At 31.4% G+C, this 72,089-nt stretch overlaps 1 protein-coding gene across 1 annotated transcript; it reads right to left on the bottom strand.

Annotated features, from left to right (window-relative positions):
- Positions 1 to 1,177: 1,177 nt before the first annotated feature.
- On the bottom strand, positions 1,178 to 43,860 carry LOC119671545 (frizzled-3). Its single transcript, XM_038082234.1, has 2 exons — positions 43,607 to 43,860; positions 1,178 to 2,908 (listed from the first exon to the last, which is right to left on the bottom strand). The coding sequence occupies exons 1-2, from the start codon at positions 43,814 to 43,816 to the stop codon at positions 1,376 to 1,378; spliced, it is 1,743 nt and encodes a 580-aa protein (XP_037938162.1). The 5' UTR covers positions 43,817 to 43,860; the 3' UTR covers positions 1,178 to 1,375.
- Positions 43,861 to 72,089: the final 28,229 nt, after the last annotated feature.

Below are 72,089 nucleotides of genomic sequence, written 5' to 3' on the forward strand. Positions count from 1 at the left end.
TTAGAATACTGTTCTTGCTTCAGAGTAAAGTCACAAAATCACACAATATGTGCTATTATTCTCATTTAAAATCAGAGACGATTGGAGAATGTACGTATCACCTAAAAATGAAACGATTCAACTTCGTTACTCAGGCAGAATATTTCTTAACTGCTGGCGGACTATATGTGTATGAAAGGGTTGTCTAACTTCTGTATAAGTTTTTTTTCGAGTAGATTTTTAAATACCAACAGCGTAAAGTCTTTTTAACATGTCAAGGAGACCGAGATCAGATAGACACCAAAATGTTCACATCTTCTACTTTAAAACCTGTGAAGCATTTGATTCTCTTGTTGCTTTGTTAATGCAGCTTTTTGACTATACTAGGTATTATTCTCAGAAATAAAGGTCTGCTGTTTATTTTGGATTTAACAGAAGAATTAAATGCTAGATATAGTTAATGTTGCATTCTCTGACATTCTGCAATACGTAAGCTGCACACAAGGTACTTGCCTTTATTTTCTTTCCTGGTCTACCTATTTTCCTGATGACTAACGAACCACCAATTGGTTTATATAATAATTATTGATACATAAAGTCAGTGGGCATGATACCATATATAAATTTTATTTATTTTTATTTTATTTATTTAATAATGGTACGAGTTAAATAATGAGTGATCATTTTGACGTCCTCTGTCAACTGATCTAAAGTAGTGTGAGAGAACGGGAACGGAATAATTGAAGAGAAATAATTATTTGAAATAATAAGGAGTCCTTATAAATATTAGGTACTAATTTATCTTCGAGTAAAAACAATTTTGTTTTATTCATATTATTTTATTTTATTTACTTAACAAAATATTTTTTATTGTGTACAATATCGTATCAATTATTTATAATAATTAATATATAAAATTATTTACAAATAATTTATTATAATACTAAATGTAGATGTTTCGTTGTGTTTTACTTAATTAAAAATAAAACAAATGTTTTTAAAGCTATTTTTATATATAAATGATTTAATGTAATATACAGAAATTTTCATGGAACCTAACGCGACTTCCAGAGACGAATCAGCCAAATCCTTAAATATAGACAACTGAATCGTTCAATCACTTAAAAATTAACAAATTTATTTACATTAATTTACAATGCGTCACACTTTGATTAAATAAAATTACAGTATAATTTACATCAGCGTTTAAAATATTAAATATTTTTTAAAGAATTTACATTAAAATTAAAAACTAAATTTAAACATTAAACATTAAGAGTCAACATTCGAGCCTGCAAGTTTAACTTATCTTAAAACTAAAACGATAACAATTCCAAGCTATGTACACTCGCCCATTTCGATGCTTGCTGAGAACAGGCTACTACAGATGAGGCAGCTACACGTGCGGTTGGTGCGGGTTGTACACGGGCACGTTGTGAAAATTGATGCCACTGTAGAGCGTAGCGCCGGCAAACTTGCCACTGTTTTGCAAGTGCTTCTTCGGCAATGAAGTGATTGATTTGCTGGTAGTGGATGAGGTTGGCGTAGCGACCAGACGACTACGATACGACTCACAAGTCTTGCGTGACCAAACCCACATACCGGTTAAAGTGCCACCAGCAAGTTGGAAGAAAATGCGTAACAGCGTAGGCCAAGCGTTTTGATGTGGTGGCGGTGCACAGTCTTCATGTGTCGAACACGACGGTACTTCTTCCGCGTAACGTTCAAAGAATGACACAACAAGTCCTGCGGCAGTAGGCAGCAGGAATACCAGCGAAAAAATAAGAAAACGTTTGCGAATTTGTGAGAAACGTTGATGTCCAAATGTTGGCTGCATCTGGTGCTGAAGTGTATTCAACGAGCGTGAGGTGCGTAACATGAAGAAGAGACCCAACACGAGCAGCACTAAAGTGGGTATTTCAACAAAGCCAGGTGCCGAACACATGCCTGTCAATTCATTTGGATGCACGTTCTCCATCAGTAAAGCAGCAATTGGTGGTGCTAATGGGGGCACCCAGGCAAGCACATGAAATAGACCAGATTTCTTTTCCAAAGCCTCACTGGACCACTTCTTGTGTGAAGAAAGATAAAAGCAAATAGCAAATATGAGCCACCAAGTTGCAGCGCATAAACTTAAATAGCTGGTTGTGATGTATGACGCTAAGCACGGAGGTGAAAGCGTGCATGGTGCACTAATTCGACCCAGAGGCTCTTCCAGCGCTGCTAGAGTACGTGAAGAATTATGAAAAACTATGCGTTCCAAGTAGCAAACACTGAAGAGATTGTAGCACAAGCAAAGAAATAGTGCTGGTCGTTCTGGATAACCGAAACGTGTAGGCTCAGCCCAAAACGTTACCAATGAGAATAGCGTGAGCACAAAGCAAACAGCAGAGAGGCCCAGTATTAGACCCTCAGCAATCTTCTTTTGTTCAGTGGTGTGGTAAGCATCCCGATTACATTGTGGCAAGCATTCGTTTTCGTTTAGTGGATTCACGGTAAAATTGTGCGGGCAGATGACTGTGGTTTTGCTCAAATGCGGTGGTAATTTCCATGTCATCCACGGCCAATAGAAGTGAGCGGTGTGTTGTTGTTGATGTTGCTGCTGCTGTTGTTGTATGCTGTGTGTAGGTAATTGCAGTTGCTGTATGCTAGCACGTTGTTCCAGTTGTTTAGTTGCTTCTTGTGGTATTTGCATGCAAAGTTCCTGCTTTTCGGGCTGTGGTAGAGTATCGCAGTTGAGAAAGTCTGGCCATAATTCCATGAGCTCCTCGTGTGTCGCGCACTCCGATTTTACTGTTTCGCACAGTGATTTGCAGGCTGTGACAGGACGTGGCACGTTTGGTGTGCAGAGTGGAAAAAGTGATGAACAAAGCAGGAAACGTGCGCGATTAGAGCAGCTTGATTCGATCAATGGTAGCAATTTGGAAATCTGTAAGAGAAGAAACGGGGGATGGATTAGTATTTGACAAAAAATAAAGCTTATTGATGAGTTTTTTTATTTATTTTTTATAATATTCTGAATGTTTCTACTTAAGCATCTTAAAATGTGTTTTTCTGTATTTCATTAAAGTCCTATGAAAAAACGATCTGCTGTGTCACATCCTCTTTTGGACGAAATTTCAAGAATTTGCGAAATTATGCCATGGAAAAAATGTGTCTTGTTTTATAAAATAATCTGTGACTCAAAATGTGGCAAAATTAAAGCCAACGTCGAAGAAGCAGGAAGCACAGCTTAAAAAGCATCAAATGCGTTGAAGGATACCTGCCTGCGGACGTCTAGTGAAATTACCAATGACATTGAACATTTGAACATTTTTTATAATGCAATTCATTTTAAGAAATAATAAGGCTGAAGTGTACAAAAATACCTGCAAACGTGAAAAGTTGTCGATCATTTCATTTAATTTGACGTGCAAAAAACAGCTAAACTTTAGCTGACAGCAAAAATCAGAAGAAGTGTCTCAAACAAAGGGCTCCAGTGGAAGGCCCAAGATTGCCTTTGTAAGTCAAATTAGTGGCAGCGACAACAAAAGAATTCAAAGCCATTTTTCTGCTGAAATTCAGTTTTGTTTTTGCTGAAGTTGTGATGAAAAATTTTAATGCGACTAAAATTTGAGCGATGGCAAAAGGACTGACATTGACGTTTGACGATAAGTCTCTCGTCTGAACATTTCCTATGATCAAATAAAGCGTATGTGTGTTTTTATTTGTTAATCAACATATAAATTATTTCGTAGAAAACTATTAAAGCGAAAAGATACAAGAACTGCCTCCACAAGAATTCATGGAAAAATGCCATACAGGTTCCTGTGAACCAGTCCCACTTCTCCACTTTGCAAAGTACTAAATTTTGCAGGATTGCAGTTATTTTATGGTTAATTAGTTTAATAAAAAGTGGAAACTACGCACCACACGCTGCGCACGCCAAACAACACAAGAAGTCAAATTTGCCTGCTAAAATGCGTTGCCACCAACTTCGTCGTACGCGCAAAATCGCTTGGCAGCAAAATTTGCATTAAAAAAGTTGTTGACACGCAAACAGCAAAAGCTGAGATAAATTTAAAGAAAAAGTAAGTAAATCCTCATTTGCGTTTGTTCACAGTAGCTTAAATGTGTACCGAGTATGAAGAAAGTCCACATCATAACTTTGATTACCCGCGGCTATCGAATGCATTTGACTCTGCGTCTGGCTCATGGTACTACGCCAATGCACTTCGCCACATGAGCTCATTTGCCCATCCTCAGGCGTTTGCAGCACCGCACAGCTCACCGCACCACTTATATACGGGTTCTCAAGTTGCAGTTGCAGTGAGGTTCATTATGCATTGCCAAGTCTATCTGAGCTGCAAACGCAGCGGGTGATTTATGCATTAAGATTATTTAGTGTTTGTTAAGAACCTCCGCACTTGTGTGACAAGCGCACGAAGGAAGCAACGGTCTTCTCTGGTGCTTCCATATTGGTTCATTCAGATATTCGATTACTTTATGTTCACATTAGCGGTACTTAATTTTACTGATCTTGTTGTGAAGATGATCAACTGTGGAAGTGCAATTAGCCACACTACAAGCCATTTAAACATTCAGTGTCAAATTCCAATTCCAATAAGTGTTGAACTTGAGATCTTAAAGTTGATGTGGTTTGGGAAGTAGACTGGAGAAGCTTTTTAAAATTTTTAAAAATTCAATAAAAAAAAGTTTTACTTAGATTTATGAAAAAATATTTTTCCTGGCGGAAAAGATGAGACAATGCTGTAAAAAGTTAGACTAGTCTGTGACTAGCTTTCATCGTACTATTACTGGTTAGCTACTAGTATTATGAAAGTGATCCGGTGTTGGCACACATATCCTCGCTTTGCATGAGCTTAGACTAATCTCCGACTTGTCCATATAGTTGAGTTAGTGAAGAATGAATAATTTCTCCCGCTATTCGTTTTTTCAATTTGTGTGTTTTTAAGTCCCAGAATACAATTTTTTTTATATGAAATGGATCAGTCTCGGATAAGACCTGTTTCGCTTAAGTCTGATTTCAGTTTAGTCCGATTATTATTATTCTGACTTGCTATTGTTGATGGAATGAGATATTGAGAGTTTTATGTGATTGCCTTCAATCTAAATTTTTGATTTACTTCTCGCTTAAGTTTGAATAAATGAACACCTTTCCTATATAAATGATGATAGCATATATCTTGTTACAGTTAGGTAAGCCATACGTACTAGCTCTTCTTGTAGAAAATACTAGCTTACTTAGGACTGAGAATCGGGCCAATTGTGATGCCACATTGTGGGCCACCTGATGAATGCCGGCAATAAGAGACCAGACGGGTAACACTATTATTCTTCTTTTCTAACTCGTAGCTATGGCAGTAGTCGTTGAAGTGGGTCACTTAATAGGCGGTGTGCCTATCAACGACAAAGTACCCCATCAGTACGGCGATTTTGTTGGATAAAGAGTGAAAAGTCTTAACAGTTGCACTATTGTCTTTGAGTCAACGACGGATCATGTCATTGGTGTAGTTAGCAAAGTGTACTCGCTGCACCATGTTTGGCTCGGGATTTTGCAATATTCTGTAAGTATTCTCGGCTTTGAAATTTGAAAGAAGTATTGAGCTTAAAACATAACTTTTTACGGAAATAGTAAATAATATTATATTAAAATATTTTTCTAATACTTTTTTGGGTTTTGGCTTGCCTCCATGCTTTTGCAATATACCTTGAAGTCATTGCTATAAGCTTGTATGAGTATAAAAACAGTGCTGCAGTGACGAGGTTGATCAATTAAAGATACAATTTACCAATCAAATATGACAAATGAAAGAAAACCGCTGCAAATTCCCTAAGGAAATGTACGAATTACCAATTTAGGTCAAAAATAATTTATAGATACGCGACGACTACAATAAAGTTAACTAACCAAAAAAAAAAAGAATAAAAGAAGTTGAACTCGCTCAATTGCTTTTGGTAAAGTAGGGAAAAACCTTTAATGCACATTTGCGGTTAATGCATCGCAATCCACAAATGGTTGCAGACAACTAATCAAGCTCAGATTATATTAAGTCATGTGGTTACTTGCGGATGCAAGTTGGACACAAACAGCGGCTTGGGTATGAGTATGTGTTGAAATTTTTAACTCAAATAAGTAAAATGATTGATCTTTAGGCATGATTTGGCATTTTGGCTTTTAAACCATTTTCAACTTAAGAAAATGCCACGATATGTACGCTGTCCCCTTCGCACAGTGGGATCTCCTATCGTCGAGCAGTTAACTTCAGTTCTGATAGAAGATCCAGCGCAGCTAAAGTGACTAGCATAATGTGACGGTCTTAACCACAATAAGTGGCTGAACTTGTTACTTGGAACTTTATCGTTGATAGTTAAGTAAGTACTCATATCTGTACATATATATTTTCAAAATTATTTTATTTTACTATATATATAAGTAAAATTCAGAATAATCAAAAGAATTTCTATTTGGTTGTGTACTGCCGCCTTGCATTTGTCATTTTAATTGATATTTTCCAATTGAAAAAAATGTAACAATTCACCTGCTTGCAACTTTTAATCAATTTAATTGCCTTTAATTAATATAATATTTGCGCAAATATATCTTTATCTATAACTGTGTACATATTTCAATTCATCCAAGCGACATGTATGTGAAGACAGCTGCAATTAGACCCGACTGGCGTTGTGAAGTTGTCCCATTGTGCATATTTTTCATAGAAGTTAAATAAAAATTATAAATATTTTTCTAGTTTCTTTGTCGGAATACTCGTATTCTTACACAAGAGCTCTACAACCATTTGCGGAAAGGTAGTTTAAGTTATTGGCATGATCGAGTACTTATATGTGAGGAGTTTCGAATAGTTTGTTTTTATAATGACGTTCATTTGAATATAAATTCTCAATATTATGAAGATAACCATAGTTGATTTAAGATAAATAAAAACTGGTCTAAGAATAACTTAAATCGAATATAGACTAAGATTAATCTAAAATGAACTAGGCTAAAAATTAGTTGGTTGGTATAAAACAAACTTAAGTTGCTTCCATATAAACATCAGTAATCTAAGATAAACCAGAGTTAATCTAAGATACACTAAATAAATAGATAAATGGATAAAGTTAGTTAAAGATAAACTTCAGTAAAGTTAAGATGAACTTAAGTATAGTTAATCTAAGATAAGCTTAAGAAGAATTAATCTAGGATAAACTTAAGATAAGTTAATCTAATTTAAACTTAAGTTAAGGTAATCTAAGATAAACTTAAGATATAAGTTAATCTAAGTTAAACTTAAGTTAAGGTAATCTAAGGTAAACTCAAGATAAGTTAATCTAAGATAAATTTAAGATAAGTTAATCTAAGATAAACTTAAGTTAATCTAAGATATATTTAAGTTAAGTTAATTTAAGATACACTAATGTTAGTTAAAGATAAATTTACATAAAGTTAACATGAGCTTAAGTAGAGGTAATCTAAGAAAAATTTAAGATAATTTAATCTTAGATGACCTTAAGATAAGTTAATCGAAGATAAACTTAAGCTAAGTTAATCGAAGATAAACTTAAGCTAAGTTAATCTAAGATAAACTTAAGCTAAGTTAATCGAAGATAAACTTAAGCTAAGTTAATCGAAGATAAACTTAAGCTAAGTTAATCGAAGATAAACTTAAGCTAAGTTAATCGAAGATAAACTTAAGCTAAGTTAATCTAAGATACACTAATGTTAGTTAAAGATAAACTTACATTAAGGTAACATAAACTTAAGTACGGTTTATCTAAGATAAACTTAAGTTAATTTAAATTAAGATAAACTTAAGTAAAGACAAGCTTAAATTACGTTAATCTTGATATTCAAAGGGTGTAGCAGAAGCGGTGCAACGTGTATTTTCAATACGTTTTAGATGGAAAAAAATATTTGTTATAATAATATATATATTTTTAGTGGAGATTAGTAAAAAGCTTGCCGCCATATTTTCACACATTATAAGTATTTTCTGATAATTAAGATTAATCTAATTATATACCCATATATTCATAAAGGCAATGTCAGCTTAAAATAATCCACTTAGAATAATTAATCTTAACAGTAACAAACTATTAATTTTTATATAATTAATGAAATTATATTTTTAATATGTAATATATGCACTTAATAAAGATTTGTTGTGAGTTGGAGAACCCGTTTATGGTGTTTTTAAATAAGAGTATTGAGGTGAGTTATTATGTGCGAGGTAATAGGTTACTATTACCTCTATTACGAGGTAATAGAGTGAAATCTATTACTTGGATTGATTTTCCTCTGCTTAGAAGAAATTGAAATTAAACAGATTTTTTTTAGTTTTATTTCAATATCTAAAATCTTTTTAACGGTGTTCTGAAAGAAATTAAGATAAATAATGATAGCTTAATACAAATTGAATCAGATATATCTATACTAGTGCTTGATGTTTTGATTTTAAAACAATAAATAGAAGGCTAAGGTCTATTTATGATGCCGTTAAGTTTTAAGTTTTGGATATAAGCTCTTGAGAATAACATTGAAATGAGCTTTTATTGTATGAAGACTATTTAACCATTCGAAAATATTTTACAATAGTTCCATTTGGAGCATATACTGTGTGTCTTCAACTTATTTTACGGATGAACAAATTTTAACGGCATTAGTTAGTGAGATTTGGTCTACATAGACAATGAGTTTAGAGGCGATCTTAAAACTTGAAAAAGGTTTTATTCTTCAAATTAGTTTGGCACATCAAATTTATATGTTAGGTTAGTTTATGCCAGCGATCCTACATACCCAGTAAGACCTATTGGTTTATTGTGCTACCCTATAAAGATCTTGAACCTTCAACGAAGTCTGAAATTGCATTGAAAACTGAGTTTCTAGTAAGTTTATATAAAATTATTAAAATTTTGAGCGTAACAAATCGTTAAGTTATAACAATTTTATATCAGCAAAGATGATTTAACTTTAGATGATGTATCTAATGGATTTTACTTGAATTGCCATACACAAAATATAACGGGGAAATATGACAAAACCTTAGATGATTGATAATTATCGTATCTATTCAATTTTGTTTGTATTTTTGTTTACAAAAATAATAAAAACTTTTTATTATATTTAAAAATATAATAAAATCTTTTCAAATATAAATATATTAATATGTTTTAGAAACCATTAAAAAATTAATAAAATGTGAACACGTTGGTAAATCTATTAAACTGAATGTGTGGCAAATCTGAGGTCTCCGGTAGAAGGTATGTAATAAAATAAGTTACATGGTCGAAATTTGTAGTCACTAAAGTTGTAAAAATTGTGAAAATATTATTTAATTGTGTTTTATTTCACATTTTTTTATTTAAAATTTACTCACAAAACTATAATAATTCCTCTAAAAGCTGTCAATGCTTAAGGGTTCCCAATGGGCTGGTCCTTCTCGGCTAAAATTTTATTATAGTTTTTGGCTGCCTCCGCTTGAATGCATTTTAATATCAATGTGTGAATATGACTGGCGGCATAATTTTATTTAAGTGTTAAGTGTTAAAATTAAAAGTAACAAACAACAAAAGCAACTACAATAACAACAACAATAAAACAATGTACCACACACATCATATTCCCATGCATTGAGTTACGAACTACAAAATCTGTATCTGAAGTGAAAATAACTTCAAGAGTAAAAAAAAAAGATATTTAAGAATAAAATTATTAACGTGTGTGTATCTGCACTGAAACGTAAACGTTGGCAATAGCTCAGCTACAGAAAATAAAATAATGAAGTAATGAAGTAATGTAGTCATGTAGTAATGAAGAGACCAACCGAAGAGGAGGCAAGTTGCTTGCTTGCAAGATCAAAGTGCACCGCATAAACTTTTATTGCATTTATTAGATAAAAAGATACAAATGAACACAAACGCTTTGCGTTCAAATACAAAATGAAGACACTTCAAAAAGCAGCAATTAAATTAAATTAAAAGAAAAAGCACCGAAAAAGGTGTGAATATGTTTACTCAAATAAATACACAACAAAAATATAACGTGAAAAAAAAAAAATAAATTTAGTTCCACTATTGTAGTTACTTGTATCTAGCAATGTGCGCGCACTAGTATCTGAGAGTGCTTTTATATTTGTGCGTATCCGCTGATCGAAGCATCGAAATTTAATAAAATTTCGAAATTGTAATTATTTTCATTGAAAAAAAAATAGTAGGAAAAAAAACAATATTAATGATTATAATTTTAATGTTTTTAGCGGCACTTGTGTTGAGATATCAGCAAAATGGTTTATGAGTTATAGATACAAAACAAAGTGCAATATAAAATTATAACGCCAACAAACTAAATTCAATATCGAAAACATCAAAGGAACGCCTTTTGCGCTTTGCGTTTATGTGATTGGGAATCTGACTGACTGAAAGCATTCAAAAGTTTCCATAGAAAATCAATATAAAATTATTTTGATTTTAAGATTTCGTTTTCGATTTTGGATTTTTATTATACAAAAATAATATTGTTTATAAAATTAAACGCTTTTATGTATTTGCCTTTGATACAATTTCAAACCATAAACACATTCGTCGACTGTTTATATATACTTTGATCTTTGGATACAATTAATTTTATTTTCATAATTTAAGCATTGCTTTGTGAACTTGTAAAAATCAAAAAAAAAAAAAAAAACAAAAAAAATCAGTTTATAACTTTAAAAGTGCAAAAGCAAACAGTTTAAAAGTTAAAGATACAATATCTGTTAAAAAAACTCACAACGGAAACAAATCCGTTCTATGAAAAATTCTTTACAATCATAAAAATATGACTTTATGATTTCAAATCTTTCTCATAAATGTAGATACTTGTGCATATCGAAATTTTTCATTAAAAACTATTTTATATGGTTTTACATTAAAGGTTTCATCTTTTGAATTTTGGCTTCAAATGCATCCGACTGCATTCAACTGCATTCGTCTTCATTCTGCGGTGCGATGCAGTCACAGTTAATACAATTTTTATATTTTAAATATTTTTGAAATCTCTAAACATTCCTTAACTTAATTGTATTTTTATGACTTTAAGAGGATGAGCACTTAGTAAGCTACAGATAAATTTCATTTAATATGATTTTTATGTAATTCGGTTATTTGAGTGCATTCGATGCGATTTAGTAATTTAGTTTTTTTTTTTTGTATCTTATCACGTCAGCGACTGAGAGAAATTTTATGTTTAGAAATGTTTTTCTTTTCAAATGCGTTTAAACACAAAGAAAAGAGATTTTGACGCATTTAAATTTATTGCTTTTAAATATTTTCTAATAAAAAAGAAGAAACTATGCCGCTCTCATCTCAAACGTTATTATCTAAAAAGAATAGACCGAAAGGTTTATATAGCCTACTGACGATGCTAAGAGTTTCATGAGCTACATTTTTATATAGTTAAAACCTTTATCCATGTTGGAAGTTTATATTGTGAAACTCTTCGGAATTATATGATTGAGAAATTAACCTGTCAGGTTTTTCGGACTACATGGTGGATCGAATGTACTTCTAATTACCATTTAGGCTTATATTACAGTTGTTAATAATAACTAATAATACTCATAATATATAGTAATCTACAGAACTGAGTAATCAGTCTGTATCTTAAATCATAAGACTCCAACTAATCTAATCCAGAAGACCATATCATTGTAAGAACCTTTTCTTTAATGCCTCATTTAGTACAGGTATTGTTGCACAATCATATATGACAAAAAAATTTCAACATTGCAAATTTGTTGTGAAGGCGTGTCAAGAGCCCTTTTTAGTGTTAACACGTAAGTCAGAACATGGCGCCGATAAAAGCGTAACAAAAGCTATCTAATATGAGTATCTTGGGAAATACAAGTACATATTGACATTTCACGACACTTTTAATCAAACACTTAGCCAGAAATTTAGCAGAGTGTTTTGAATTACATACTCGATCGACTATATTTTTATTCACTATTCAGTAAGCTCATGCTGCAATAGTAATGATTAGATATATGTATATGTATATACTTATGAGCGTTAAATTACACAGGGAGGGAGCGTTAAATTACACGAATCAATTATGTTTGTTAGGATATGAATTTCTGCCATTAATTGAATTTATATCAAAAAGTAAAAAAACCCATTCACTTCACTCAGACATGCAGTCAATGCTTAATTGTATTGTATACAATTAATACATATACATATATAATAAATATTTATATTTAGACATAAGTCAATGTGCCTGTTAATAGCATCAAAAAAAGAGCGAAGGAATAAAAAATAAAAAAGTGTTAGCTAACTTCACTAAAACAAAAAATAAATAAGATTAATAAGAAATTCTTATCGTAAGCCTTCAAATAAAAATTTTTAAATTTTAAAATCCAATGGCTTGATTACTAAGGATGACTTTGCCTTACATAAACTTATTGTTAATAATAACTTAATATTTTCCCCTCTTAGGTGATTTTAATGTTGAGATCCATTATTCACACTTGAAAATCATTTTATGGATACACTCATATCCATATCATATCTACATTTACAGCATTTAAGTGAATTTATAATCACACTCATGTATTGCTTTAATAATTAAATATAATTGAGATACAATTTATAAAATTAATATGTAAAAATAATTTAATATTTTCGCTATGACTGACTTATATAAAAGTTATATAAAGGTTGATAACTCGTTCGCTTAGCACATGAGCACATGCACTAAGTCATAATAGCCGCTAATGAAATCTTAAACAATAACGTCAAATGAATATGAAAAAACCAGCAGGAACTGAATTATCGCAGTTCATAGAAGAGATATAAGTTATGAGCAGAGACGTATAGAAATTTTTTAGAAAAAGTTAAATAAAAATAGCAAAGCTTATATGTGGTTAACTTAAGGAAATAATAATCATAATTTAATGATGATGCCATCTATATCTATAAAAAAAAGCATGGTTTAGATACAGATACAGATACTGATACCAACACCACAGATACAACGAGACAATAGGAGCAATCATAGCACAAGTAACACTGTTAGCCGCGAGTGTTGTAAGGTGGTCTGCAATTTCATAAGAAAAATTAAAAACAACAACAACAAACAAACAAAAAAAAAATGAAGAAATTATTGTATATAAAAAAAAAGAAGAAAACAACAAAGCGTTTTAAAATTGCTTCCAACGTGTATAACGAATCGGAAACAGGTAAGAGTATCTTAAGAGTTACGATAGAAAAATTTGTGAGTTTAAACACTTAAGGGCAGCACTAACCCAACAACAAAAACAAAAACAAAAAGTAGAAAAGGAAACAAAAACAGAACAACAGCAATGGCAATAATGGCCACAACGGCAAAGGAACTAAAACAATTGCTCATTCAATTTCATACAAAATTTAAACAAATTTGCCATAAAGTAAAATTAAGTTAAAAGTGACTGAAAAACAAATGAGCAAATGGAACGTCGTTAAAACGGACTGCCGGACGGTGTTATCATAATTCAATAGATAGCAATTTAAAAGTGGTCAAAACTGAAAGAAAAATCCATTACCAATACGAACAGTGGACAGTGAACAGTGAACAGTGAAACAGTGGAACACAAGATAGCAGACAGCAGAGCAGACGGACAATTCACGTTACGCTTGTGCAACGAATTGAACTTGAGTTTTTTTGTAAATTTTTTTTTAGTATTCACACCACTAACACAGGCACAAATATTATTAACGGCAAAAGTATTAACAACAACAACAACATCAATAATAACATCAACAACAACATTAGGCGTAATATCATTGCTGCTGCTGCCTAAAATGTGTTATTAAATATTGAAAGAATGAAAACGAAAAGAAGAAGAACAGAAGTTAAAGTTGTTGTAGAAGAAGCAGACGAAGCAGCAGCAGAAGCAGAGAAAAAAGGAAGCAAGTAAGAAATGAAACCTGTTGCGGCAAATTGGTTAATACAATGCCCATGCGCAACATCATTCACACTTATGTTGCTCTATGCTATTGTGTTTTTTTTTCTGTTTTTATTTTGTTTTTGGTTTCAGAAAATTATTAGCCTCGCGGCACTTACGGGTATTAATCTTAAATGTGCAGTTGTTGTTGTGGCCGATGTTATTCTAATTGTTGTTCTTGTAAATGTAAAGGGTCAATGTGATCAATTTTTTGGGTTTTAGTTTGTATTTAAGGACTAATAACGATAATTCTGTTTTGGTAGAAAAATAAAATCGAACCCTTTGTGAAGACTTTATTTACTTAGCAAGATACACATATGCTATATGTTAAGTGTAACTATAGAAAATCGTTCCAAGCTTAGATAGGTTAAAATCTTTTTGATCGGTTATAACTCGAAGTACAATTTTGCATAGAAAAGGTTTGGAGTTATAAAGACTTTGAGTTAAAGAATTTTTTTTGTAATTTTATGAAATTTGCTCTCTAAACCCTGTTCCGCGCTATTCAGTTCGAGTTATGGAAGTTAGACTATATTATTTTTTCTCTGTATTCAGTTTGTTGTGCCTCATGCTCCAATTTGGGATTCATTATTATGTTGAAGTTAGTTGAGTCCGAGCACTTGAGCACTTTTACTCTCTATTAACTGCAAGGTTTCTTTAAAACCCCTCTCTACGCCTTGACTGGAGCAATAATTGACATCAGATCTGTATACCTCTCCGAGGAGCATGTAGCCAAGCTGAGATTCGCTAACGCGGTTTTAAAAAATTTAGCAGCAGATTATTAAATTTAAGACCCTAATTTTTGTGTCCATCGAATAGATTTAATTCTTTACAAAAATACCAATTAATATACTTTATACTTCAACCAGGTCGTATGAAAATAACAATAAAATTTATATGATAAATAAATATATTTTTGTTATCTATATACCCATATTTAGTTAAAACTTAGACCCATTAACCTTGATTGTATATATAAATTTGATATGAGAAGTTTTAGGGTTTCTTCATCTTATAAAAAACTTAGGGAAGTCTGCAAATCTTAACATATTTTTTTTTATTATAACTATAATTTATATAAAAGCAATTTAATGCCTAGATAACGAATTATCTATATGTCCATAGATAAATATTTTACAGTAAAGAATTAAAATATCTATAAAAATTTATTTTGCATTAAATTAGGTTTTGGACTGAATAGTTATTTGATGATTGCTGAATATTTATCTTCAATAATCGATCATTAGAAATACTATATTTCATGATTTAATAGTCCGTGTATAATATTTTGGACAGCAAGTGTGAGGAAATAATATATAATGTAAATATTATCTTACAGTTATCTGCATCAGATAATAATTATTTAAACCAGAAAGGGAGCTGTATACATAATCCAAAATAATATATAAAATAAATAGATTATAATTCTTTCTCATATTATTTTTGTATCTAAATCTTTTTTCTTAAGTCGACTTGGCTGACTTATGTTTGATGCTTGATGCTTGATGCATTTTCGAAAGTCAGTTATAGCCGAATTTTTTATCTCAACGTAACGAATGGAATCTGCTACGCTTCAAGCATTTTGAAAGATGCACGCATTATCGATGGTTTCAACGTTTTTTTTTTTTTGTTTTTGTTAAATTTTTGCAGCTGTGAAGTTGTGTTTCTTTAAACTCCAAAAGTTAAAATGAGTTGAACGTTCGAAGGAAGGAGTAAATTATGTTTTTAAGTTTTGTGAAATGAATTTATATTTAATAATATTTTTTCATAACTTAATTTGTTACACCTGAGTTATTTCTGTTATTATTTCAAAGCATAAAAAATGGTTAATTTTTTATTAATATGCAGTTCATAATAACGAATACGAATAATGTAATTTATTTTTATAACTTGAAGTTTACTACTTGCTCACATATATGAATTTTTGTATGATTTTGTTTATAGCCACAGGCCAAATGGCGGTTTTATTTAACTTCATGTATATATTACAGAAATATATACATATATACATAGGTATGCATAAGTTTGGTTTGATTTTATAGATTTAAATGAACATGTGTCTACCACATATCTCATACATACCATACTTATGTGTTTTTTGCTCTATTGTAGTTTAGTTGAGATATAACACCTTATCTCAGCTCACAATTCAATTACAGCGCAAAGTGTCTGACAGACACCTTTAAAAAATACTTAATTATGCCTCAAAATTATTGATTAATGATTTGGCAATTTAAAGTGATTGTATGTTCTTCTCCAGTTACAGATACAGTTCGATTAGGATGTGCGTCATAGATTGTTGTGTAGATTTTTTTAATATCTTATGTATTCATCTTTGGATTAAAGACTTTATTTTTGTACCGGCTAAAATATAAAAAAAACTAAGGATTTAATTTTATTAATTAACACTTAACTACCACAAATAGAAGTTATTGGCTGAAGTTTTTCATTTTAGGTGCACTCGAAACTCACTATATCAGTGAGATATAGCGAAAAAGATCCTTTATAACATATAAGAATAATAATAATATAAGAATAATATTAATATGAAAATACAGTAATTCCTCCTATAACGCGGTACCCTTATAACACGTTTTCTTATTACGACATTTCAATCCCCAGTAAAACACAGGCATTCCCTCATATAACGCGGGGATTTGGACAGTTCATAATTAGCTTCGCGTACCTTTGCACGTGGGTATACGGGGTATACGCGATTTCAATCCCCCGTATAACACGGGCATTTCCTCAAATAACACGTGGATTTGTACAGTTTATAATTAGTTTCGCGTACCTTTGCACGTGTGTATACGGGAATATGCCTATAACGCGTTTTCTATAACGTGCTACCAATCTATCGCGTTATAGCGGGGATTACTGTATATTTCCACATATTTACTAAGCATCTATATATTCATTTCTGTTTCTGTATATTCACTACAATACCATTTTTTGAAATGATTACAATTATGTTTCAAAATAAAGATGATCACTATGTTATGTCTTTTGTATTCTACTAATAGGACGCTTTTGTCTCCCTGTAGTAAAATTATTAAAATTTCAGCTTTAAATTGGATTTACTTTCGTTCGTTATTGAATGTTAATAATTTTGCAAAATTCCAAACGATTATATTTCATAAACATTTTTTTATCCACAGATAGCAATAAGTTGATTAAATTATGAATAAACAATGTGCAGCCAAGTGCATTGACTTGTGTGATTTTAACATAAAAATTTGCAACATTTATGCTGAAATTTATATGAGTGGACATAGATGCCTCGGCATGAGCCCAATGAGCAACTTCAGGGAATACTTCTTTCCGCAGTGATGACAAGCCATTCTTTGCAGACTGTGGCCCAGACTTGAAAGTCTGTAGTTGTATCTTATAAATTTGTGTTGCCGTCATGCATAAATTGTGCTTTAAAATAAAATTAACATTTTTATGAAGTTGCAGTGGCAGAATCAGTGACAAAAACAAAAGTTGGCAAACAAATTCTGCATACTGAATACTGCAGCATATCGTACTGCTGCTCGAGCTCGAATAAACTGAGCATGAAATGATTTTTTATACATTTTCTCAATGCAATCATAATAAAAATTTATTAGCTACATATATAAATTATTTAAAAAAGAATTTTTTTTTTCATAAATATAAAATCTTTCCATAAATTTGCTTGTAGTTTGACTAACCTCCTTTTTTCTCATTAAGTTGAGTTATGAGCTTTGCTTGCTTGGCTTCGAAATCAATTAACTTCATTTTCGATTTGTTAATTTCAATACAAAAGGAATATGCAGAATACATTTTATTGTATTTCCGTCTCTAGATAAGCACAAAAAGCCAATTATTAAAATACTTTATGGAAGCGAGTATCTTTGCTTTGGCAAAAGCGTATCCGTTCGAATCAATGTTCAAATGTTGTTTAGCAACTTTTCGCTGGTTCGTTGGTTCGCTGGTTTGATGCAGTCAAGTGTTGTGGCGGAGTACGTGAGTACATTGGCGGCACTTACCGGCCAATGTACTTTTGCGTCGGGATGTGGTCACAGCTAATGCGATGAGGCATGTATATAATCTATGCTTAAGTAATGGATTAATTTATAATTTCATATCGAAACGCATCTTCCGTTCAAATCAGTTCACATTTTCTTTAGAGGCTGGTCAGGCCAACAAGCGCACCTTTTTCTCCGTTTTGAATGTTTCAGATGCTGTGCTCTGTGGTATCTTTCAGCAGTCTTAATGTGACTTAAGTAGATATGGAATTACATAAAAAATAAAAGAGATACATTTGTGCAAGAGCCACAAAGAAGGGCTTAAGCGCCTGCTCAGTCACAATTTGTTTGAAGTTGAAATTGTGCGCTTTAATGAGACAATTCCGAGCCTCATTCCATATTCATAAAATGTAAATAGATTTGTTAATGTATCTACACCTGAGTATATAGACAGTCGCTTTGTTTGTTTCATTCTGTTTCAGTTTTTAGTTTATATTGCCATTATTTTGTTATCGAAAATTTAAGTCTAAATAATGAATGACACCTTTTAATATATAACGAGTGGGCCTCAAAATTGTTAAGCCTCAATAAATTAAAAAAAAAAAGGAAATTAAAATTTTAAATTTGAATTTAAAATCTTTATAAGTCTTTGTTTCTTGAATTAATTTTATATATTTTTGTTTTTTGCTTTTTATCAATGAATCTCTTTAGGGAATTTGTCGAAACAGTTTCTTTCTTTCAAGTGCAAAGCAGTTGATTTGTTATTGTTGTTAATTTTTTTTCTTTTAATAATCAAATAATTTACATAAATTAATTTGTGAGACGTGCGCTTTAAGCTTGATTTGTTGCTTGATTTTATTTCGGACTTATAAATAAAAATATACAAAAAAAAATGTATAAAACAAAAGCATATTTAAAATAGTTAAAAAAATTGTTGAAATTGAGATTGAATTAATTTCAATATATAAAAAAGATGTAGACACATCTTACACGCGTGCGGTTCTAATAAAAATTCATAGAAAGAAAAATTTTGATCAATGGTATCAATGGTAGTTGCAGTCAAGGAGAGTAACAGACTTCTTCTTAGAAAAGAACTCTGGGTTAAAACACATTAAATTAAGTTGTAGTTGCTATAAAGAAAAGTATATGAACAACGAAGTACAATTGTTATCTTTAGTCTAGAATCTAGAAGGTTTGATCTCAGATATGCTTCGGTATGATATTAAAGCCCAGGTTCCCTTAAGTTGAAGTTGTAATGACCAAGAGTCCGATTCAGGAATATTTATATTGAGATAGTGTATATGGTGAGAGTTTCTAATATAATAAACACATAACATAATATTAAATACATATAAGCTTAGCTTAGCCCAAGTAGACTTTACTGAATAAGTCTACTCGTGTATGTGAAAGAGTGTCAATCATTTACTATTTATTGTTAGTTATCAGAAGATCCTTGTTAGAAGATCCACTGTTACGACAAGAAACTTGTTACTATTTTCTGTATATATGTTAAATAGAACCTTCCTTTCTAAACATGCTCGAAAGCATTGTCCGAATTTGGAAAGTATGTCTTGTGATCTGACTACTCTGTGATATCTATGAATCTTGATTTTGCTTCTCTTTCTATAAATACACTTTTCCTCACTAAATATATAAGAAAGCATTGATCAAATAGCAGAAGTAAACTTAGTGATCTAACAAGTATCATAATATACTTTTTAAACATGTATATAGATATAAACAAGAAACTAATAAGCATAAGCTTTATTAGCTTGAATTGGTAAATCTACAAGGACTGTTCGGAATTAGCGGAACTGCTCAATACTGAGTGTAGAATCATAGCATGATAACTGATGCATAGAATACTCTTTTCCTACATTATCACAGTTTTTGCGTAAAGCATTTCGTCTTCTCTTCTTAATTTCTTTATCTTCTTGTGAAGAGGCATAGGGCCTTTCATTTGCTGAGAAGTAAATTGATTTGATGGTGTCAGATCATTATGTGGCCGTATAAATCTCGGGCGAAACCTAAGATTTTAACACCTCTGACTGGATTAAAAGATAAATAGTTTATAAAACAAATAAAATACATAAACTTTTGCGAATATAAGTTTTTCTTTAGTGTATTTCAAATATATATCACTCTATTTTACTACTGCACTCTATCATCTTTACAACTTGAAAGCTTTTGATCTTCAAACTTCTGATAATGAGTTTAAGATGTCATCTATAACCATTTGTGTTTAAAATCTGTACAAAAATATATTATTTTGTTTACAAAGAACTTAATAAATAAACAAAATTGCTTTTATTATTTATAATAATATTTGCGGTACTCAAAGTAACCGCATTGTTAATAATTTTGCCTCAAAATTATTATTCAGTAATTAGGCAAATAATTGAATATATAAAATTCAATTAAAAAGAATTAACTTTGTCGGCTTATTCGGTTTAAATACAAAAGAGGCAAAATTAAATAAAGTCAGATAAATAAATAAGTAAATGACAAACACAGCCAACATCTTAACAATTTAATTTATAAACCACAAATGCAAACATTTGTGTCACCGCACTTCAAAGTGCTGATGAGGATCATCAGCTCAGGCAACACTACGAGTATTTGCGCATCTCATGAGTAACGATACAGCCACTGTAGCAAATAATAACTGCAGATTGTTAAAAGCAAATAGATACTCGTAGATACACAAATAATGCGAGGAAATTGTAGATACTCGTACTTCGATGAATAACTCAAAACGTGGGTTTCTACACTTTGATGTGAGCAGCTGTTGTGGTGGCAGTGGCGGCAGTGGCGGCAGTGGCGGCAGCGGCGGCATATCTAAGAGACTTGTAATCTGAGATATCGAAACGCTCGATTGTATCTGAGAAACTGCATTTGCTGCATTCTATTTGCTATTCGTTGATGTTTGTTTGTTGACTTTGTGCTGTTTGAGTTGCGGCAACACAATTTTCTGCTTGTCAAAATGACAAGTGCAAAATTGTTTGAATGACTAAAAGCAGCAAATTCTATTGTAAAAATAAAAAACTTAATAAAATAAATAAAAAAAGCCCGCACGATTTTGCCATTTGCTTCACTGTCAAGTTTTGCCGCTTGATTATTATTTTTACAAAAATGCTCTCCAGTTTTTGGGTACCAAAGTTTTTTCCTACCAATTCGACTAGCTTAAAAGCTATAATTTACTATGTTTTGGTTTATTTATTATTAAAGATTGACTATTATTACAAAAGCAATTCCTTTTTTTGTAATTTATTAAAAAAAACGAGGTAATTTTCAATTTTCAACTGTCATGGCAATGACAGTGCTTTCGGCGGTTCCAACTATTTTTATTTCAATTTATTCTCAGGTTTTAGTTGCAGTGAATAAAAGATATTATTTCTTAGTCACAGCGGTCATGGCTAGTACGAGTATTTAACAATTTAAAAAAAAATTCAACCGGATCAGTTGTGTGTTGTGTGAATGCTTTAATACAATACTTCTAAGACAATAGAAATTTTTATGTTGGCAACACTTATTAGAATATTCAAAGACGTGTTTTATCAAAAGGTCAAAAATAATGGAGCCATCCTTTTTTATGAGTATTTATTTATTAAAATAAATAGAACAAAAAATATAATGTTTAATTTTTAAGATGAAAATATATTAACTTTATACTTTCTATAAAGTTCTAGGTTGACCCTCTATCTACTATCCACTATTACGAGGTTTTTTGTGGATTCAAAACGGCTTTCCTTTTTCTTTTAGCTAATTGGGGAGGATTCGTCCTCCCTCCACCACAACTAACTATACTTTCTAAATGACAAAGAACTTTCTGGATTTAAAGTAGAAAACAATACTCTAAATAAATGATTGTAGATGGAGACCTGACATCATAACTCTAATCCGTATTTGATATAAATCTCTTTAATAAAAAATAATTGCAAACTTTATCTGAAGTAAAAATTTCCAGTTTAAACTACGAAATCAAAAATATATATTAAGTCTTATATAAAAAGTTAGCTAATCATATTACTAGGTGATAAATCACCCCAGAAAAATATTTTTACATTATCGAATGAGGTATTGATAGTTTTAAAATAATATTAGGTAGCTAATTTCAAACTCTGAATATTTAAAATGATTGCCTATTAACACGTTGAGTTTAATATAAAATAATAATATAAATAATACAAGTAATAAGTTTAGTAATTATCAATAGCTTATAGGTGATGATAACTCTTACAGTATTATAGTTAAACACCAATATTCTGGTGATGTTTAAATAAGATTAGTTACATGATTTTAATTTCTTTTACTGATACCATATTTAAACCTTGAGTTTAATATAAGCAATACGTTTAGTAATGCTACTATAGCATTATACTAATATAGTAATATTATAGTAATTATAGTAATATACTATAGTTGACTATCAACTCCAGAATATCGCTTTTATTCTTTTGACATAATCGGATTAGTATTGTCAGATCTATACCATTTAGTGAGAAATAATGGCTTCTTACTTTTTATATTAACTAATAGTACAAAAAAAAATTATATATTTTTAGTTTATTAATTCATTTCAGTAATTCTAATTTAAATTCTTATTTACGATTCTTAAAATACAAAGAGTACAAATACAAAGAGCATCGATGCAAAGAGTGTAAATACTATTATATATAGTGTACTATAGTATTGAAGAGTTTAAATTCTATACTATGGTATTAACATGACCCACCTCTAATAAAAATAGATCTTTGGAACTCAACAAAAGAGACCGCGTAAACACTGCAAGGCTTGCTGCAGTTCTTACTGGTCATTGGTGTGTAGAGACTCATGAAGAAAAACTACGTATAATAGTCATTGCAGACCCATAGGAGTAAAAAACCATAATACATTTTCTCTGTGAATGCTCGGCTTTGGCGTCCAGAATATACAGATTCTTAGGAAGACACTTCTTTGATAATTTAGCATACTGCTCATCGGTGAAGACGAAAAACCTATTAATTTATCAAAATTCTGCGAGATGGATTTAATCTCTACTCTTCTATATTAGGGTTCTTGCGAAGAATGTAGCAGCAAAACGGTGGAAAATCGCTAATTGATGTACATGGAAGTTATCTAATGGCCTGCCACTGCAAACAACCAACCATACTATAGTATTGGACAAATAGTGTAAATTCTTTACTATAGTATTGATACAAATACTTGAATACAATACTATAGTATCGATATTAGTACTCTGGCTACTGAAAGAAAAATCTTATATCTACAAATTCTAATTCATCTCTGTGTTTGGTATATTTCGGCCATCAAACAAGTTTCTATTCCAACAACAATGGATTGTGTATTAAACGCGTTCCGAAACTATTTTCCTTAAAATTTGATTCATTATAGCTTAAAACATTATTTAAATTAAATTTAATTATCACTTGTAAATACTATTAATTGGCATTTTTATTTTTATTAGATTACTTTAAAAAAGCAGTAATCAAAGAGAAATAAGTTGGCGGTACCACAAATCGTTCATCTACCAATCAAAAAACTGTAAAAGAAGATATAAAATCTGACTGGCTTGCGATATACTGACAAACTGACATAGATACAAAACTTTTTTGCGTAGGCAGTTTTTTATTTAATTTATACTTTGTTTTTAATTATACTAATTTTTGACTTTAAAACAAAATGCGGCAGTTTGCATAATTAATATGATTGCGGCAAAATGATAAAAGACAATAAATTTGGGACAAGTTCAACCCATTCAGAAATAGAAATTTCAATTTAAGTCTAGCAAACAGGTAAAAAAATTCTTGCCAAATCCTCGGTGAGATCACAGCTTAGTTCGATCATTAAAGATAGAAAAAAAAAGAATTTGTGCCAAAGTGGAAATGAAATTGTATCTCAAGTACCAATGAAGCTTCTTAAATGTAATTTATACTTTGCTCTCGACACAAATTCACAAGTTGGACTAGGGAATGGAAAATGTTGCAGTAGATATATAATAAATATAGTTTATAGAAAAACTTGTAAAATAAACGATCTGAAAGATATTAGAGTCTATAAAAGGGTTTTAAAAAATCCCAGAAGACATTGTTCGGTTGCTGCAGGTCGCATCAAGTGACAAAATGTCAACGTTTCAATTGACAATTCCAACTGGCACATGTACGAAACTGTCAGAAGACTTTAAATGGCAAACAAGAATTTTTTGCATTATATTTTTCTTTATCACTTTTTTATTATATTTTTTCGATTTTATTTTTGCAGTTAACAATTGACTTGCACCGCAAACTCGTACTTATAATAGTCAACAACCAAGTAACACAATTGAAAAAGTCAAGTATGGCTTTGGACGTGTATGCAATTATGCAGATACTTTTACTGCAGTTGGCTTTTTTTTCCTTATGGTCTTATGCACTGCAACTTAAATGGCAATTGCTTTTGTATGAAGCGGCAAACTCAATACAAACTCAATGCAAACTCAGTCAATGCTATCGAAAGGCAAGCAGAGAAGTGCATTTGACATACTTAGCCTGTACATACATTAGCCTGTTATACGGGCACAAATATACATATTCAAATACGTAAGTGATTATATGTACTTACATATTGCATTGGCGAATATATATTCAGAATCGTCTGCCGCGGTGGTTTAGCATTGCGCCAAAAGTATCTTGTAACTTGTATCTGTGTTGTTACGCTTAGTTTTGTGTGTTTTTTTCTTTGAGCTTATCGTTCTCTTTAAGCATAAAACAATTCGTTTTTATTTTACCTGCTTATTTTAATTCGTTTTTTTATTTGAAATAACTTTTTTATTGAAGTTTTCTGCTTTGGGGTTTAGTAAATGTGACTCTTCTCGTTTGTTTTGGCAGCTTTTCAATTTCGATTTTTACTTCACTTTTGAATGACAATTGCTGTTTATCTACAAAAATTTCATCTCCTTACTTTACGGACATTTTCAAGTGTTTAATTTTGATTTATTCACTTTTTTTCTTGATTATTGGCTTGACTTATGTCATTGGCACGTTGACAGTAACTGTCAATTAAATACGAAAAGTACTTCAATGGGTTTTGACTTACCGGTGCAATTTCAAATGGAATTTAAAGTTTAAATTAGTTCAATTGGAATTTTAATTGATGAAAAGTAAAAAGAAGAACATTAGTATTGAATTCTTTTCTAATTAACTGTATTCAAATTTGACTTTAGTAAGATCATATATGGAGCATAAAATTTACAATAACATTAAAATAAGATTTTTGTAACTAGAATGAAAGAGTTTACATGGAAAATAGAAGGAAGGATAATACTCTGTTAAGACACACCTTAATTTCGTTAAAATCTTAATTTCATCTTTGTTTTAACGTAGTGAAATTAAGTTGTTTTTTCCATATAAAATTAATGTTTGTAGAAGATAGCTTTTATAGCTTCAGTTTAAATGTCCAAAAATAGTTCCTGAACACAATACATAATAAAAGCATAACCTTAAAAATAGAAAGTTATTATATATTCAAGTAGTTAGGCCAGCACTACTGTACGGATGTGTAACATACAGCAAAGCCTCAAATACTGCCATAAAGCAATTACAGATAGCACAAAATCAGGCTTTAATTAAGACTAATTAAGATTCCTTGGTATATTAGAACAACAGACATGCATAGAGATCTAAGAATCGACTCAGTGAAAAAATATATCAGAGACAGAGCTCTAAAATTATTCACTAAAGTTGATACTTAACCCCGTCCTAACAATCCTCAAGTCCACTTCTGGACTCTCAGGAAGATATGCTGATCTACGGTCCGTCATCAGTTAGAAGATAAAAAAATGATAATGATTCTTGTATAGTTAAAGTTTAGTATGGGGAAGGGGTAAGCGTTCCAGCCACAAAAGGTTAAGAGTACGCAATAGCACCAACTCAAACCACAACAACAACAACAACTACAACAAATAAAATATGTCCATTTTAGATGAAGACTTCATATAACAATAAGTAGGCGACTTCTAAGTTGCCATTCTAATATAAATCGATTCATTATTTTTCAGTTAGTTTGAACTTCTATCAGCTTAAAAATTAAACCACAAATATTATAAATCTTTTATTTTGCATTTTGTATCTTCGGCGAAAATGTATTGTAGTAGTATTAAACCATTTTCAAATATTCAAATATCTACTGTGTGTTTCTTAAAACATATACATTTAGTTGCAATTTATCACTATTAAAATACTTATCATATTAAACAGTGCCTTCGGCAGTATTTAATATGTATAGTTTCTCATAAATCAAATTTATAGTTTATAGTTTTTTTTCTCAAAGTATCTTTCAAAGCAGCCACAACCAGTTTTAATAGTTGAAAAAAAAAGGTGCAAACAAATTACAATTTAAAGTGTTTGTCTACTCATAAATATTCAGGCTTCAATCCAGACTCGAACTGAGCATCAAGAGAAAAACCTATATTTATGAAGTGAAGTAGTGCAAAAATAGTGCCTCGCCCTACAAATACATTTGTTTGTATAGAATCTAAAAGATAGATACATGGTTGACAACAATCTCATATTGACAGCGAATGCATCTTTCCGTATGTGCTGAAGTGGCGTGTTGACATGCAGTAAAGACGTTCGTGCAGTTAATGTTACTTTTCGTAAGATACAATGAGTTTTTCTACTTAATGTTTAGTTTGTGTTTTTTATTTTTGAAAATTTACGGTTTTTTAATTCGCTTTAATGTTTGTCTTTTTTAGCGTTGAAATTTTTCAGTGTACTCGTACTGCAGCACAAAGCATATCTGTAAATTGTTTCTTAAGTTGCCTAATTACGAGTATAAGAAAATATGCTTCAGCCCAGCTAAAGAGTCATTTTGTGCCTTAATAGCAGTAGGCAGAGACACTGAAACACAAAAGATGTATTGCAAAAGCATCTTTTGCATTTAAATACATTTTTTTAAGGTTTTTTGAAGTCTTGTGTAGATACTCACGCGCTGGCGCGCAGCAGTTCAATTAAGTTAATTGCCATGTAATTACGTTCGCTCATTCCTTTCGATGGCTTCGCGAAGCGCTAAATTATGTTTTTCCACTCGAAAAGTCTACAAATTTTTGGTAGGTCATTTCATTTACTTTAAGCCGTTGGACGGACAACTTTAATCTTGGTTATAAAAAAAATGGTTCGAAATATTTATCTTTAGTATCACAAATAGATTATTTGAGTTTAATAAAAATTCAGCGGCTTCGCTGGCTTGGTCATGCCGTGCGAATGGAAGAAAGCAATCCGGCTAGAAAGGTGTTTGATTCGGTACCCGCAGGTAGGAAACGCGGTAGATTACGTCCACATGTCATGCGAATGGAAGAAAGCAATCTGGCTAGAAAGGTGTTTGATGCGGTACCAATAGATGGAAAACGCAGTGGAGGACGACCGCATGTCGTACGAATGAAATAAAGTACTCCGGCTAGAAAGGTGTTTGATGCGGTACCAATAGATGGAAAACGCAGTGGAGGACGACCGCATCTTCGGTGGAAGGAACGGCAGCCAACGATTTGGGGACGTTTCGTACTGCTAACTGGCGATAGCAAGCAACTAATCGGGCTGGCTGGCGGGGGCTATTCAACGAAAGTAAGTAAGTAACTTAAAAATTAAGCTTAATATTTTTAATATGTTTATTTATCGTTGAAGACGACGAGACATTCAGAAGACGAACAAACAACGAAATTGTTAACTTGCTTAAAATATATGAAAATATAGTAAGATTTGTCAAAGCACAAAGACTGTAATGGGCAGCTCATGTTGTAAGAATGGGACCTGAAAGAAATCCGGCCAACATATTTGATGTTAGTCCCATAATAACAAGGCATAGAGGCAGACGGAAGCTGAGATGGAAAGAAAACGAAGACGAAAACGAAGAGGTACGAAGACGCCAGAAAGCTCGGAGTTCTGAATTGGAAAACAACTGCACAAGATCAAGGTGCACACTGGACTGTAGTGCCAAATAAGAAGAAGAAGATTTAACTTTAAAAGTCTTTCTTTGCATGAAATAGTTATAAGACTTGTTCATTTAGTTTTTTTTTTATATATCTTATATCTTTTTTATAATTATTACTAAATTACTAAAGATTTCAATTACATTCGAAGGGTGTGCCTTGCTGTTTATATGACTTCTTTTTTTATATTCCAACGATTTTAATGCTTTTTGTTTTGACTTAATTTTATATATATTTTTTGTTTTTATTTGCTTCATTACGTGTGTTTCTCAAAGCATTCAACTTTGTTTTAAGTCTGGAAAAACAGTTGAAAAAATTCTACAGGTTTAAAGGAAATGATTATGCGCACAAGACATACCAAAATTGCCTCACTCGTTGGCACAAGAAGAGCATCTGTAAAACAAAAAACTTAAGCCACAAACTCGCTTGCGAAGATACAATGAATCCAACATTGCCGGGCATTGCTAGGCATAAGCATTTTAATGCCTTATGCGGTATTTGAAAAACATTCCTTTTAGTTTCATGGTTTTTTGTGCAATTTTTTCGGTCCTCTTGTCTGCTGCTTCAAAAGATACAAAAATACAAGTGCATACAAATGAAAGATGTGCGTATTTTAACACAAAATATTTTAAAAATTAATATTTTTTTTGCTTTGTTTTATTTTTATGGCATTTTTTTTATAAACGAAGGTAAACAAAATGTTACAAAAATAAATTCAAAAATTAACAGAAAAAAAAAAAAATAATCAGACCAAAACAAAACACAAAAAAATCTTTAGATATAAAGTAACTAGTGCGTTTCACGTACTAATGACTTAAATAATTGAATTCACATGAAAATTTAATTTTTCATTGTTTTTAACAAGTTAAAAAGTTAAAAAGTTGCTATATTTCGAGCACTTAAACTCAGCTTATACACCGAGTCAGTAAAACCAAGTGGAAAGAAGTATGCCAGTTTGTATCTGTATCTTTTCGGCTTGTGAATATATCTTTGAGTTATATTTTACCTTTGTTTTTTGGATTGCCATAGAACTGCACTGCTGTTTCGGTGTAGTTTATATTCCATATCAACTTGACAAGCTGAGTTACTGTTCAGCGCTGCAATTGCTCTTCGGTTGCAGATAAATATTTTATTTGTTCTTTTTTGTTTATTAAATTGCCTCAACTGTTGCTGAAAATGATGATCATGACACTGATGTATGTCTTTGGTGCTCAGATACGTTCTGTTTGCCGCACAGTTTTTGTTGTCGGTCAATGGTGGTGCTTTGAAGAGCAAAAGATCTTAAATTTTTACGTAAAATATTTTTCCTTTGTAACATTCGTCAATTTAAACAATGTTACTTGGAAATTTCAACACAAATTACGTTTGTGGTAATTGTAGTTAAATAAATTCTATGCTATTAATGTAGAATGGCAGCAGGAGGCAAACAGCGGCAGTAGCTGCATTATATATTTTTATTTTTAATTATTATAGTTAAGAAAGAAATAGTAAAAAATGTGAGATACTTGCTATTAAGGAATAACATACAACAATAAATGTTACTTTCATACTTTGAAATAATGAAGACTGCGGCAACATCAATGACGTTTCATTGGGAAACTACTAATGTGCTCTTTTTGCACCATACGTCAAGAATAATTGTTTCTTTATGATTTAATTTAAAATATATAATGTTTACTATATATAAAATTTTGTCGAAAATCCAACAAGAAATGCGTAGAAAGATAGGACGGCATCCTAATGAGGTGATTCATTTGCATATCATATATAGGGTTGGAGAGATTTTAAGTTTTGAACCTACCACATATGGTTACAGTGGCGGCAGAGTTTCCTCTTCTGTCCAAGTAGCGTATAAACAAAGTTTTTTCAACCTAACACATATATAGTTTGGGTTTAGTTTTTTTAAAACAAAGTTAATTGGTTATAAGTAAATTTTTTTAGTATAGCTGTTCTCTTCAGAGAACTATTTCTCTAATTTTTTTATCTTTAATTGATTGGAATTGGAATCTAAGATTATAAATAAATAAAAAGGTAGAAAAGGTTTAGCTTTTATAAGGGTCTGGGTTTATGATTTATTTTGACTATCTAGTTGATCTAGCATCGTCTAATAAGGATAAAGCTAGAAAATCTTATTTGAAATATAAGTCTTTTGGCTCGCCTGGCAGTGGAATGAAAAAATGTTATACAAAAACGACACAATAATATTGACAAAGGGATGAAAAGGCAGGTCATGGTATTGTGGAATAGTTTAATCTTACCAAGTGCACATCAACGGTAAAAAGTACACTCGATTTGTAGTAGCGTTATCGGGGAAAGATTGTTGAACTTTTATAGAAATTTCGAATTCTGACATTCGTAAAACTTTTTGACAAGATGCCAAACTTGTCATATTGGGCTTTGCTAAGTAGGAACAAGCTTTGTTTCAGCTTATGTGTAGGTGCTCATCTTTAATTGTTAGAAGATTTTATATCAGCGTTTTCATCGACTTAAGAGATTGTTCATTGTTTAATTTTAGGAACATTAAGTTGTCAATTAAGTTTAAAGACTTGCTAGGGTCGTTCACTTTTACTTAAATGAAGGACTTTTGTTTGTTTTTTTTTGTACTGATCTCTGTGTCGACTATTTTAGTCTTTATAACTGTTTTGTTGGTACCTCTACTATGACGAATATATCAATTTTTTATTCCTGGTATAATTAGAATCGACCATTATTTGTGCTCAAGTGGGTTTTGTTGTACAAATCATAGTGTACATCTAGTGTACCATAAAAATATTAGTTCTTGCTTCAATTAGTAATAATACAGACCAATAGCTATATGTATGACTTATATGATAAGCGTGTATTCTATACCAATTTTAGGTTCGTTTCATAACCTTTAATCAAAAGTTTAATTTGTTATTATATCTTTATATGTCTAAATATTTAAAAACTGAAAAGGCGAAGAATATCAGTGTATCGAATTATATCGGTATCATTCCTTTTGTAACGTTTTACAGATTTTAAGGAGTCACTTACATATACCAGATTTCAAAATAATTTACTGGAATGATCTTATCAAAATAACTTATTAGAGTAGAGTTATTAGAGTAGAGTTTTCATAAACAGTGAAGTTCTTTCTTCTTCACCAATATAAATGCTTGAACTAACATCTTCTTAATTAAACTAAAGCATAAGCGATCATACGCTTCTTGAGTAAAGACTTCTTTTTCCCCAATATCAAGTTAAGTTCCTAAACTAGTTCAGATTGTGTAATCAAGAAATTTAGAAAATCTCTCCGATATAATGTATAGTAAAGGTATCCCTAAGTTGTATTTTTTTTTCCATTTTCTTAACTTCGGAATTTACAGAAGCAGCATCCACACAACATTACCTTCTGCTGGCAGGTACACCTGCAAAACCATTATTTGCATTTTTCGCCGTATAAAATCAGCACAAGTTCATTGTGCGCAAGTTCAGTGCAACCGAATACATAGTAGATACAAAATTATTCAACTCGTTCTGCAAACAATAAAATTAACCCAACAAAAAATGCAGAGCACCAGAGAAGATACAAATAAAAATTGGAAATTGAAAAAAGGAACAAATATATACTTCAGATATTTAGATATCTTCAACTATAGTAAGTACTTGCAGTCGCCTATATAAAATACCAAATAAAAAAAAGCGATCGAATTGACAATATTTTTTTAAATTTATTTTATTTGCGAATCCACACTTAACTCGCAGATCTCGCTGTTTGCAGTGAGTGTTGCATGGACTGACTGGGCTTTTATCTGAGCACGTCGATCGCGTTTGCCACACACACAAATTGGCCTTAACTGATCTGCAGGCAATTTCTTACACAAATTTTTCATTTGTGGAGCTTTGCCGGTTTTTTGAACTTTTTTTTTTGGCTAAGTTTAGAATTTTAATATGTGAACATGAAACATGAAAGATTCAAAATCGCAATTTTGGTCATTTGACGTGATTTGCATGCAACAATATGGTGTATTGTTGTTGTACTAAAAAAGCAAAAAAGATACGTCAAAAGCATGGAAACATTCATATTTATTTGCCGCTTTGGTAAAATTTAGTTTGAAGATATGAATGAGGTAATATGGGTCAAATTCCATATAAGCCATTACTAGTGATATCAATACAAATATCAGCATTTCGAAAATCCTTTTACAATAATCGTAAAAAGTGGCGCCGCCAGATACTGCCTGCCAATGTTGCTATGATATATCTATACATATATATTTATATGATTATATATTTCTGAATTTATATCTGGTGTGTAATTTTTATACAATTTTATATTTTACTGTTAACAAAAGATTTTAGTGCTTATCATTTTTATATAAAATTTAATACTTCTTGATATTTTGTGTTTGCCTTTGTCGATTTCCTATGTTGAAAAAATGTTTTCTTTGGATTTAAACGCAACTGTCAAACACAAATAACAAATAATTTTTGTAAACTCACAACAAAAAAAAAAAAATAAATTATAATAAAAAAATAATAGTAAATAAATATGAAATACATAAAACGTTTGTATATTTCTATACATTGTCGAGATATGAAATAATAAAAGTCCATTTGTGGGTTTCTATGCCGATTCAATCGTTTGTCTGGCGGGTTTACTTAAAATATTAGTCATTATTATACAAAAAAAAAACAACAATAAAATTCTAAATAAAAAAAAAAACAAGTACAAAGCGACTTTGTTATCTCAAAAATTTTTCGGCAAAATGGATTTAAAAAGGATGAAGTGCTTTCTTTGAAGTATTGATAGCGCAAATTTTTGTTTGTTTTTTTCTACTTATGATATAATTTTATCACTGGCATTAAATTTGATAAAAATTCGAATAAAAATTTACATTTATAAATAAACAACAACGCAAGTTAAAAGTATTTTTGAAAATGACCAAATATATAAAGAAAGTCCATGGGGTTTTAGAAATCTACCGCTTCGTCTTAAAATCTTAAAAGTATGATTTTAATTCTCAATACAAGGAGTACGGGTTTTCCAAATTTTTATTTGTTTTCTTTCTTTTTTTTTTGTAAGGTTAGTGTCAAGCAGTGAGTAATCGTCTCTAGAGGCGCGGAATACTTTGGTATGCCTATGTTCCAAATTAAATATTATTTAAGTCTTTAAGCACGCTTCATCAATCAGTTATGTTAGAGACAGAACCATGTGTTTGTGATTTTTAACAAAGCATTTGTTTATTTACTTAAGAAACAGGGAAAGTATATATATATATATACGAGTATTAGCAAATATTATCGAAAAATATGAAATTATAATGCTAAAGGCGCCTGATCTACTTTGAACTGTAGCTTAAATATATTTCTATACATTCTTTGGTTGAGTTTAAATTTATTTTATTATTTTAGTTCTTAAACTTACTTGTAACACTTTTTAATACTTTCTTTTTTTTTTTTATTCTTTCGTTGGTTGCTAAATGTGTTACGATAGTGTAAACATTTCTGCAATTATCGTTAATTGAAATGCGTTAATTGTAAATTGCCCTAGTTAAAGTTTACCTTTGCGGCATGTAGGTAAATTGAATCACCTAACTAAACTTAACTAAATTCAAATAAAAACACTTTATTTTTTAATCTATAATTAATGCTGATTTCTTTTTATCTATAATTTTTTTAGATTTCTTTTAATACAGATAAGCCATAATGTCATATAGATAGTCTATGACGTTATAAAATTATATTACAGCTACGTATATATGTGAATTAAAATTTAATTTTTATAATGATAGCTAAGTAATTGAAAAGTAATTTTATTATACATATCAATATATAAATATTACATGTACACATATCTCTATATATATAGACATAAAAATGCGAAATTCCGGAATACGTGTTTAATAGTCAATATTAGACTTTCTGAATATATTATCATCGATTTTTAATCATCATTTTTTTATGTAAATATAAATAATTTTGACTATAATTAATGTTTGTAATCGTAGAATTTTCTTTTTATAGTATGTTACTAGAGTTTATAACAAAAGTATCTTTTTCTTAGCTTTATACTTATACGTAAAAGCTTTTAGATGTATATTATTATTTTTCAAATTTATATTACTTGAACATACTACTGGTAATTTTACATTTACTGAGTGCTTTTGAGAAGAGTTTTGTTTTAAATACCATGCTTAAGAATTTAAATATATATTTAATGAGACTTTGAAGTTTTTTTATAGTATCTTTACAATATTTTAATTAATACAATTACGAAATTATGTTAATTTGCTAATTATGTAACAATTAGTCGCATTTACCACCCAACAATATTTGAGACAAGTGGGTCAGAACAGCAGAATAAGACAATAATTCTATTGTCGAGTACAAGATTCTTTAAATGTGTTTCACTAATTATGATAGTAAGAATGTTTGAGATAACTGAATCAAGAGAGTGTATTTTTTAATGGGTTAGTTGTCGTAATGTAAACACTAGTGTAAATATTATTAAATGAGCTTCGCATATATGAAAATATTGTTACTTAGAAGTAAACTATAACTATCATTCTATTTTTCGAAAAACTATGAATTTTATATATATATACTTGTATATTAGATCTATTTATAATTATAATAATTCACTTTCATTATTTTTCTATTTAAAAAGATTTTGGTATATATTTTTTCATTTTCGTTTTCACCTCGATCACTATCACTTTTTATTGTTCTTTATCATATGACCAAACCCTCATATTTCTTCAAAACACAATTAAGCACAAATTGCAGATATTAAATTTTGACATAAATGCAATTATCAATAAATTCTTCTTATTTTCTTCAATATTCGATATCATATGATATCATATTTCATTTCCAAGAAATCAAATCAAATTCATACATATAAAATGTACCAAATATGTCAACGATCAAACAAAAGGGTTAAAATATTTCCCTTTCATCTTTCATAATCAAAAAAAAAACTTTTTTTTTCTAGGAATTTCCCAAATAAACATTTGTAAGCCCCTTTAAGTACATTGTAACTATTCTGTATTCTGTTAAAAAAATAAAAATAATTATGGTTAAGCATTTACTGTTAATGAATGCCAGCCACAGCTCTTGGCTTACAGTCAACAGTCAATAGTCAGTCCCGTGCATTCGAATAAAAAGTGATCTGTCATATTTAAAGTCCCATAATGCCAGCAAATCCAACAAGTTCACAAAGCGCGTAGACGCAAAACCCAACTGCGAGCATTTTACTTAATTCAATTGTGTGTGTGTGTGTGAGTGTGATTGTGTGTGAGTAAGTAGGCAACTTTTTAACTTTGTTGCTGTTGGTGTTGTTGTTGTTGTATGTTTATTAGACGTTGTTGGTTTTATCAGTGGTTGCGATATGACATACACATGACAAGGTAATGTCGGCACAAGCGGCAAAAAAGCGTTTGACATTTTTTTTTTTCATATGAAATGACAATAGACAAATAAAGCCTCCAAATGTATAATAAAAAAAAACAATAACAAAACATACCGTAAATTATATATTTCTTTAATGCATGGAATAAAATACAAATAAACTGATATATGTGTTTGTATGTATGTATGTATGTATGTATGTAAAATAATGTTGACAAAATGCTCTGCAAATAAAAGTTTTTAAGCGCACACAAAACGCAGGCAAAGAAGCAAAAAGTTTACTTAAGTGGGTGTGCTGCACTTAGTGGCACGAGACGGGTTAAGTGCGCTTCGATACAAAAACAAGAAAATAAAACAAAAACAAGAAACAATAACAATAAAACAAAAACAAATTGATATTGTAGTAAAATTAATTAAATTGACATTAAATGAATTGTTATTGTTTTTAAAGTGGCACAGTAAATGGAAAGAATTTTATATTTGCGTGTCGAGCGGTACGTACGCCAAGCCAAGCCAAGCCAAGTCAAGTCACACAAAGTATCTGAATCTGAGTTCAGTTCGTTAAAAAGTTATTTCCACAACTGGCAAAATAGATTGCTAATGAATCATTTTGTGGGCAATAAATTGTGTGAAGTCAAACATAAATTTGCAAAAGTTGAAATCGTTGAAAGAAAATCAAACTAAATTCAAAATGCTTTCAAAACTCTGCACTGCAGACGGGCGAGAGCAGAGAAGATGTACGCATAGTTTTGATTTTGTTTAACACAAAAACCAAGAAAAATCATTTAATTTGCATGTCAGTTTAGCGGAAAAACTTATTTCGTTTTTATTTGGATACAAATTTATTTGTTGAAAAAGGAATTTCGCAATGGTCTGCTTAAACATACCAAAAAGAAAAAACAAAAACAACAACCACAGTTATAAATGCTTTAGCTTTTAAGAGACGTTCAATAAACAACAACAACAATAAAAGGTTCTTTTAAAGTTATTATAGCTTAAAAAACAGAAGAGTATGAAAAACAAAAACAATGCTATTTATAGCAAATACAATGAACTAGGAATATGTTTTGCGCTTATATATACATAGCTATAGTTGCATGTATGCACACATTGCATATAAATTTGTTTGATCTCGTAGGATTCCCTTTGATGATGATAATACACACTTGCTTGTATACAACAAAAAAAAAAATACATTTCTGTATGCTAATGATGTCGTCGATCATAATGAATGAACCTATAATGATGTTAATAATGCTGTTGTGGTTGAGAGAAAATGCCATTTTTCTGCTTTGATCTTATTTGTGTGGTTATTATTTTGTTGCTGTGCGGTGTTGTTGGGTTCCTCTGTTTTTGTTTTTGTTTTTATTTCGCCTCTTTTATGTGAAGTAGGAAATAAATTTAGTTTTTTTCTTCGTTTTGTGGTAGTAGCGGCAGTTGTGGAAGAACTACTACAGCTGTTTAATGTTTCTGAACATTTTAAAAATTTATGATGAGTTATTGTGTGTTGTGTAGAATGTTCATTCCTCGCTGCCGCTGGAGTATTTAAAAAATCTTTTTTATTTTTATTTTTATTTCAAAAAAAAATCTCATATTTGATTTTGATTTACATAAAGTTATTGCCGTTGTTGTACGAGTAAATAAATTAGAAGATTAAATATAAAACAATGCGGGACCTGTGAATTTTATTCGAGTGGTAGATCAACTCTACAAAAAACTTTGGTGACTCACTCAGATGAATGGTTAATAAAAAAGGATTAACACAAAAAAAAATAATTTGTACCTTTATTTACACAGAAGTGAAACTCCTTTCCTTGAAATTAGCTCAATCCTTATTATTATGTTTTATTTATTTTCTTTTACACAAAAATATGTTAACAGATATATAATTTAAAATTTTCAAATTTTCAAATCAAAATAGTATATTATATAGACCGTGTGCGAATTCGAGTAAATTGATGGTAAATTGAGGGAAATAGTATGTTATGTCGGTATAGCAGCGCATGTTGGTATTTACCAGAATTTCGAGTAGGGTAAATTAGATAAAAATTAGGTAATTTAGATGTTACAATTGTGAAAATTTTAAAAGATGTTTAATAAATAAACTTGAAAACTTTTAACCAAAAATAATAAATAAGTGCAATAAATAAATATTGACATAAGTGCAGTGTGCAGTCAATTTACTTGAACTCACACACGGCCTAAGACGAAGAATGTCGTTACATTTTATAATTTATATTTCAATAATATGAAATAGTAAAATAGTCAAACTTCCATAACTCGAAATACCATTTTGCAAAGAAAGGGTTCGACTTATGGAGACTTCAAGTTAAAGTATTTTTTGTGATTGTAGGTAATTTGCTCTCCAAACCCTGTTGAACTTTATTTTGAGTTATAGAAATTCGAGTTATGGGGAAGTTTGATTGTGTATAGTTGGTTATAGTGACGACAGATTTTCCTCTTCTGTTCAAGTATCGCATACATAGTTATCACACATCCTGGTATGAGATTCTGTTTTAGAATCAACATACGTGGTTGTTTAAGGAAACTATTCTTTACATATTTTTAAACAGGTTAATTGGTCAAAAGTAGATAATATACAACTTTTTAAATTGGTTTTAAAAAATACATACTTTATTGTCAAAATTTGGACATGGGCGTTATTGTAGTATTTATTCCGAATTTAAATTCAGGGTTATATCTTTGAAGACTATAATTTAGCTACAAGTAAATTTTCTAAAAAATTCCAAATTATTAATATGTACTTATTATTAGATGTTGTGAATTAGTGCACTACAATTTAGTATAATAGTTTTTTTTCAACTGTTGATATCAACTAACATAATTGCTATCAAATTACTCGTACACATAAAATCAAAAAATAATTGAAATGACTTAATTTCAATGATTTTCAAAAAAACTCTAAACTCTAAAAGTAAAACAAAAACTTCATCTTACAAAAATGCAAAATAACATAAAATAATAATTAAGCGCCATTAAAACAGTTGTCTTCCAAAGAATTTCGAAATTAAAAACTACTCTAAATGCGAGGAATAAACGAACCGGCAGTATAAGCATAACAAAAAATCCCATTGGACTGAGATATTGTTCCATCAGCATCATTATGCAGCGAAAAACACTAATTTACAAAAATTTAAACACTTAAATTACTAAATAAAGCAAAGAAACCGAACACAAAAGTAACTCCAAATTGAGGCTGCTGCCGTGTAGGCCAAAAAAATAGGCGTTACCAATGTAAACCCTGAAGGTTTCAGTTCGATATCGCGCCAAGGGTATTCCTAAGTGCAGCAGCAGATAAGGAAAGATACGAGCATAACATGGAAAACAACAAATATACCTTAATAGAGTGAAGTAAGAAGATACAGAAACAAGCGCAAAGGAATGGAAATAATGACGATAAGTATGGAGCAGTTCAGTGTGGCAGACAAGCATTCAGTAGAATTCAGTTGCGGCTTATAAGAAAACGATTCTCTTCTGAAGTCTTGAAAACATTTTCTTTTGATTTGAATTTTTTTTATTTTCAATTTTTTTTTATTTAAAATTTTTTTTTTTATTTGTTACTAAAGATGATGACGGAACGGCAAGGTAGAGAACAGAAAAAGGTTGTGATAAGGTATGTGCCGTGAAAGATGGGAAGAAAGCAGCTAAAGGTGTTAATGGACTTTTATGCCGAATTTAAAAGCGGTTTCGATAATTCTGTCGGTAGACAACAGACAAGCATTAAGATTTTTCTTTTTCAACGTTTTTTTTTAATCAATAGCTTTTTACTAAAAATTACTTTTTTTTAAAGAATAAAATTAAGGTTTTCATGGTGAATTAGTGTATGCATTTTTTGATATGATTCAGCTAAAATGTAACCGATTTTTAAGAAAATTGTTGGTAAGATAGGTTCATAAAAAAAAATTAATGTAAAGTATTGATTGATTCGTTCAAATTTTTTAATATGTAGGTGAAATGCAATAGAGATCGAAATGTATAGTAATTTGCTATGTAACACTATTTAATATTTGATTAGTAATATATTAATATATATAGAAATGTTATGTTTCTAATGAGACATATATGTATAATTACGAGTTCTAAAAATTAAAAATGCTTAATTAATTGTATATAGTTCTTAAAATCCGGCAATATTGTTATCAATGCACTTAACAATAAATTGTTAATCAATTATTTTGTATATGTTCACCTACTTTAAAGCAAGCCTCTATATGTCCAATGCTCTGATTAGAAACTCAAATGGATGTAACAATATTGTAAATAATATTTGTATAATTTTTTATGTGTGTATAAATTGAACAAATGAATAATAATGCAATTTTCCAGTTCACCAAAAAGCTAACACAGTCGTGGTGAGTTTCTATTTGTAATGAAAACAAAAGCAAATCAATCAAAAAGTCTTTAAACTGTTTTGGCAAACCATCAATTCTTGTATTTGGTTTAATTAACACGATAATGATTGATATGTTAATGATTGACATTTAAAATATTTTCGCACAAACAACAAAAAGTCAATCAAGAGTTTTGATGAAATTATATTTACTAGCAATGTAAAGTAAAACATTTCGTCTAGAAAAATTATTTTTACTAACATTTTTACAAAGGTTTACTCCATATTTAAAGCCTGAATTAAAAAAAATTATTACACACTAAAAAAAAATTATTTTTCTGGAACCACATCACATTAAAGCGTTAAGTGTAAAGAATGAGCTTAACTTTTAAGTCTAAACTCTATATTCAGACAAAGAGAAATGTGAATAAAACATTTATTAAATCAAATGTGCCGCAAAATATGACAAACAAAAATACAACCAGAAAAAGAAAACCGAATAAAATTAAAATTATATTATCTATATTTCAATGTACATTCTACTGACATACAACATATGTATGTATAGCTACATACATATATAGTATATGAGTAAGACGCATTTGTGTGGATATGGATAGGTATCCATAAAAAATTCATTAAAAAACAATTACAATAACACAAAGATGCCGCTTATAATAAAATTCACACAAAATCAAAATACAAAAAACACTCAATTAGTTACTCTCAATCCATCAATCTTCAAAAATACACTCATTACCTACAAATGTATCTATAAAGTAGCCGCCGTATAAAAGTAAGTACAGCACTTCAAAGATAAACTTTAGCAAAGCACTTGACTTTCAAAGTATTTAAGCGCAAAAAAAGAGATAATAAAAAAACATTTTTTTAAAAATAAATAAATAAAACATATTGTATTTGAGAAATGTTGAAAAGTAAATAAAAATAATTCATAAATTGACAAAATTGAAATTTTAAACTACTTGTGTTTACACTGTTGTATTTGTTTTTGCAGTTGCTGTTTTTTTAATTGTTGTTGTGTGGTTACAATAAATGAAGACACTTAAGTCAAGTTAATTGACGCGCCTTTAGTGTCAACTGATTCAGTCTACACGTCTGCAATAAACGTATTGTATAAGTAGCTACATTTTAACACCTGAGCCTATTCTCACCTATGCACAGCAAAAGGTCTTTTAACATATACGTATTATGTTCAAATTTTACAGAAAAAAGTTAAAACATGAAAAGTATCTTACAGATACAATGATGTGGTGCTAAAGATAAACAAAAAAAAAAACTTTTTTCCAATGATTTTCGATATTTTCATGTATAATTTTTTATGTTATTATTTTTTCTTTTAACAAAATGCAAACAAACATTAAAGTTAGAAATTACAAAATATGCCTTTAATGAAATTGTCTTTTTCAGTTGTCAATAAAAGACAACTACAACAACAACAACACCAAGAGCACAATGACAATTTAATGATAAGAGCAAATAATGTTGATAAGCAAACGTTTGCTTTTGTGTACTTGATAATAATAATAATAACAATCATTATCATTAAAGAAATTAACATCATTTTCATTTAAGTTCATTTGAAATTATTTATACTTTTATATATCCAAATTATTGCTTATATACGTGTATAATATAATAAACATTTTTAGATATATTGTATAAATACTTCTAGAACTTTATATAACGCATAGCTCGTAAACTTTTGAGGAAATGCCATAAATATATTTTATAATTTTATAGCATTTTTTTACGAAAGTTCTCAAAAGTTTTTATTTAGCTGTACCTATTCTCGATTTTTATCGTTTTTTATCATAATAAAACTATGTACACATAGTATTGCTTTTAACAATTTACGCATTTTATACTTAAATTTTTAAATGAAAACTTTTGCTATTTTCATTGGCTTTACAAGTATTATTTACCACCAACAAAAAGTGAAGAGTGATATCGTAACGAATGAGATGATGTTATTAATGCCCAGATGACAGTTGTTGGGATAAATGAAATAAAAATGGATTCGCTACAGAACGAGGAAACCATGTAATTACAGTACCTAAAAGTACACAGTTGGAGATATGAGTTACAACGAACTATCTGTAAAGGTGCAATTGTATGTTGCAGAGAACTACAAAGAAGAATGGAAGTAACATTTGAAAAATTTCTGTATTGATTTGTACTGTAGAAATGGCTTAACTAATTAAATTATATAAATTTATCATTGCATGTCTAATTGGAGAAAATGTCATATGATCACCAATAAGTAATGTAAAAAAACTCATACCGAATATGCGAATTAGACTACCCACGATGTAGCTAATTTAATTATTGTTTCTGTTAATTAACAGAATAATATATGTTAGAAAATGTTAGAAGTAATTATTAATAGTAGTAGTATTAAACAATCGACACTATTTTTAATAATAGAATTTATTTATATGACAAAAGTAAGATTAGGACAAATAATTTTTAAGTTTATAAAAAAAATTCTTATTTTTTGTAAGAATTATTTTATTTTAAAGTTTTTTTGTGAAATATTCAAAAATAAAACATGCTACTTCTATGTAATCATAAAATTAATTCAATTTAAAAGTGTTTATTTTGTCTATATTTTTATCTTTAGGAAGAAATACGTCAAAATTTCTTTAATTATAATGGCTTTCATAAATTTTTTTTATTATATTCTATATTTAACTCCCCTTGAGAATCAACATTAGGATCAGGATCTAATATAAATTAATATTAATAATGCTATATCTACGTCATTCTCTTTATTCTATCGTCTATATTGAACAAAAAATTATTAAGGTTATATATTTTTTGTAATTTTACATTTTCGGTCGATTTTATGTTTATTTTAAAACAATGCTATTACCATTTTTAATGATTATCTTCAGGAAGACGATCATTTCCAATAACTTTTGTATTTTATCCTGTTTATAACGCTTCAGTTTTATTGGTCTTGCAGCCAATATGAAGGAAATTAATATTTTGACATTTCGAAATCTGTTAGCTCCAACGAACTTATTGACAGGTCATTGACAGATCGTTGACAGTATCGCAAAGTTTGACATTTCGCTGGGCAAGTATAATTTCGAAATTAAAAAGCATAAATATGAAATTATTTTTATATTCAATCAAAAAATCACATGGAGGTTAATTCAACATTAAATATTATATCTAAATATTGTTAAGTTTGCTATTAATATGATATATGCTGCTGATTTTTATCTTAATTTTGAACAAAAGTTAACTTTAATCTGTTATCTTTCTCAAGCAAACTGTAACGTTGGTAGAACGTACATCAATATAACGAACTGAGCATTTTAATAGCACAACTTTAGTTGTTAAAATAATGTATTTTAGCACATCAAAGTTAAATTTTTATCTATTTTTCTATCTATTCAGTTTGTATTGCAGTGTAAGTTTTTACATGCGAAACTTAAAATTTCACGATCACGTAACTTCTAAGAATAAATTTAATGGCCCCGCAAGTGTTTGTTTATCTGAAGTATTTGATCTTTTTGGCACAATGAAGCAGACAAGCAGACAGATACATTTCAGTACAAGAATAGATACACGCACTACGCATCTCGAAGTTGTACTCTGCTAAGAGTACGTGTTTAAGCTATGCACATTTAATTGCTACATAAACAGACACAAACTTAAACATCAATTAAAGAGCGCTTAAGTACAGCTCAACTGGCGATTTCAATACGCCAAGGCGGTACATTTGAAGCACACACAGCGACTGTTTCAACACATTAAGAAAAAAATTTAAATTGACAAGCTGCAAAGTTCAATTGCCAGGGTAAGCGTTAACAGCTCTTTAATTACTTTGCATCAAATCGTATATAATCGTATTTCTATACTTCATTTCGTATGAGATCATAGCTCTTTTAAGTACGTAACATATAATGCAGATGAGTGAACACGTATCGATATAACTTCACTTGGAATTGTTTTTTAAACTTACCCTCAATTCTGCTTCCAGCTGATTTGTATGTCCCGCCAAATTTGGCATGGCCGTCATATTGTAACCGAGTCCTTGACATGCCGTCACTGTTATCCTTTGACACTGTAATCCATTTGTGGTTTGTGTGGCAACCAAACCGGCTGCCAAGGTCTTTGTGCACGTTGAGGTTGCAATAACAATAAAAATTATTTCAAGACGTAAGCTAAACATCTTGTACTTCTTTCAGTTGTTGTTGTTGTCGCCGTTGTTGTTGTTATTGTTTTTCGTTAAACGTGTTCAGTTAATTTATTTTTATTTTATTTTACTAAAACACCAAAAATATTTCAAAGAATTTTTTTTATTTTAATTTTATGATCTTGCGAATTAAACAAAGTGCCGCTTGAAAATTAGCATCTTTTTGATTTGATTTTCTTAAGTAAACAAAACAGAAATTCTAATTTTTTTCACTCCAAGTAAACAACAATCTATTTGTTGATTATAGCTACTTTTTAAAGTTGTTCTTATTTTGTTAGATGTTTATATTGTACGGTAGGAAATTAAACATCAAAAGCTTTGGTATTTCATATTTTCATTATTATAATATATAAAAATATATGAAACAATTATTTTTTGCAATGTAAATAGAATTTTAAACGCGTGCAACACACATATTTTTGATTCAGAAAACGTCCGTCAACCGACGACACCCCAAACACTTTGAACGTCGAAAACGAACTGACGATATTCAACATTGCTCTGTTGGTTTTTACTAAACTTGTTCTGTTATGTTCGATATGGTTGCATTGTGTTTGAGTTTGACGTGAAGGCTCAAGCAGTGGTTCGATAGAATTTGTTTTCATTTGCCTTTATAACCATGAGAGTTTGACTTGATGAATGTAATTTTGTTGTTGTTGTTTTTTCATATGTCTTCCTACTACTGCATAATTATATTAAATTGCTATTAAGTTCGAATCAAACCTATTTGCCATCGTATTGAGTTTTCTAGTTTTCTTGAACTGTCCGACTGTGGTAAAAAGTTGTATCAGTCTAATGGGGTGGCAAAAAGTACCGAGCATTTTTGTTCTACTGATCTTATTGAGTACTGCTTCTCATATGAAATATTTGTACACATACACTAGTTTCAGGACTTATTATTATACAACAATTAAAAAAATTTTATAAAATCTATTGACACTCTATAACCGGTAGCTTAGAATTTGAATACTGGAAGTGTCTTACTTTATATATAAAACAGATGTCAGATCCGTCACTATGGTGTATAATTTCAGAGAAAGGCTTTTACACATTTTTTTTGTATTATTAAATATATTGGTTAGTCTTGAATACAAGAAAAAAATGGGTCTTAGTCAATTTACAAAGAGAAGTGTTTCTGTATATAGACATCTATATTTATAGCAAAATTTATATGATTTTTGAGTACTATTTAATATGTTGCATAGACTTGAAGTGGTAGGAATGATATATTTAACATTTAAACTAATTTTCATAGAGCATCGACAGTTTGATTTTTAAAAAAATACAACAAACATATAGATCTCAGTCGATTTACAATGAAATATATATCCATAAGAAGACATATCCATTTTAAATAGATAAATTTAATATGATGTGTTGTTGCTGGAAATTTACAAAAAACTATAATACTATATAAAATTTGTTATATTTTATATTTATATCACTAAGAGCGTGGTACCAATCTTAAAAATATGCCAATTTTCATAATAATGTCAAGCAACCAGATTCACTCCTATTTTAAGAGGAATTACGTTATGATATATAAGATTCAGTGCAAGATCCACATACCTAACAAAATATAACCGTTTTAGGCTAAAAAACAAACAATTAATTACAAATAAACTATATTGTTTTAAGGAAGGGTGCTCAACATTGCCCCTTCATTCGAAAGGTCTCAGAAATGTTTCAAATATCATATCGTATTTGTCTTTAACAAAATTGAGAATATAATGACATATATTTGTTTTGGTTATTCATTCCATCACTTATAGTTTCTAGAATATGTATAGTATACTATAATTAAAAAACTATTTTTTAAAATTTTTAAGATTTTTAAATTAAATATTTTTATATGTTATTCCAAGAGGACCCGATACTGTTGTATGTGTAATTCAGCAATATAAATACGTACTTATTTTGACAGCTGGGTCAAGTGAATCTTACATATTGTTGAAATACGATTATAAAAACATCTGATAATACATTTCTAGAATGAAGCGACAGTAATCCAGCAGTTCCACTATCCTCTATTAACTCAGCAGGCTTTTTAGTTTGATTATTTTATAAGAATTTTGTTTTCATAAACAGAAACTAAATAATTTAATTAATATTTTAGGATCCAATTTTGTTTTCATCGCAGGGGAGTTTGCCTAATTGTAAAGTATCAGCTAGGTAATCCAGAAATCGACTATTCCGACATACTCTTTCGCAACAATTGTTCGGATTGTTGAGCCACTACGGTATTTACATAAGCAGAAAGTTCAATATTAGATCAGTTCCGAATTGTCGGGTTAAAGATATTTACATATGTGAACTCTACTTAAGTACTTAAGTGTGTAAATGCAAATCAATAAAACTGAAATTTGTCCCAATTACAGATTTTAATTTTTATAAGGACTATTTATAAATAGTAGAAAAACAATTACTAGAACTCCCAATATCCTTCAATTGTGATATGTTTCATCGATAAAATAACTAAATTCTCCAACGATGACATTTGTGTTTATCACCGCAGTTGAGGTAACCTGCGATATTATTTTCTTTTATTCATACTGCATAATAAAGCATGGAAAAGTATTGCATGAAGGCATCGCTCACATTCGTACTCACAAGAGACACGGAATAGTATGCATGGAATTGCATAAATGCAATGGACGACGAGCGAACTCGATGCAATTGAATATTGCGGAGTAAAGTTGCGCTTCATGCCCGTAAGTATTGCATGCAGTACTCGTAAAGGTAAACTCTCAAGCCCTTCCCTTGTGATGCATGCCAACGCTAATGTAGCTTATTACTTCATGCCGTATGTGTAGCATTTCTATTGTGTGCTGTTGTGCTGTTATGCTGTTGTATCAACCAAACAGAACCAAATAGACAGGGCAGACAGGGCAGACAGCGCTTGAGCGCAACCAAACTTCTGTGAAATACCGGTATGACAAGGCAAAAAACTTTAATTTCAACCATTGCGAATTCCGGCAAACGGCAGAGAGGGATACGAGTACATTAAAAAATGATATAAAACGAAATTCAACTTCAAACGTATCATAAAGCATGGATGGATCGCTGTACGGTGGTGTGACAAGGCAGTAGGGTAATGCGTAGTAAATTCATACCGTAGCGAATACGGAACATTGAACATTGATGGCACCACCGTATGCCGTATGATGACGACCGACTGCTCGGTCGGTCTACGAGTACGTAAGAGTGAATGAGTGACGACTTCAGAGAATTTATGCCGACAGTTTTTATTGTTGGATCACTCAGCGCGCACTACATATGTACAATTGTTCGTTAATGTATTTATGGGGGGTGCTGATTTCGTATAGGAAACGAATTGGAAATATTAAAGAAATAAAATAAACAAAATAATTTCACAGAACGCTGGGAAACCAAAAGAAAGATATGAGTACATACTTTAAATTTAGAATATTTTACGGCTTAGTAGTTTTTATCAATAGAATAGGAAAAAATTTGGTATTTATACTCAAATTTAATGTCTTTTAAGAATATACAAAATCTCCGCAAATAGTTGAGTTATATATAAACACCTAATAATATTAATTATGAGATTACGAGTAACTGTAACTGATACTATTTCAAGTTCATTCCATATGTTTATAAGATAGCTGCTCGGAATAATCAAACATATAATGTCAAATAAAATTGTATTTAAGCATCTAACAATATTATGTTGGAAGTTATAGTCAATTTTGAAGGTATTGTCTCCAAGTCCATTCCATATCCATATCATATGAGTTTACGAGTAACTATAAGATACTATTTCTAAGTTCATTCCCTATGTGTATAAGGTAGGTAGTCGAAATAACGAAACATATAATGTCTAATAAAATTATATTCAAGAATCTAACAATATTATCGTATGTTGGAAGTTATTGTCAGCTTTGAAGGTATTGTGTCCAAATCCATTCCATATCTGCATTTAGTAGACTCTTGGTATAATGTTAGATATAATATTTAAAAAAATATTATTTAAACAGAATATTGAAGAATAATAAAATTTTAGGTTATAAGTAACTTTGAGGTACTGTTTCTAAGTCCATTCCATATATATTTAATGTGGACTATGGGTATAACGAAAGATAAATGAAAGTCATTTTTTTTGGGGTGTAAATTAGTTACAAGTACTTACCATAATCATATAAAAGTGCGTTGAACCAGGTATTCGTTAAGCCAATAATCTAGTATATGTCTAATATATATTTTCACATAAGGCGGCTTTCATGTTAGGAGTTCCAATGATAAAGAGAAAGAGGATTGAATGAGCATATTTTCTGCAACTGTTCACTAATGCACTAATACACTAGTACACTAATAAAATTGTTTCTGGATAATCTGAGGAAAATGGTATGGTCTAATTCTATATTTTGATATTTGCGAGGCTCTGTGGTTAGTTTTGCGGGGATGGATTTCTTAAGTAGGATCCGCTGATATCGCAATGATATATAGGTCTATATATGTTGCAGTTGGCGATTACCACTCGACGTATCACCTTACAGAGCACAATCCTAGTAACACCGTTGATACCTTACCGTAGCAATACTATGTAGTATTCTGCATGGTTTAAAGAAGTTCGTTAGTTTAAACGTTGCTTTGCAAAGGTTTGTTTGAATTAAACTCGAATAATAGGATTGAAGCAGATGGATATGTTGATGTTAATTGAATACTCGTATAATAAGATTGGAGCAGATACAAAGAGTTTTCGCTTGCATCTTTTCTCTTCACTTACATCTCTTAATAGGTATCAGTTGGGTAAGAAACTTCGTATTCAATAAATTATATGTTATTGGGTATCAATTTTGTATTGTTAAATTTTTAAAATATATATAATAATCTCCACCTCTTGCTCTTGAAATGGTTTTTAAATTTTTTCGGTAGTTATTTAAATGAGCATTAATGATAATTATTAACTTCCCATGTGCTCAAATAATGTAGTGATTCATACCGGAGTCTAAACCTTTCGCACTTATGTATGTATTCTACCCTGAGAAGTTTTGCTCACCTCAGCTGAGTGTGAGGGCAACACCTTAATATGCAATTTAAGTAATAATTACAAATATTTGCATAACAAATGACGGACGGACGCTGGCATGCAGTGCGAATAAAGTTTTGCGCTTCTCTGTTGGTCCCTCTATTAGCCAGCTTATGGCATTTAAGCGAGTCAGTCATATATATTTTAAACTAAAGTCATATCAGTTCAATGGAGGCAAGTACGAAGTCAGTCAGTACGTCAGTACGTCAGTCAAACAGACTGTGCGATTGCACCGCTGGGAAATTTGATCGCTGTGCATTGGCAATAAAACGCGAAATGAGTACACAGCGGCACAAACCGTTGGATTGGCCGTGGCGGCTATCTTTGATGTGTGCTTTGATTTCCGGCCGCCAGATAAGATTTTACGCTAAACAAAAATTACAACAACAATTGGGAAAATAAAATTAAATTGTTGCTTAGCTGTAAGCTGCTAAAGCAAAAGCCTCTGAATTTTTTATTTAACCATATTTTCCAAAGGTAATATCTTAGATCGATATCGTTGAGGTTGGCTAAGGGGCGTTGGACACTGCCATTTGCGTATGTGCAGCGAATTTCAAAACTCTGCCTGACACCATGTGCCACAGCAAAGCGCAGAGATTAGTGTGTTAAGCGCTACAATGGTCACCGATTCGCGCTGCAGTTGGTGTGGTCAGTCAGGGTGGAGTGCGCTGCTATGCTGAGATCACTTAATTTGCCAATAAAATAATTTTTTGCATTTCAAACATAAAATTTATTAAATTTTTTTTAATTTTGTACTTTTTAGTTTTTATTTTTTTTTTTTGCAAGTTGCAAGTTGGGAACTTGCTTGACCTCAGCACAAAAGCAGAAGACTTGCAGGCAACTGCAAGTATGTGAAACCGAAATGTGGCATCCACAGTTGCTAGTGATTCGTTTTGCTGCCAAATATGTTTTATGGCTAAAAATATAAAAATTGAAAAAACAAATACCTACGAGTATCTCTATTTTGCAGGTGGTCCAATGAAGTTTTTATAGCAGCACGAATATCACGCTTAAGTAAATAATATTGACAAGCTCATTTAATTCGCGTATGCGAGTTGAGCTATTTTTGCACGATCACAGTCCCAACCACTACCACAACCGCAGCCATAGCCGCGACCGCGACCGCGTCCACGACCACGACCACGACCATTTCAGCGGCTTGCCAACTGTGATGATGTGTACGTATTGGATGATAGCAATAACGATGACAATCCATAAAGCTAATGCTTTCGGCAACATCAACAGTACTAAATAAAGTACTCAAATGTATTTAGAAGTACTAAGCACAAGTACAGAGATTAATAATCGTCTTTGTACTCAGCCGACCAGAAAACTAGTTAATAGCAAATGGCAAATAATAAGTATTAAAAAATATCAACAGCGACGAAAATAGATGGCAAAAATACTAAAGTAAATATTCCAATGAAAAAAATATACATTAAAGTCATAAAAAACATGACTTAACAAACAGAAAACAAATACAAGCGGAGAGAAAAGATACTCGCACTTACATTGCATATAGTATCTTTAGCGGCAAAACTTCGCCCGACTGACAAACTCGGAAAATTATAGTCGGTCAAGCTTTACGATAAGACTTTATGCTTCATAAAATCCGAATTTCATTGCAAAAAATATAAAATATAAAAAAATTAAACAAACACAAAATTTCAGTTATTATTCAAATATAATTTCAATGAATAAACTTTTAATTTAAGTTTTGGGAATTAAATGAGAAATAAAATTCTATTTGTTGTTTGCCGCAAGGAGCAGATTGTTAAGATCAAAGGTTGAAATACAAAAAAAAAAACATCTGTGTTGCCAAGAGTTTATGAGTATTCTTTTTAACAAAAAAATTACACAAAAACAAAACATAATTCAAAAGAGATAAAGAAATTTCAGGGATAAGTCCATTAATACAAAAATAGGTACTAACTTACTTATTTACTTACTTAGTTGGCCATTACAGACTGGAGTCAACCTTAGCTGCGTCGAGTAGCCTCCGCCAGTCAGCTCGATTAGTTGCTTGCTGTCGCCAGTTGGTAGTACCGAGCGTCTCCAAATCGTTGATCACCTAGTCTTTCCACCGAAGATCCGGACGTCCTCTACCACGTTTTCCACCTGCGGGTACCGAATCAAACACCTTACTAGCTGGAGTATTTTCTTCCATTTGTACGGCAAGACCAAGTAAGCGAAGTCGCTGAAATTTTATGCGATTAACTATATTAATGACGCGGTATAGCTCATATAGCTCATCGTTCCATCTAATTCCATACTCGTCGCCAACGCGTAAGGGACCACAGATCTTCCGAAGAATTTTTCTCTCGAAAGCTCCTAACGCCTTCTCGCCACTGTTGGTAATTGTTTTTTCACTTTGTTGAAAATTACAAATGACTGAGTTTTTATGAGATCTTCAATTACTTTGGTGGAATACTTTACTTATGGTGCTTAAATCAGTTTGTTCAGTTAGTGACAGTACACTTCAGAATTATTAATATCGGGTTTCATATCGGTTTTAAGGCGGTTCACTTTCTTTACTAATGGCTTCAAATATTGTTATAGGCAACACTTTTTTCGTTCACAGTTAAATCATAGGCTTTACTTCCGAAGCTAATCTTATTTTCTTAATTTTGCTTCTTCATCAGCTACAGCCCCCTTCAGCTTATATAAGTAGCAATCTGTAAAAAATTCACTAGTCACTAGTCTGTAAAAAAATTTTTTAAACAGAACTATAATGTTCTCATTCTCATACTTAGTATCACAGTTTCTCTGGCTATATATATTCTCTACACTGTATGACTACTTAGTTACATTGCTTTTTGACTTTCCAGAGAATAATATATAATAATTTGCATTTGATATATATAATATGTATCTAATATTTTCTAATTCTTAATATTCAGCACTTCGATGCAAACACACGATATGGTTTCTAAAATCGTCAGTAGAGTGCAAACATGGACCTAAGGTATTAAAGCTTTTAGATCAAAGAAATATTGTCATCAATTTAACAGTTCCCATATACATTATGCGGAAGAAGAAACCTTAAAAGATTTAAGAAATGTAAACCAAGAAAATAAAAGAACATTGGTTCTCAGTGGTGCGGAAAATAATTCATTTTTTTTAGTGAATGCACCGACAAATGAAAACAAATAAAGATGTTAAGTCTCTTAAGAGACAGACAGAGACAAATAAAACGGTGGAACATACTAGTATTATATGCACATAAATATCCCTCTTCTACTCGTATACCCAACAGATAATTGTATATGTTTCAGTTTTAAATGAATTCTGTGACTATGAACTGAAAACACGATTGAAGACAATTTCATTGAAGATAAAAGCATTCTGTGCCAAGTTCTTAATAACTTGAAAATGCAAATGTACTTGAATAATAGTTTTGACGAACCGATGAACAGAGTCGTAGAGAATAATTTTTTAAGTACCGTGAATAGGGGGAATATATACGAGTATAAAGTTGTGTAACATTGCTTTTAAGGTGTTTATGCAAATAATTAAGAAAGAAATATATAAATGAATAGTTTTTTATTTACTCTCAAAAAAACGTTAATAATAGCTGTTCGTCAAAGATACATTTTAAAATTCGTATTAAGAACGTTTGACGAAGGGATGATCAACGCTATAATGTTTTTTTTTTGTATTCACAAATACTAGAAGTCGGCTGACGAAAAAAATTATTAGTTATAACTTTAATAATGTTGAACCATTCACTTCGTATATAAAAGCAAATCTGCAAATCGGCACTGAATAATATAACGAAGTGTGGTCAAGCTCGTTAAACCCTGTAGTATTCGTTATAGTAAATGAAAAGACACCAGAACACCTGTTACGTCTATGTTCAGACTTCTTTAGAACCAGGTTTAAGCTATTCCCCATTTTTCAACACACTCGACCACATTTCTAGCATTAGCGTTAATCAGATTCTCATATTTATCAATGCTACCGGCTGGTTCTTCTACCCAACAATACGAGGAATCAAAACGACTAATTGAGGAACACTCGTTCTTCCCTCCACTTCACCTCACCTTACTTTTATAATAAACCCGAGTCATAATTTTCGGAGAAAATGTGACCAGACATTGGCTCGTAAAATAGTTTTTGGATGTTAAGTATCTGCGTTTTACGTTTAGGTACATACCTTACAAATGAGTATATCAGAATACTTTTCAAATTATTCGAGTTATTCTATCAAGCGTTACTGTCTTTTAATTAGAAGAAAGTTTATTAGTATCAACCTACTAAACTTTATTTAGTAGGTTAAAAGATCACCAACGCGATGGACAATATGGGTACTGTACTTTATAAGAAGAAGCTACAATCACGTTCAATTATAATGTATTCTCTATATTGGACCTTAAGTAAGGCAGCCTCCGTCAAATTTTGAAATCTTGAAACTTTTTTTGAGACACTTTGTTTTTAGTATTGCAGTGGGTTCTCAAAATAATCCGACCCTCAGCCTACATGATTGTTATACCCAATATCTACGCCACTGTCGGAAATAATGAAACTCATATGAATTAAAATATTTTTGTGCATATCATAGCAAAACACTGGAGAGTGAATAGTCATATATGTTAGGTATGTACGTAATACCAGATGGACAACCAAGCAAATGATGTAAATGAGGCATTGCACTTGAAATATTGTTGAGAATACCGACACATAGCAGCACATATTCACACTCACTCACGTTGCATTAAGCCACTTTGGAATAAGTGTGTGTACATAAGAATTAAATGTGAAAATAATATTGTTTAAACAAAGGTAAAGTGCTTACATTAGCTGCATGGGCTTCGTTTTCATCTATGCACGCCAGTGCACTCGTATGCAAACAATCTTCCGCCATAGAACAGCGCCACAGAACAGTTCGTAAAAGATCAACAAAGCCAACTGGCAAATACTCGTACCTTAAGTAAGTGTTCAGTTTTGAAGTCGGTCTCCTATTAGCATCAATACATCTTCCTCTATTTCATGTTTTCTGCTAACGAAGATCATATAGGATTAAAATAATCTTTCAGCGTGCTTATTTCAAGATTTCAATCAGTTGTAATAATAGAGTTGAGGACCAGGACTAGCAGGTAATTATTTCAGCATTAATTTTGCATTCCTAATGAAGATCACAGATAAATTGAATTTCCATATTTTCTCTTGTTGAATTAATTTTTTTTAAGCATTTTCAAATCAACACACAAAGGAAGTCTTTGACAGATGTTTAGTTCTATGATTTACACAAGCAGAAGATTAAAAGAGATTACAGATAAATAAAATTCTACAAATTATTTTTAATTATATTATAACTCTGCCATTGAAAGAAATGAATACTTAAGTGGTTGTTACAGATAACAGATAATTCTTTTGTATTAAAAGTTGCAGAGGACAAAACAAGGACTTTATTGCAGCTACTGAATATTCCATTGGGTAACATAATTAAATGTAGAATAAATAATTTTTGTTTCATATTTATTTGTTAACATTTTTATGTAAATATAATTATTTTTAAAATAAAAAAAATTATAAAGAACTTAATGAAAAATAGATAGAGTTGAAATTGTATTAAGTTAAACATTACTTACTCACTCCAAGATTACGAATTAGATTTATTGAGTATTCTCTACAATTCTTCAAAAATTTATATCAACTACTAAACAAACCCTAACACTCATTTAAATGATGAAAAAATTATTATTCGGGTGTATTCTATGACATTTACAAATGGTGTGACGTCTTATTGTCTTAGTATATATGAAACCTGAAGGTTAACCCACCTTCAATAGATCATAATAAATGTTTTCGTTGGAATTATGTAAAGCTTTTTGTCGTCAGGAAACCAACAATTGTTCTAACATTGTCCATTAGTTCTAGATGCCCTTGTCGCTAGGAAACTAACACTTATTTTAACCTTAACTAATGGTTCTAGATACCCTTGTCGCAAGGAAACCATTAATTCTAACCTTGTCTGGTTCTAGATTATTCATCTTGGACAAGAAAGGCAAGAAGCATTGGTTCTATCACAGGGTATTGGAACCTTTTCTCAGTCTTTGGCGTTCTGACAGTTGTCGGTCTGGCGCAGTTTTCTGACAAATCATAGAAAACTTCCATCTGCGTAGCATGTAGTGCTTTTCTACTCATTTTAAGATCGGTAGGACTTTTTATGCTCCAGTTGCTTTTCGTTCACTTGTTAGTCCAAGATAAGTTCAAAAAACTTTTTCTGAATCATTCTAGCTATTTACATAGTTTTTTTAGGTCTAGGGTCTAGGGTTTAGGGTTTAAGATAAGTTTTAGATATTTCACTTGTTGTATAGAACAAAATGCTTAATAACTCCACTGGGTTATGCGAAGTCTTAAACACATTAACTGTCTATGAATTTTCTACAGCTATAAAGATTGTAGAACCTTTTCAATTGTAGTTGCGAGTAGTTACATAGTTTAATGTATAAGACAAATCTCGGAAATGTCTTTGGTTGTGATAATTTTTGTTCTTGAATTTATATTTTTGAGAGAGTAAAAGATGAGCTAAAAACACAGAAATAAGACTGAGATAATATTATAGTAACAAACCGTTACATAAACATTCTTAGTGTTTTTATGATATCGTATTGTATGATATATACAAGTAACTGCGTCACTGACGTTTTTGACTTTGACTTCTAAGTTTCTAAGTTCTATTAAACTTAAGTAATAGGTCTATAGTATGTTTTGTGTAGAAAATGAACTAAATTTTCAGACCTGGTCCTGATCCTTTTTCCTTCTTAAAATATTTCGAACATAATATAGGCATTGTGAAGAAATTTGTATATAGTTCGTTACATTTTAAATGGAACAATTCATGTATAGTTTTTCTATAATATATTAAAGTGGTATTATTAATTGTTATTATATACCGCTGGCTATAACATAAACATACCTTGCTTCTTTGTGTGATATCCCATTGTTCTATTGATCTCCATTCAATCACTCTGACAGTGTTTCTTCTGTTAAAATTAAGTCCTTTTGATTACAAAATAAAAATATTGCATAAATTTAAGTCTCAATTTAAGGAACGATTTTTGCTTCATATGGAATATTTATAAGCTGTTACTAAATTAGCACCTTCGGGCCATGCATCTCTATTAGCTGCACCAAGGGAGCTCATAGCTATTCAGCTTTCCTTTACTTCTTTTGCAAACAATTAAATTTCAATATTGTTTTGATCTTTTGCCGATACAAAAAATTTATTATTTATTTTATTTATTGTTTGATTTTTTAGTGTTCACTCATCGTTTCCAAAGGGATCCGCAAATGCATGCGAAGGCTTCTCAATGACGGCGTTGACATAAGCCTAAGTTCACATCACTTCAGGTAGAGATTACCGATTGTAGGCAGCACCCATTTGCTTCATTCAACGGAGTCCGCATGAAGTCAGGATATGGCAAATTATTTGCAATATTATTTCTCTTCTTTCAATATGTATGGCTTTGGGTATGGATTTTAAAGATTTTATTTTATTATTGCTAAATTTTTTTGACGATTTTATATGATGAATAGTATTTCATGGCTCAGTGGTTAAAACTCATGCTTTTTGTGTGAACACTTAAGTACGCTTTGTGTTTTCGGCTGAGCCATGAGACCGAAGTTGAAAGTGGAAGTTGAGTTCAGTTAGTTTTCTGCCTTATATGTATGTCTGTTAGGTTTTCGGTACTCAAAAGTGTGTGTAGTCGTCGTATTATTTTAATAAGTACTTACGTATGTTGTCAGCACACAAAAACCCTAAAAAAGCAGGCAATCTCTTTTGTGACTGCGACAATGAAGTACACCGGTGAACAGCAGTGAACGGCAGTGGAAGCGAAGTCGAGGGTTGGGTACTTTGCATAAATTATAAGTTAGGAGCGTAAGGCCTGCATGTCGTATTTGTTAGCATTTTGTAGAGCCAAACGACAAGGAAGTCTAGTCTTTAGTGCGCATAATAAGGAGCATGTAGACTAAAATTTTAATTTGCCATATCAATTACACTCTTGCAAAAAAAGGGGGACAGATATTTAATTGAAAAAATTTGCACTATTCTTTTCTATTGGTAAGCGAACACACTTCGGATTAAAATGAACTTTTTGTACAATTTCGTTTCGGTACGCCCGACATTTCAACTGCAACAGACTAACTGACAGACAGACAACTCAACTGACAGACTGAAAGACGGACGGACGACTTTTGGAACTTCAGTAAACTATTCATTCTTATGGCCGCGACTCAAATTGTTTTACTACCTCCGAATTAAGCCATATAAGCTCTGTTGGCGTTGACTTCTCAACCGTATTACGATTTTTCGTTTTAGCCGGTGTTGTAGCCGGAGTATCTTTTTCGCATTTTTACTTTTGCGGTAATTTTGAATGTGCATTTGCGCCACGCATTTCGTTTCAATTGCACAAGTACAAATGCTTTTCGCATTGGCATTACACGACGAGATTACTAAGGCTTCAGTAAAGTTGCAAACGAGCAGAACATCTTCTTGGCGGTAGCTTATTGCCTAACAGTATTGATTGCAGCTTACTCGCATAATAGATGTTGCTAGACTATGGATAGCCTGAAGATATGTTTATTCCTACTACATCAACTTAGTTTATTCTTATTCTTCGGAAAACCGATATGCTTTTAGCACGATGAACTTGAATATTTTTAATGATTTTACGGCTCGTGAGCTCTAGGATTAGTTTCACTATAAGAAAAGGGATGAGATGAAATGGAGTGTAGTAATCTGTTATTGGGTATTAAGAATATTAGAATGTGATGTTCTAATCCAAATTATATTAGTTTAAACAAAAATAAATAAATGACCATTATAGTATGAAAATCAGAAATAATGTCATCAGATTAAAACGGGTATAAAAAACAGATGTCAAAGTTCAATCAGTGTTGTAGTCAATAAATCTGAATTATAGTAATATTTTAGAAATATCAGTCACATATACCCTTAATTTATCAGAAACCTCACTATATTACGCTCTAGGTTTGGAAAAGTCATATAAGATTAGGTAGGTCTCATTTCAACGTTTCACCAACATTGTAACATGGTAAATAAGCCACATTTAAGCTCCCATTGTTATAGTCGATGTCCCCTAGACTCATCTTCCGTCTTCTGGAGAAGTGTATCATGTTTGTTTTGTTCGGATTAATCGAGAGTTCCTTCTGCTGACACCAATCTTGCGTGATGTCAAGAGCTAGTTGCATCGGATCGGTTATGGTAGAGTCAAATTTGCCTCTTAATCATGAGGGCCACAACATCTGCATCCGATCGGTTATAGTAGAGTCAAACTTGCCTTTTAATAATGAGAGCCACATCATCCGCAAAGCTCTGAACTTCGTATACGAGGCCATCAAGACTCTGTAAGAGCTCGTCAATGACCAAAAGCCAAAGGAGTGGCAATAGAACGCCTTCTTCAGGTCATTCTTTGGTTGGCCTCAGAGTTAATCTTTTTGAATCTTTTTAATCTTAATTTCAAAGATTAGCACAGAATTTATATTCATTTTTCTGTGTTCATATATTCTGTGCTTCATGGTTTCAATACCAGTAGAGGAGAATAGCAATAGAGGAGAAAAATGCTTTTCAAATATTTCCAATGTACGTAGTACTCATATGAAGCACTTTTCTGACTGAGCATGTATATTTCTGCTATCAAAAAAAAAATGTTTTTCTCATATTTATATATGTATGTCTAAATGACAGTAAATTGTGCCTTTTGTAGCAGTCATATTAATAAACTATATATACACAAATTTACTATTTACTTAACTAATTTTAAAGCAAACTACTTTTATTGAAGTTTCTAAACAATACGACCAGTGTCTGATGGTTTGCATAGCCATCAAACTAAACCGATATATTTGCCTTTCCAACAAAAATATATTTCAGATAAGAGTCAAAATGTCAAAATTATCTATAAGCTTGAATTGAGTGCAAAAAATACTCATATAATATAGGAATGCCGCAGTTTCTGCAATCCGAGAAGGTTGTTGACAGACTCCTAACCAAAGAACGCGATAGCAATGATGGGGACGACGTTGCGCATTACCACACATGAAAAGCGTAAACATGTTTAGAATATCCCAAGCGGTTGGCACAACAAAAAATGCCAAAGTGCATCAAGCATTAAAATTCAAGAAATTAAAAGTGGCTTGTAAGAGCTGCCCTTGCCCCGCAGTAGGAGCCACAATGCAATGCAACCAGCTGAAAAGATATCAAGCCATCAAAGCCTGCAATGCATATTGGCAGCTCTTGAGATAATGGCTCAATGCGGTAAAAACGAAGGCAACTGCAGATACACTTTGCTACATCCACAGGTTGTGTAACTTAAGCAACAACAAAAACAACGCAAATTAAACAAAAAACAAAAAGAGTCAATTAATTAGTAGATCGAGTCGAGATTATCGCTATATTAAGCCAGACTCTTGGGCTTGGGTTGAGTTGAGCTGGCATGGTTGGTGTGTTGACTTGCTTCGGGTACGGGTATGTTGAACGCCACAATAAAACGTTGGATTTGCTTAAGATAACAGCAGTGGAACAATAAAAGCAAAGTCTGATGAAACAGTGCGCCAATGTGGCAGACTTTAGCTTGAGCAAGAGATTATGTTGCAGAAACCTTTCATGCGTTGTTGCACCCGACAATCATTAAATGATAACACTTGGGCCAAATTGGTTCGACTCAAGTCAGAACTTGTGTGTGAACGGGAATCAAAGAAATAAACACAATGAATAAGTGAAAATTTGTTTAATGTAAAGTTGTAAAAGTAAAAGCATTTCAGTTTAAGAATATCATAAGAAATTCTTCAGCTGAGCTCTAGTCTGTCTGTATTCCAAAGTTGTCACTTTCGACAAACATTAATTAAGCTATAGTTATTGCTTATAGCGCAGTACATATTAGAAACTTAATTTTTTTAAATACTTTTTAGTGATTTTTCTTCAAAGTAGATCATATCTGGAGATGTCGCAGGATGTGTGGGATGTTTAAGAAGAGGTTATGCCTCCGCTATAGAAGTTAAAATGAGAAACAAAAGAGAAAGTGAGCCCCATGAGACTTAATGCCGTCATTGATCAGACATATTTTTGATCAATATATACTTTGTTCTTTTTAAATAGCGTTATAAGGAAGAACTAATAGAGTGAAATTATATTTTATAATAACAATTTGGCTGTCACACAACTCATGTGAAACAAACCGCGCCATATCACAACAGAATGTTGAACCAGTACTGGAGGTTTTCGAGAGTAAACTTCTTCGTAAGATCTTTGATCCACTACAAGTTGGAGATGACTACCGTATTTAAATTAAGAATGAGGTGTAAGAGATATATTATGACATTACTGTAATTCACCGAATAATTCGCGAGTTTGCTGACTTGATTATGTCATGAGAATGGATCCAGCAAAAAAGGTATTTGAAGCGGTAGTTGGAAGAAGAAGACGTAGAGATGAACCGCGTCTCCGATGGAATGATCAAGTTGAAGAAGTAATAAATATACATCCGGTACGATACTGGAGATTTCACGCATGCAGCAGAGACGTCTGAGAGGAAAGGTGCGTTAGGTGGAAACCTGATAACTGATTGTTATAGCTATTTATTTATATTTATTCTATTTATTCATTTATATAGCAGATTGTCTAAATTTGGGTGAAAAGAATTTGAACAATTCTTTAAAAAAACTTTAAAATCTATAAAACTTTAATCTATAATTTATACTATGTTTAAACTTAAACTGATCGAACCTACTTAGGATATGGATTTTATATGTATTTTATACAAAAAAATTTTATTTCATTTAGCAGATTTCAAATTTTTAGAAGATTGTCTGTACTGTTGACATATTAATCTTTTAAATTCTTTTATGAAAGTTACATTTTTAATCTTGCTTTATACTATATTTACACTTGGCCTTATCAAATCTATTGGTTGGTTGCAGTGGCAGGCCATTAGATAACTTCCATGTACCTCAATTAGCGATTTTTCACCGTTTTGCCACCACATTTCTCTGCTCTATTATAAAAGAGTAGACACTAAATCCATCCCGTCAAATTTAGATAAATTAATAGGTCTCTTGTCCTCACCGATAAATATTCTGATAAATTGTCAAAGAAGTATCTTTCTAAAAATCTATTTTTTCTGCATGCCAAAGCCGGGTATTCATAGAGAAAATGTCTTATGCTTTTTTTTACTGCAGGTTTCCACAACTACTGCAGTGAGGTTTATGAGGAATGCATAGTTTCTATGCGTGGGTTCCTATACATCAATGACCAGAAAGAACCACAGTAAGTCTTGCAGTTTTCATGCGGCCTCTCTTGATTGGTTGAGAGGATATAATAATATTATAGGTGGGCCATGTTAACCTGAAAGTATATATAACTTAAGTGCTTTCCATCTACAAGTTGAAGAAAGTAGAATTAGGAATTTTTCTTAATGGTCTCTAGGGTTCTAAAAACCGGTACCGCCAGGGGACACATCTTTTTAACAATCTTATTTAGCATATTGTTTTGTGGGTTTTGTATGAAAAATGGTATGCATTGCTGCATATTTGTCGAGTAAAGTACAATAATGTAAACATAATATAATATATGATATTATAGGCCAATTGTACAATACACAATTAAGTGTCAATTTCATACTAAAGTGATATTTACTTGAATTTTAAGTGGCGCTTTGCAGCCTAATATGGAAGACTTTAAGGGCGAACTTTGTATTGTAAGATCGGGACCTTAGTATTTTGTAAAGAGATTCATATTATTATTATTATTATTGTTAGGGGATGTGGCACTGCGACCGTCGGCTCTAGTATGGAACCTAGTATGGAACCGTTTTATTGCCTCTTCCGTAAGAATATATATTCCTAGAAGCCTATTTCGTATGTGCATTAGCGCATGGCATTCTAACAGCACATGTGTGACCGACTCCTCATTCTCTTTACAGAATCTACAGTTTGCATCCGTAAGTGTACCCAGTTTTGTAAGGTGGTGTTTTAGGAGATTCATATTAGAATATTAAAATATGCTCTAAGTCAAAGACATAATTTATAGATAATTAATGTTCCGGTTTTCGTGGCAACACGAACCGCTGTCTGGTCATCAGGTAACTTTTAATTTGTTGCTATTTATTCTTGCAGCATCATTCATGAGAAAAACTATTCAAAAAGTTGCTCGTGCATTCACAAAATGATTTAGATGCAGTAACTCAAAAGCTGCAATGCATCTCAATGAATAGAACGCATTTTCAATTATTTTTGTTTGGTTAAGCCTTGGAGTGGATGCGCGTGTACTACAGAATTTTATGGTAACTGCAATAATAACACAAAAATTCGTCACACTAAAAATTCATTAAATAAAAATCTTTATTCTTTCGGTTTCTAGACTCCGGTGCAGAGCCAACAACAAAGACAAACAATAAAAATGTAAGCAAATAAGCGAAATTGCGATCCATTATGTCTGCGCACGGACACCAAAATTAAATGCAAAGGAACTATGCATTTAAAGTCATTATAATAATCCGTACTCCATAAGTTCCCCCAGACCGAAGCTGCACAGCCAAGCACACAACTTGGTACTTCCCTTGTCGCCACTCCCCATATTTCAGTTCACATTACACAAATGATGGTCGTGGCGCGGAATATGAAGAAACTGAAACCGAAAGCAATCAACTTTGAGAAAATCCTTTGCAACACGCTTCATGCTTCGAAATTGCTTAAGATTGGAAAACTGTGAGAGCAAAAACGAAAAAAATCAAATGCAAAACGAGTAAAAAAGAAAGAAACGACGATATACCTGCGAAGTATAGAGCAGCAATGAAAGAGGTTCGCGCAACTCCCAAGCTTTATCCTTCTTCTTCTTCAAATCGATCTGTTGTTCTGGTGTTCCGTCGTTTAGTTTGGGAGTGTGTTCGTGTGTTTGTGTGTTTGTGTGTTTATGTGTGCCTTCTGTGTTTGCATCGTCATAATTTGTGTTATTAATTTTGTTTTTACATGTGCTGGTGTGTTTGGATGTGTGCTGCCAGCTTAAAGCTACACGCAAGCGCATTCATTTACGGTTCCAAGAAATTTTTCATATACCATAGACAAGTTGCCTCCTCGCTGCCTTTGCACTGCGAATTGCTACATGAGTGGCAATCAAATGTCCGTCCACCGGTGCATTATTAATGCATGCATTGCTTCGGGTTGAAACCGACTTTATTTCTTAATGTGTCCAAATGAATTTCAATAATTCTTACCTAGTGGTAGGTAGGCCAACAGCTGCTACTAGAAGAGTAACGCAACGCTACATCCATTAGCTCTGTTCAGTTGCGGTTTTCTGCTGAGTGGATCCCTCGCAATTGCGTGCGCCGCTTTGTACTTTAATGGGTTCTTCTCATCCATTTTATTAGCATTTAAACTGTAGACATAAAGAAAAATTGAAATGAGCTTTTAAAAGTGCGTTATTATCATAAATTAGATAAGCAATAGAAAATTAAATTGCAAATGAGGGAAAAGTACTAAATTAAAAGATTTCATAAATGAAATATGTTAATAAGACGTAGAGAGTTTCAGTATGTAGTATACAGCATGTAGTTGCAGTATGTAGTTAAGTATGTAGAATGCAGAGCTAAGAGTATTATTGGAAAAGACCCTTAATATTATACACTAACTTATTAAACCAGGCATTTAATTGGTTCTCATTACATTCAATGAATTAAATTATAAGGAAACGCGTACAATTAAATTTATTAATATAAATTAAAATAATTTTGACTTAATACATAAAAACTAAACCTTCTCGCTTCAGTCACGTATGTAGTCAGTCCTGGCTCTATGACTTTTATATAATTTATTTTTTGTTTTTGCTACTGTCTGTTGTCACTTTGGCTGTTGTTATTCATGCAGTGCTTAACTTAGATCAAACATACCACAATAGATACAATTAATTAAATTAATTTTAAGTTAATACATAAATACTCCACTTTCTCCCTTCACTAACGTATGCAGTCAGTGCTGGCTCTTTGACTTCTATATCATTTCTGTTTTGTTTTTGATACTGTCTGTTGTCACTTTGGCTGTTGTTATTCATGCAGTGTTTAACTTAGATCTAATATACTACAATATACATATATGGCTTCGTTCTTGTTTTTAATGCTGTTACTTGGCACTTTAGCTGTTATTGGCTTATGATACTTATGAATGCACTCTTAACTTTGACCAGTTAACTTTGACCAGTTAACTTTGACCAGTTTTTGACTATATTATATGTACATATATTAGCCATAAGTTGAGTACTAACCGCAAGGAAGAAATTATTTATAAACGAAAAGAGCAGCTAATTTACCTAAAAAACTATTATCTAATAACACCATAAAACTAAATATAAGAATAATTTCTCTATAAAATCTCTGTATCAAATTTTTCAATTTGAAAATGCATCTCTTTGTTCTAGGTACATATATATACATATGTATATATATACCATATATAATCATGATAAATATATTTATTTATTGAATATTTTTTACTAATTTAATATATACCTCTGGTTGCCACAGTTATTCGATTAGATCGAATATGTATTATCAATATGGAACGTACAGATCCTTTGAACATTATATATGATCATATGGTGTCATATTGAGAACTGCTTATACATTTTGTGGGTGAGTTTAATAGTTACCAACCGCAGTTCATAGTCTTACTGTTCCATTGCCTTATTATTATTTTTATAAAATTTTAATTTTTGCAACCCTTAGGAATTTAGCATTGGTTGGTTCTATTTATGCCTTTGACGAAATGTGGCATGAACATTGATAGGATTGTAGTTATATTGAGGGATACATATCTATCTTATGGGTAAGTTGTTAGCTACGAAAGAGATCCCATGGCCCCATTGTTTTTTTGATTTGAATTCTTTTACGATTTAGGAATTGGGAGTTTTATTTGTACTTTGATGAAACCTGACATGTGCATAATATGCTATATATTACATTTTATAAGGTTTTGGTGCGGTAGAAATCCAAAACATCACCTTAAAAAAGATATTCAAAATGCTTAAGTATATCAGAGACTAGATATAAACATCTTTATATTGAGTATTTCATCAAGTATATCAAGGCTAAAGTGTCTAAGCTATTCAGCAAAATAATTGGTTATCCCAACAATTTATTTAGAAGTATTCAAGCCACAGAACGAAGATTAGTTGATATTCATTCTGTCACATATTAAACAAAAATAGGGATTACACAATAAAATTGATGTGGATTGCTACGTTTTTTTAGTGTCAATCTAATCAAATTCACCGAAAGGAAGAAGTAAGATTGTTAGATATTACCAGCCCATTTAAACCGCAATTCACAAGAGGTAACAGTTTTTAAATTGAGGGATAGAGATCAAAGATTTGCATGTTGAACCAACTCAATAGTTGTTCAGAGGGTAAGGACTGATGGTTACATCAATTGCTTTTAAAAAGAATCCCATTTAATTTTATTAACGAATAAATCTGTTTTTCAAATATAATATGATATCATGGGATGTACTTTGAATATATGTTATCTGTTATGCATATATGTATTATACATAGGTATTTGGGTATATAAAAAAAGGTAACCAGTGGAAGATATATATATTTATGGTAAATTAAAGACAAAATTTGTATTTTTGGTTACTAGTAAATGTAGAGGAGGTTTTACCTTATGATATCTCCGAGTTTTGATTACACTACTTGCTACTATTATCTATCGGTTAGTCCTGTCCATGAAACTCTTATGTTTTGTACTTCTCAAATTACTAATAGGTAGGTGGTTTCAGATTGCTTTATTAGTATGTATAGTAACTGACTTAGTTTAGAAATTTAATGAAAAAAATGTGCTCAGAGTTTTTTGGGCTTTCTTCGTAGAAACCTAAAGTTGTTATTTCAACACCAGTTGCTATTTAACTTTTACTCGTATTGTTTGCGAAGATAAATTCCTTTAAGTAAGTCATTAATTTAGTTAGAAGCGCCGCCATAAACTCGACTGCCTTAAGCATTCCAGTTAAGGAGCCGGTCTTGTAACTTGTGGTTGCTTCAGTTACACACAGCCTCATCTTTCTCATCAGACAATGTATAATTATGCGATTTAAGATTGCAAATTGAATGCAACTGTTGCTGTTGCTGTTGCAGTTGCAATTGTTGTTGTTGTTGCTGTTGCTGCTGTTGGTGTGGCTTATGTTGTTGTTGTGTTTATTATTGCTACTGTTATGAGACTTCATTACATTTAATTACAAACTCATCAGGCTGATGATGTTGTTTGTAATAACAAAATAGTTTTATTTTTTTAAACTGAAACTGCACACGCAACTCATACGAAGAGCATACAGGGTGTTGCTGTATATAAAACGCTGCAGTAATCAGTAATTAAATTGTATGCATTATTTTAATTATTAAGAAAATTAAGTTTAATATTAAATGCACTGCACTTCGGCTAAAGTGCCAAGACAGCAAATTGCGTGGATGTTTTCATACAAAAATAATGCCATAAATATTAAAAAAAAATTATGTAAAATAAGGCAACAAAAAAACTCTTTTTTTTTAATTTCGTTTTTTATTATTATTTTTTTTCTTTTATTTTTATCGTTTTTGTTTTTTTACTTTTATGCGCTTTTAATAATCTTTTTGCTTTTCAGCTTAATTCAGCTATCAAACTGAAACAAAATGTATTATAATGAAGCCCCAGACATAAACTCCCTATAATTACCGACACCCTGGACGTTGTAAATGCATCGAAATTGTACCGCCCCCAGGCCAATATTTCATAAAATAAAGGAAAACGTGCGCGATGTGCGGAATGACTTGCAACGAGCGGCTTCAGATGAACGGTACGAAGCTGAGACGAGCTCCAGTGAATCGAACTGCATGGAGCTGAGTTCAGCCACTCTTAGAAGCAAGCTTGGCCTGCAGTGTGTAGTGTGCAGTGTGCAGTTGGTATTAAATTGAAAGTCAGGTTTGGATTTTATGCTTCATCGTATTGATTTTCGGTTTGGGCTGGGTAAATGTGCGCAAGCGCATGCGCATACTCGTACTTGCCTTCTGACTGCTGAATTTTATGATGTGTACATAATGTCGACGACGATCCATATCGCCATATCGTGGTACTGGACTGCTCATTCTATGCTTATGTTAGCAAGAGATGATTCTCTGTTGAATACGAGCACAATGGTACGAGACTAAATTGTTTTGTATTTTAATTCCCCGTAAACTCTAATTTGGGCTTTAAAACTTTTGTTTTTTTTTTAATTTTTATTCATTCGATTAAGCTGAAATTTTATTATACTTCATCATACATATATGCATAATATTTAGTTAATTGTAATGACTTTTACAAATTGTTTGCTATTGGACTAAATGAGCACTGAGAACACGGGACAGCAATCGGCAAAAAGTGTGTACAGAACATTGATAATCTAAAGAAATAAAAAGAAAGTAATTCGATAATATATAAAAACCCATATCTCTACTACGTGAACCCGAAAGCCAATACATTGTACATAGAATACCGAATAATAGGAAGCATGATGTCAAACACTTGACAATAAAACGCAAATACAACAAATAATTGACAACAAGAGCTATCAGGTATATTGTATATTTCATAGTTTTTTTATATATTTCTTATTTATATGTTTATTAAAAATACTTACATATTAATAGAGAATCCATTTTCCTCTTCTTTTTCATAGTGAATAATAATATGCCTGAAATGATTTTTTCGACTCTGAAAGCCTTTTGTCATTTCTGTATTCACTAGAGCTGCTGATATCTACAGTCAGCTTAATTCACACTTTGCTTTGTTGAACATTGCACCCTACTATATAAATCGTTCCACAAATATCTCGTCTCCACAACACCTTTTATTATAGTTCGTCTTTAAGTCATATTGGATGCAACAGACCTTCTATTGTATTGTTTGTTTGGTCTGATAATTATCTCTTATTCTTCTTTTTCTCTATTCTTTGGATTTTAAGAACTCCACAAAGGTTTTCTAGTTCTATCTATTGCACTCGCATTTCGTTACTTGATTTTCAGTTTCATGACTGTCATCCACTACAATGTTTGAAATCTTCCACGATGTTCTACACCTTGCTTATATTCACTTTCATCATCGGTCTTACGTAAGGTGTGACTGATCCAATCATACAATCATCCTTTTACTTAAGTATTAAAGTTCTGTTGCTTGATAACAGTCAGTAGCATTTTATTCGAAATTGTCTTAGGCCATCATATTTAAAGAAAATATCTGTTTATAATGTATACAGAACAATACAATTGGCTTCCATGTAACAAGCCAGTAGTTTATTCCAGGATTTTTATATAATCCTATTGTTGATGTGTACAGCTTCCTGTTTAAGAAGTTGAATAATCTCTAAGTTTAAAGAGGTTTCTTTGGTTTGGTTGGTTTAAGTTTATCAGAGCTCCGTCTTCTATCTAAGTAGGCGCCGATATGACACCACCGACTCATTCAAAAAATCTAGTTTTAAAACTAACCACCTTAATTGTTGAAGAAAATTATCATTTAAAGATCTCTGTTTGTCTCTGTTTGCTAAGGAATTTGCAACAAAAGTGTTCAGTTGCTTTCTTTTTCCTCTACTCTTTTAAACTGCAGCTTCATTACTTACTTTGGAAAGGGATACGTAACAAGATCGTTGTTCACACAGCACCGCCACGTATTTTACGACTTTAATCTTGAATCTAATTAGTATTAAACAGGGTTTACAACAAATTAATAGAGATTGATCCCTTAATTAGTTAAGGGATCATCACGCAATCAAACTTTATTATTGTTACTAACCTTTGGTGTTATTGAAAATATACGCGGGTAGAATCATTGTATTATTTGTATCTCATTCGATATCCATTTTGTGTTTCCTAAACGGGTGCTATGGTACAGAAAACAGCAGAAGTATTATACAGGGTCCGCTCCCCACCATATCTAAACACACAACATTAATTGGTGTCGATTAAATTTGAGGAATTTCTTTTCTGTAAGATATTTATCGGCGCATTGATAAGTGTGTGGAGAACACTGCGGTCACAAAGTTTATCGCTAGTCTCAACCTCTTGACCGTTAATCTATCTTCCTAATTTACGCCCCTGCTTTCTGGCTTAGATGAACCAAGCTCGCTAGGTATTAAGCATATATGTTCACACCTCTTCCTTGATTACTGTAATGAAGTTTCCTTAATGCTGCGAAAGTCTTCTCCATTCATTCCTAATAGGTGATTTTAGTGGGTGCAAGTCTCACACTGTGGCTTTCGATGCTTTAGTCTAAAACCTTAACAGCAGTTAATCATATAAAAGACTTTAACATTCTCATCTGAAATTTATGCTATGTTAACGCATGGTATTTGTATTGTGTTACCTATGGTTAAAAATGGAAACTACTATAATAGTTCATATTCAAATAGAGATATCGGTTTCCTTTTATTACTATGTGTATGTGTAAAATTTAGTGCTATTATGCTATTATCATTTTTGTTATTTCCTTTCCAATTTTTTAAAAATTCTTTCAGACTTCCTCAAAGTTTTCTCATAAAATGAAAATTTATTTCATTTACAGTTTATCGATAATCGATAAAATTCCTTAAACTGTAATAGTTAAGATTTCTCATAAAATATACTCGTATTGCGCTCCTTAGATAAATAAAGTTTTTATATGAAAAATTATTTCAAAAATTATCTTTAGTACTTTTAATTGCAATTTAAATTTAATGTATTCACCAGATAGAGAAACATGGAGCATAAAAAATGGATCATTGAAGCTACTTTCATCGTTTGCCGCGGCCTCCACTGGGAATACAGGTTTCTTATAATTTTTTGTCTGTGTTTTTTTTATTTTTTTTAGCTGAGTTTTTCCTTTTAATTTGTCTCTCTTGTACGTCTGGGTTTTTTGTCTTAAATGCAACATGAATTTAAACGCTTATCTACGTTTAATTAAGCCAGAAATTCTACTTCCACTGCGGCCGAATGAGTGAAACTGGCATTGGAGATAAGCGCCGATAATAATATCGACAGCTTCACTTCGTAGGGCTCAAATCCACGAAGTCTAAATGTGGAGTTGCGTACATGGGATGTGACGATATAGAATAGTTCCAACTAAAATTTAAGAAGAAATATTTGATTTTAATATGTTTTAATCTATATTTTCATAATCACATTTATTTATTAAATATTTTTATGCCCTAAGCGTCGTATTCCTTTGAACAAATATCTGGAATAGTATCTGGAATTAATCAAAAGTGACAGCTGCACTAAAACTGATACGCGAAACAAAATCCAAATTGACGCTGCGTCATGCGTGTCCAATGGACCAGCACATTTGTCAGTTGTTATCGCATTTTGCAAACTTAAATTCTTTTTAATTTTTTTTATTAATTCTTTTTTTATGTCTTACGTTGCATATTAACATTTTGTTGGTGTTGTTTCTGTGGTTAACACAGCGGTTGGCGCTTCATTGGCTTTGTTTTTCTTTCAAGCTCCGTTCAGTGATGCCGCCGCTTTGATCATTCACATTTATTCCTGTCAGCGTCAATACACTTCGTTGTCATCAGCTTTTCCTTTGCGGTTTATCAGTGAGATTAGACTTTGTGGTGAACGGAGACAGTGACACAAAAGCTAAGTGTCCTTTTATTTAACATTTGTTCGAATGGCTCTTCAGACTACAGTTTGTACTAATATACCTTATATGCGAATATATGGCCTCCATAAATTATAAAATTAAACCATATATAGTGTGTAATAGTTTTATTAATAAAAAATAGATAGCTCCTTTTATAGTCAAATACTTACATATATCTTTCCCTTTTACAATAAAAGTGCGAGGCAGCGAGTACGCAATAATAAAAACCCGTTTTTTCTTCAAATACTGTAGAAACCCAATTCAAAAATAGAAAACTTAGTACCCGATATAATATAATTTTATTCGGTTTTACTGGTTACTTATAATCGAATATTTATAGGACCACCAACAGAAGCAAATCAGAGGTATCTAGTTTAATATCTGTCCTGGATCTGTCCTAGGCACCGGATCATAAGATGGCATGGAGTTAGACTTGGCCTACCCTGTGATATTTCCTATAATGTGTGTCTACCAGTTCTCGAAAAATGACACCAGAACACCAAAGGTGTTTATGTCCAGGTTTGGCCAAAACTAGTCTAAAGTTTCTGGGGTCCCCTTCGTCAACACACTCGACGATATCTCTAGTATTAGCATTGGCCAGATTGTTACCTTTATAAATGGCTCTGGCTGGTTCTAGCTTCTCCTTCTTTCTACTACCCATTGTTACGAGGTTTTGTGGTTTCAAAACGGTTTTTTTAGCTAATTGAGGAGAACTTGTTTCTCCCTCCACCACAACTAACAACTAACTAGAACCACCCAACATAATTTGAAACTGAATGGTCTAATATTTTTGTTATATTCTATATGAAAATGCATTTAAGAAATCAGCATCGATCTCTAAATACATAAAAAATTTATTACTATCGGCATTGTAACTGGATCTCTCGACTGATTGCGAGCTGATATCATCCAATTGAACGTTCCTAGGTTCTGAGGTTTTACAGATCAGACTGTTTCATGATCTGCCTCGCTGCATCTTTCTATAATTTCTACCACAAAAAGATTTCCACACAGACTCGGCTTGGTACGAATTTTATGAACTCGCAACGCAGTCCTGGATATATCGAAAACGACGATATAAGATATTTGTTACTGAGTTACCGTGTATCTTTTAAGGGATATTTTATTTGCTTAAATTACGACAAGAACCTTCATTGCCTGAACTGCGTGGTAGAAATCGAAAGTGGTCGACTAGTTCTCTTCATGTATCCCCGCTTCGTTTCCACTAGAAATATGATCAGCGATATCTTTGGAGAACCCGTTACGTTTTCTAATCTAACCGCAAAAATGTTCAGCAATTGTGACAAATTTACACCGGTAGAACAGTTAAGTGTTGAAACTCTGAAATTGTGTGTCATTGAACGACGCAGACCTAGTGAGCGAGCTAAAGTAACTGATATGGACGTTTTGAGCTAATACTTATTTCCTCTTGATGAAATGTTTTACGATGGTTCTAGGAACAAATAAAATAAATATGTTTTAATCTTAATATGTTTTTAATCTTAATCATTGGTTAATCCTAAGATATCTGTGGCAGCACCAAAAAATATAATAAAAAGAA

The sequence above is a fragment of the Teleopsis dalmanni genome, chromosome 1 (genome assembly GCF_002237135.1).
Source record: "Teleopsis dalmanni isolate 2A chromosome 1, ASM223713v2, whole genome shotgun sequence".
In the NCBI taxonomy this organism is placed as follows: Eukaryota; Metazoa; Arthropoda; class Insecta; order Diptera; family Diopsidae; genus Teleopsis; species Teleopsis dalmanni.

Coding starts and splice junctions, on each gene's coding strand:
- LOC119671545 (XM_038082234.1), bottom strand. CDS start 43,816: ATGTTTAGCTTACGTCTTGAAATAATTTTTATTGTTATTGCAACCTCA. Junction 2,909..43,606: donor AGCTGGAAGCAGAATTGAGG/GTAAGTTTAAAA, acceptor CTTCTCTTACAG/ATTTCCAAATTGCTACCATT.